The 60,948-nt window shown below is 33.4% G+C and overlaps 2 protein-coding genes, 1 long non-coding RNA gene and 2 pseudogenes across 3 annotated transcripts; 3 read left to right on the top strand and 2 right to left on the bottom strand.

Moving 5' to 3' along the window:
• Positions 1 to 4,487: 4,487 nt before the first annotated feature.
• Positions 4,488 to 15,116, top strand: LOC149054766 (uncharacterized). The gene is made up of 2 exons (XM_089229144.1): positions 4,488 to 5,145; positions 12,984 to 15,116. Exons 1-2 carry the CDS (start codon positions 5,117 to 5,119, stop codon positions 14,935 to 14,937), a joined length of 1,983 nt encoding a protein of 660 aa, XP_089085270.1. The 5' UTR covers positions 4,488 to 5,116; the 3' UTR covers positions 14,938 to 15,116.
• LOC149054767 (uncharacterized) lies at positions 15,116 to 17,103 on the top strand (the record flags this gene model as incomplete). The annotated part of the gene is made up of 1 exon (XM_089229145.1): positions 15,116 to 17,103. A coding segment is annotated over one exon (702 nt), but the record flags the coding sequence as incomplete, so codon positions are not given.
• A 15,780-nt stretch (positions 17,104 to 32,883) lies between these two features.
• LOC107169181 (uncharacterized) lies at positions 32,884 to 48,869 on the bottom strand. The gene is made up of 3 exons (XR_001506239.2): positions 48,243 to 48,869; positions 47,609 to 47,641; positions 32,884 to 32,932 (listed from the first exon to the last, which is right to left on the bottom strand). It is a non-coding gene; the product is annotated as an uncharacterized LOC107169181 (long non-coding RNA).
• An 81-nt stretch (positions 48,870 to 48,950) lies between these two features.
• LOC149054768 (T-complex protein 1 subunit gamma pseudogene) lies at positions 48,951 to 56,079 on the top strand (annotated as a pseudogene).
• Positions 56,080 to 59,014: 2,935 nt separating this feature from the next.
• LOC149054769 (uncharacterized) lies at positions 59,015 to 60,480 on the bottom strand (annotated as a pseudogene).
• Between the last annotated feature and the right edge of the window lie 468 nt (positions 60,481 to 60,948).

Below are 60,948 nucleotides of genomic sequence, written 5' to 3' on the forward strand. Positions count from 1 at the left end.
ATGTTTCTTACGATGTTTCCCTGAAAAATAAGAAAATAATATTAATAATAATCATAAAATTTGTCTAAAAATGATTAATAATAGACCGAGGAAGAAAAGAAGTACTGTAAAATTGTAAAATTGTACAAATAACTGTTGTAATAGATTTATTTTAAAGTTAATTATTTATAGTATATTATAAACGTTGTTTTGTTATATACGTTATTGTTTTATATTATGTATGATAATATCCTTTTCAGTCCCTATGACCCGCAGAGGACATTATTTTGAGTTAATTCTGATAAGGTTACAAATCGGTTATAATCATGGCTTAAGATAAACAGGTTACGAAACGCAGCTGTGATTATTGAGGCTCTAGTTTGTCAATTCTCGGCACGCTAGTTACTATTCTCACACAGGCCATCAGCTGTTTATATACGAGCATCTTTGGGCATCATTTCTGTTGTATAGTTTTAATGGGTAGTTTCGTAACCTGTTTATCTTAAGCCATGGTTATAATAAATAAATAATAATTAATCATGATGCCAATAATTTAAATAATACAAAAAACATAATATTTATAATGTGAGTATTATAATGTATATTTTATAGTAAGAAAATATGTCTCTGAAAAATGTTGTCATGAGTTTTTGAAAAAAATAGATAACAGAAATATTTTTTTCTATAAGATAAATTGGTTTTACAAATCTTAGATTTTTTTCATTGATAAGATAACATTATAGTCAATATGTACGAATGACCATTATTCTCCCAAAACTAGTATCAGTGATGTTATAACAGTTGTTATGTATGCCCCTCATAAGAGACATCGGGCTGTTACCTAGTCAAATTATGATAAAATATTATCATTTTTATATGTTATCAAAATACGAATTTAGAACATATTATTTTGTTATTATTTATTTTACGAATTATGTTATTAATACTTGTTACAGTTATTATATATTTAATTTATAACTTATAAGTTATAATTAATTTTTTGAAATTTAAATACACAATATTATATAATAGCAAATAATATTTGTTTGTATACTAATTATGACTGCGTAAGAACTCAATGTCCCTCACAGAGGACAATATAATATCTCATTACGATAAAACTAAAAAAATATTCTTACGAAAATGTTTTATAGTTTCATCTGAAAGGGTTAAGAAACAATGAAAAAAATAGAATAATGAAGATCAATAAATAAAAAAAAAATGTTTCATACTATCATGCTCTGAAAAATAAGAAAAAAATATTAATAATAATCATAAAATTTGTCTAAAAATGATTAATAATAGACCGAGGAAGAAAAGAAGTACTGTCAAATTTTTAAATTGTACAAATAACTGTTGTAATAGATTTATTTTAAAGTTAATTATTTATGGTATATTATATGCATATATATATATATAAAACGTTGTTTTGTTATATACGTTATTGTTTTATATTATGTATGATAATATTCCTTTCAGTCCCTATGACCACCGCAGAGGACATTATTTTGAGTTAATTCTGATAAGGTTACAAATCGGTTATAGTAAATAAATAATAATTAATCATCATGCCAATAATATAAAGAATACAAAAAACATAATATATATAAAGTGAGTCTTATAACGTATATTTTATAGTAAGAAAATATGTCTCTGAAAAATTTTGTCACGATTTTTTGAAAAAAATAGACTACAGATATATATTTTTTCCTGTAAGATGAATTGGTTTTACAAATTTGAAATTTTTTCTTTGATATGATAACATTATAGTCAATATGTACGAATGACCATTATTCTCCCAAAACTAGTATCAGTGATGTTATAACAGTTGTTATGTATGCCCCTCATAAGAGACATCGGGCTGTTACCGAGTCAAATTATGATAAAATATTATCATTTTTATATGTTATCAAAATACGAATTTAGAACATATTATTTTGTTATTACTTATTTTACGAATTATGTTATTGTTACTTGTTACAGTTATTAGATATTTAATTTATAATTTATAATTAATTTTTTGAAATTTAAATATACAATAATATTATATAATAACATTTTATATTATTTGTTTTTATACTAATTATGTCTGCGTAAGAATTCAATGTCCATCACAGAAGACAATCTAATATCTCATTACGATATAACTAAATAAACATTCTTTCGTAAATGTTTTAAATCTTCGTCTGAAAGGGTTAAGAAACTATGAAAAAATAGAATTATGAAGATCAATAAAAAAAAAAAAAATAATTCATACCATTAGCTGAAAAATAAGAAAAGAATATTAATAATAATCATAAAATTGGTCTAAAAATGTTTAATAATAGGCTGAGGAAGTAAAGAAGTACTGTCAATTGTAAAATTGTACAAATAACTGTTGTAATAGATTTATTTTAAAGTTAATTATTTATAGTATATTATATGCATATATACAGGGTGATTCTTTTAAGTGGGTACACTAATTATCTCGAAAAGTATTTACTTTTTTCAAAATATTTTTTTATATGGTTTCAAGTTGTTAAAAACCAACGTTTTAATTAAAAAATTATATTTTTAAATACTTTTTATCCTTATAATTTTTTATGTTTTTTACATAGAGTTTTAATTTCATATTCCAAAGCAGAATATTTTTCTAAGTATTTTGATTCATAAAAATCGAATTTAGGGCTAGTAGTTTTTGAGTTATAGGTATTTAAAGTTTAGATAGGTGGAGTGGAGGGTACGGGGTTACCCCGCAAAGTGTTTGTCCACTACTCCGCTTGTCTAAACTTTAAATACATTTAACTCATAAACTACTCTAACTAAATTCGATTTTTATGAATCAAAATACTTAGAAAAATATTCTGCTTTGGAACATGAAATTAAAACTCTATGTAAAAAACTTAAAAAATTATAAGGATAAAAAGTATTTAAAAATATAATTTTTTAATAAAAACGTTGGTTTTTAACAACTTGAAACCATGTAAAAAAATATTTTGAAAAAAGTAAATACTTTTCGAGATAATTAGTGTACCCACTTAAAAGAATCACCCTGTATATATATAAAACGTTGTTTTGTTATATACGTTATTGTTTTATATTATATATGATAATATCCCTTTCAGTCCCTATGACCCCCACAGACGATATTATTTTTAGTTAATTCTGATAAGGTTACAAATCGGTTATAATAAAAAAATAATATTTATTCATCATGCCAATAATGTAAAGAATACAAAAAACATAATATATATAAAGTGAGTCTTATAATGTATATTTTATAGTAAGAAAATATGTCTCTGAAAAATTTTGTCACGAGTTTTTGAAAAAAATAGACTACAAATATATATTTTTTCCTGTAAGATGAATTGGTTTTACAAATCTGAAATTTTTTCTTTGATATGATAACATTATAGTCAATATGTACGAATGACCATTATTCTCCCAAAACTAGTATCAGTGATGTTGTAACAGTTGTTATGTATGCCCCTCATAAAAGACATCGGACTGTTACGGAGTCAAATTATGATAAAATATTATCATTTTTATATGTTATCAAAATACGAATTTAGAACATATTATTTTGTTATTAGGTACTTATTTTACGAATTATGTTATTGTTACTTGCTACAATTAAATACAGGTAAAATACACCATGTAGATAGAACCTATTGGATGTAACTTATAAAACTATTGTTGATAACAATTTGTAGAAAGGATAATATTTTTATATACTAAGCAACTTAAATATAATTGTCATACAGATGAATAAAATAAAAATAAAAAACAAAGAACATGATTCATACCGTTTGCTGTAAAATAATAAAACAATATTAACAACAATTTTAACATTTGTCTAAAATTTTTAAATAATAGGCCAAGAGAAAAAAATTGTCATATTGTACAAATTGATGTAATAGATTTATTTTAAGTTATTAGTAATTACTAATTACCTATAATATAATATTAATATGTCTCTATTTCTTAATAACTGTGTGTCCTTGTATCTGTTACCTAATTGTTACATTATATTTTATTCATTATGACATTTTGATTTAATAAAATGATTAGGCAAATGCGGGGTGCAAAAATTTTCAGTGTTCTCGATTTGCGAAGTGGGTACTGGCAAGTACCGCTTCACGAAAAGGCGCGAAAATACACAGCTTTCCGGACACGTAGAGGTCTGTTCCAATTTAGGGTCCTCCCTTTCGGTCTAAAAAATAGTCCTATGACGTTCGTGAGGGTCATGAACGAAGTCATGAGAGGGTACCAGGACGAGTTCGTACCAGTTGCTATGTACTGACGTCCCGCTGAGACATCTAAACACGCATATACACATAGATATGTATAAGTGACCCTGGGGCGTATGATTTCGCCAACCAATTATATTGTGTAGGACCTCAATAGTTATATCGAAGGCCAAACTTCTAGCCTTTCCAAAATATTACCATAATTGGAATTAAATATACGAAATATTAAATATGAAATCGTAGTCTTGGCAGGCGTATCTAGAGATATGATAAATGTCGTCGGGTTATGGAGATTACGTATCGCGAATAACCAGGATGTGGACCGACCGGTCGCATGGGCGTGGGAAGCTGCGATATTAAAATAATACACGCGTACGCTTTTGCACGACTCGGCCATGGACACATACGTATCTTATCGATAGGAGAGGAAATGCAGAGAGTAGGACTATCTGGACTATATAGGAGAGCCCCGATTAGACCCAATTCAGACGTGAGCCACCAGAGTCAGAACAAGCACCTTCACGCCAGACACCAGTCCAATTTAATTATTCGGACTTAGAATATTTTGCAACCAAATCATTTTGTGCAGTAAAAGTGTTTTATTTACATAATAATCAAATAAATATCTAATAAATTAATCACAAATTAAGTTGTTATACTTATTACACCCAATCCATCTACCTCAACACCAGTCGTTTGTCCTCCTGTATGCTGGGACGCTACAAATTTGGCGCAGTCGGTAGGATTTTCCATCAACGGGAAGCTGAAAATTTTTTTGTTTTCAACTTCACGGAGGCAACTCACCCAAGAGTCACGTTTGGAGGACTGATCACCTTCCAGCAACTCCGGGAAAAAGGGAATCTACGTAGCAAGCAGCTAGAGCAGTCAGGACAACAACAAGAGCAACAATGGAAGCAACTCAAGCAGTGACAGTATTGTGAGTTGTAATTTAAGTTTCGGGGTATTTATTTATGTAGGAATTTTAATTATAAGGCTCTGTCACGTCTCCTTTGGATCTGTTAAGACCATCGTATAAAATTTATTGTGAAGGTGTATATATATATATTATCTACTTAAAGAAATAATATGGTAGGTAATGTATAAAAGTGTAGGAAAATTTTGAGAAATATATATATGTTATCTACTTAAAGAAATAATATGGTAGGTAATGTATAAAAGTGTAGGATAATTTTGAGTATATAAAGGGTATATGTACCGATAAAAGTGTTATAAAGAGAATAAATGAGTATAAAGTGAATTTAAATAAATGTTATATGAGAATAATTTTGTGGTATAAATTAATATGAAATGAATATAAGTGAAAATAAATGAGAATAATTTTGAGATATAAAAGTGAATATAATATAATTGAGAAAATAATAAAGAGTATATATATAATTGGAAATACGCGCGTAATGTCCTATAATGTAATGTCATATAATGCAATGTCATATAATAGATTGAATTGAAATAAAGAGATAGTGAGTTAAAAAAATAATTGAGAGTTTATTAAATGGTAGTTAAACCATAATTTTTGTGATTTTGAGATATATTGATATAAATGGATAATTGAGTTTTAAAAAGAAGAAATAAATAAGTGAATAAATATTTGAAATAAATGTGCGCACATACATATATAAGTTGAATTAAAAGAGAAATACTAAAGAGTAAAATTGAATAAAGTGTAATTGAGAAAAGATATATAATAGAGTAGCTTAGGGGCCCTAGAATAAGCATTATATAAAATAAATTAGTGAGAAATAAATCGTAGTGAATATTGGAGTATTGGGTAATAAATATTATAGTTACTTTTAGTAGGTAATTAAATTAAGAATTTCAAAATAAATATTTTGAACAGTTATAGAATTAATAATAAATAGTGGTTATTAAATAAATAGTGATAGAATAGTTAGCGACATTAGAATACAATTTAAGTGTTTAAATTTTAGGTACATACAATAAATAAATAATTTTATTTAAATAATTTTACTAAATGAATAAAATATACATTGATGAATAAAAATTTGGGAGATACGTCAGAGAATCCGACAGGGAATTTAACGGAAATAAATAACGATAGTACTGCGGACATAGGCGTACAGGTAGGAGAGGCAAGCGGTGCTAGCGTAGTAGCTGCCGAAACAAATATAGTAAAAATCGAAGAGTTAATCGATTTGAATAAAACAATTGAATACCCGAGTCCACAATATTCTGACCAAGATAGGTATTTAAGAACAGCTAAGGGAATAGCTTGGGTAGATTTAATTGAAACACCGAGTAGTTTACCTAGAAGAGGAGGAACTCGATCTGATCCGGGGGTAGTACACACGGAATTAGTCGCAGAAAAACGAACTAGAAAAGTTAGTAACGCTACACTAGAAATGGAATTCGATAAAGCTACGTCCCTTATACCGATATGTACGGGCGCGAATAATGTCGCGGAATTTATTAATACGTGTGATATTGTTGTAAAAGCAGTAGATAAGGATAAATTAGACTTGTTAGTTAAAGTAATAAATTCGAAGTTAGCCGGAAATGCTTTAGAAGCATGTAAATACCGCGAGACTAGTACCTGGAATAGTATAAAGTCAATTTTAAAGGGAGCTTTTGAACATAAGTCATCTGAGAGGACACTGACTTTAGGGTTACACTTTGCACGTATGAAAGAAAACGAGTGCGTCGCGGAGTACGCGAGTCGAATCGAAGAAATCTATTATAAATTATGTACAATTGCAACAGAGAAATTAAATGAAGCCGAAGCCAAAATCTATAAAAGTCAACTTAAAAATCAGGCATTAATAATTTTTGTTAACGGGTTACCGAAACATTTAAATCTTGCACTAAAAGCTAGGGATCCAAAAACTTTAGAGGATGCTATGCAGGTAGCAAAAGACGAAGAAACCGAATATAACGCTAATTTAGATGTAGAAAAATTACGGAAAAACTTGGAAAGACAAGATTTAAACGGGGGAAATGTACTTGAAAATAAGTTTAGGAAACAAGGAAATGATAATAATAGTAACAAACAAAATTTTAATCGCGGAAATAATAGATATAATAATTATAACAACGGGTATAACGATTCTAACAGGCGAACTAATAATAACGTATATAATAATACACTCGATAAAAATTTTAATCGGAACGGATATAATAACGGAAGACAAAACCAGAGCAATTTTAATCAGCGTAATAATAATCAAAACAGGATATCGCCGAATAACGCAGGATGTTATATCTGTGGCGGCACAAATCATTTCGCACGAGACTGTAGGCAGGCAGGTCAAAATCTGAGACAAAACATTAATATGAATAGACAACAAATTCCAAATTTCAATCCGCGTAGAAACAACAATAGTAATAATAACGTAGTGGAACCACTGAGTTGCACCTATTGCAATAAAAGAGGACACGAAATTTCGAGTTGTTACACAAAACAGCGAAACGATAGGAATAACGCAAATTCGTCGGGAAACGCTCAGATGCCAACCTCGAGTGGGGTGAGATTGGTACATCAAATAATCGATTCAGAACCCTCACAGAGCGATGCTTACGCATTTCAACAGCTATAATTCAAAATCATATAATGTTACAATCACCTAGTTTTAATACAGAAAACGTTCAATTACTATTAGACACGGGTAGTGATTTAAATTTAATAAAAATAAATAAATTAGTTAATAACACGATAATAAATGAAAATGAGAAAATTTATCTAAAAGGCATAAACGAAAAAATAGTTCCTACAATTGGACGTACAATAATTACATTAATAATAGATAAAAACGAATTTAAAACTGACTTTTTTGTAGTAGATAAACAGTTTCCGGTCGATAAGGACGGAATACTAGGACAGAAATTTCTGATAGAAAATGACGCTATAATCGATATCGCAAATAGTACATTAACAATAAAAGATAAAAATGACTTTAACGAAAATAAAATATGTTTCACATTAAAACCGCGAACGGAAACGGTGGTTTGCATACCGATTGCAGATCCCGATATGGAAAATAAAAATATTTTAATAAATAAACAACAATTATCAGAGGATGTGTATTGCGCAAATATATATAATACGGTTAAAAATGGCAAGATTACAGTTAGTGTATTAAACATATCAGAAGTAGCACAGGAAGTGAAATTAGCGCAGATTAATAAAATATCATATGAATATGACGTGGATACAGATAATCACGAAATAAAAAATATAGTTCATGATAATACACGCGTAGATAAAATAAAAAGTCTTATTAGGAGTGACCATTTAAATACAGAAGAACGCGAAACGATAATAAAAATTTGTGAGCAATATGCCGACATATTTTATTTAGAGAACGATTATTTAACTATGACAACAGCGGCAGAACACGTAATTAAATTACCTGTTGACCAAGCCCCAGTTCATCGAAAACCATATAGGCTACCGCATGCGCAGTTACCTATAATTGAGGCAGAACTTGCGAAAATGGAAGAAAACGATATCATAGAACGGAGTATGAGTCCGTTTAACGCACCACTCTTATTAGTGAAAAAGAAGGCAGACGCGTCAGGGAAGGAGAAGTTTCGAGTAGTTATAGATTTCAGGGCATTAAATAATGTTACCTTAAACGAATTCCACCCTTTACCGAATATCACAGAGATTCTAGACCAATTAGGTCAATGTCAGCTTTTCACTCTACTCGACCTTCGAGCGGGATACCATCAGGTACCTTTAGCAAAAGATTCTAGAGAGCTTACGGCCTTTTCAACAGGTCAAGGTCATTACCATTTTAAGCGATTAGTGATGGGATTGGCGTCAGCACCCAGTACGTTCGCACGTATGATGGCAAACGTTTTATCAGGACTAATTGGAGTAAAGTGTTTAGTTTATTTAGATGACATAATAATATACGCGAAAAACTTAAGTGACCATAACAATAAATTAATTAGCGTATTCGAAAGATTACGTATACATAATCTAAAAATAGAACCAGACAAATGTGAATTTCTAAAACGAGAATGCCTGTTCCTAGGACATATAATTTCGGAACATGGAATTAAACCAGACCCAAAGAAAGTTACTGCAGTTCTAGATTTTCCAATACCAAAGAATGTTAAACAAATAAAAAGTTTTCTAGGACTTAGTGGATATTACCGGAAGTTTATAGAAAATTATAGTTCGATAGCTAGACCGATGACTAGGTTGTTAAAGAAAGATGTAAAGTTCGATTGGGACGATGATTGTCAACAAGCGTTTGATAAATTAAAAACATTACTTTGCTCAGAACCAATTTTGCAATACCCAGATTTTACGAAAGAATTTATACTTACGACCGACGCGAGTGGGAAAGCGCTAGGAGCAATATTATCACAAGGGAAGATAGGGAGCGATCTACCTATATCATACGCGTCTAGGACGTTGAGTCAGTCGGAAGCGAATTATTCAACAACGGAATTAGAATGTTTAGCAATTATATTTGGGGTTAAACATTTCAGACCATATCTCTACGGTAGAAAGTTCACAATTCTTACAGATCATCGACCATTATCTTGGTTGTTTAACTTAAAAGATCCTTTATCTAAATTAGCAAGGTGGAGAATCGAATTGGAACAATATACATATGAAATTAGGTATAAACCAGGTGTACAAAACGCGAATGTAGACGCGTTAAGTCGGATGTATAATATTAAAGAAATAAAAGATGAAAGTTACGCAAACTTTCTTGAAAAATCGGAAACTATGATAATAACCAATAGAAACGTGAAAGAGGTACACGGTGAACTAATAGAGTCACCGAATGAATACAATATAGTGTCAGAAATAGAAAAGTATTATAATTTTAGGTCAGGAATAAATTACGAACTAAAACAAAAATTCGGAAAGGATAAAACACTAAAATCGAATAAGGATATCGGGGGCGTTGTAAAATTTAAAACGGACGATAGATATATAATATTTTTGATAACGAAAAGTAAACAGAAGCAATTAGCGACGTATGAAAATATGCATCTCGCATTATTGAATTTAAAATATTTCTGCGAAAAACATTCATTAACTAAGTTAGCTATGAACCAGTTAGGGCGGAAAGACGGTTTAGATTGGGCAAAAGTTCGATCTATGATACGATATGTATTTCGTAACACAAACATCGAGATAATAATCTGTACTAAATTAGAATACAGTAAGGAAGAAAAATTAGTTATTTTTAAACAATTTCACGATTCTTTACTAGGAGGTCACGCAGGAATACATAGAACATATAAAAAAATTAAACGGCAATTTAACTGGCCAAATTTAAAACAGGAGGTAAAAGATTACATAAAAGGTTGTGCTTCATGTCAGGCGAATAAAACTACTAACAAACATCATAGAAGTCCCATGGTAATCACTACGACAAGTTCTAAACCATTCGAAAAATTATTTATGGACATTGTAGGACCATTAATAGAAACTGAGTCAGGTTTCAAGTACATACTTACTTTTCAAGACGATTTGACAAAATATTCGTTGGGAGTCCCGTTACATGACCACACGGCGAACACGGTAGCGAAAGAATTTGTTACTAAGTTCGTATGCGTGCATGGAATACCTCAAACGATTTTAACAGATCAGGGCACTGATTTTCTTAGCAAAATCTTTTCCGAAGTATGTAAATTACTAAAGATTAACAAAATAAATACAAGTCCTTATCATCCACAAACCAACGGTAGTTTAGAAAGGTCACATAGAACTTTAGCCGAATATCTAAGACATTACGTAGATAAAGATTTAAATAATTGGGATCAGTTACTGCCTTACGCACTATTCGTATATAACTCAACAGAACACACCGCAACTAATTACCAACCGTATGCGTTGTTATATGGAAGAGATTTAGATATACCAGTAAAATTAAAATGTAATCCAGAACCTAGGTATAATTATGACGATTATGTATTCGATCTAAAACAGAAAATGCAAGAGTCGCATAAAATCGCGAGAGAAAGGTTAATACAAAAGAAAATAAAATCTAAAAATCATTATGATAAAAAGGTTCACAGTGAGGACTTAAGGATAAAAGATTTAATATTACTTAAAGATAAAACCCAAAAGAATAAATTGAGCGCGTTATGGAAAGGACCATACGAAATTCTAGAAGTCCTAGATAGTGAAAACGTGGTAATAGCGCGAGGTAGACAGCGGGTCACCGTGCATAAGAACGATGTAAAGAAATATTATGAGACCATGGTATAAAGTAAATAAAAAAAAAAAAAAAAAAAATAATAGATAATTAAATATTGTATAAAGAAAAAGTAATAGACGTACGTAATAATAGAGTAGTACGCAATTAGCGAAATTAGATATAGGTATAAGTAATAAATAAGTGAAGAAATGGAATAATCATAAGAAGAAGATATTTGCATAAATAAATAGGTATAAACCCAAAATAGTAATAAGAAAATGTACTATTATAGATTAATGATCGTAATGGCAGCCCACGGGGACTCAGACATTCCGGACGAGTCAAGTGTGCAAACTAAAATATATTATAAATACACGGCGGGTAACGTAGTTATCAAAAATGTGACGGAAACTCAACATAATGATATATTAATACCTTATATGTATGGACGGAGGTGTAACTTAAACAAGTTGCGAATTAAGTGTACTACGTCAAGTGGCGATGACATGGAAGTAGGAGTAAGAGATCACCCAAGAATGATGGTGCTAGAAAGGAAGTGTGTGTTGGTTATAATGAGTTTAGATGGTAAAGAAGATACGACCGTTATTGCTAATAACCTTTACTTAATGCACCACATATTGGATTTGGAACCGGTAATGGAAATACAGACTACAGAAGCAACAGAAGTGGCACAAGGGGGAACTGAAGTGAAGAAGAGATCACTACCTGATAGTCTGAACTCTACCACCGCTACGAATAGTATGAATGAAACAGCAAGGACAGAATCAATCATCAATTCGACATTATCAATAGCTGAAGCAACGAGACCAGTTAATGGAACGAGTTTGGTTAAGCAAGACAACGCGACGACCACTACTATGACGACACGAACGGATAATGCCACTAAACTTACGACCGATAATCCACCCACAACTAGAGTAAAGAGGGGGACCACGCAATATACGCCAAGTTTTATGATCAAGGTACCACAAAGAACCACGGACGCTGGACAGAACAGTCACAAGCATACTAAATTTTACGACGCATCTGATGATGAAATAATTAATAAATTGAATACGGACGACAACGGTATCAATAACACGAATAGTATATTCGAAACTGTGTATACAGAGAAAGAAAAGAACGATAAAAAGGCAAAAACTAACGGGAATATAAATCTGTTAAACTACATGGTCTATGTTTTAACAGGATCATTATTAATGACGACTATATTATTAGCACTTTTTATTAAATGTAATTATAGATGTGTACATAAAAGTAGATACAGATATATGGTACAAACGCTAAGTGAAGGTCAGGAAATGAGACAAACGGAATGCTGAATAAAATATGAAAGTAACACGAAAGATAGTATAATATAAGAAATAAACTATAAATTAATCACGTAGATAAATAAATTAATAAAGGAAGTAGAATTAGTAAATATTGATAGAGATGTACAATAGGTACGCTGTAGGAAGTAATTGATTAAGTAGAAAAAAAAAAAAAAAAAGAAGTAATAAAGTAAATAAACAAATAAATAATAATGGCGGGAATATAGGAATTAATTAAGTACTAAATATAAGGTATATGTATATTAACATGTACTAATAAGTATATTATTACGTAGGTTAACACTAGTGACAATGAGTCAAGGACAACTTCCGTATACCATCGAAGAATTTAAAAATCAAACAACAATGTTTTGCGAAAATCGAGGGGTAGTTAGAATCGAAGGGGCTATGTGGGAGTTCGTAACATATGTACCATTAGAAAATTACGATGCTAGGCATGATAAACTATATAATGAAATTATGTCAATGACCAGCCATTGCAAGGATAAGCTGATGGAATATGAAATCTGTTCACGGTTTGATAATATATTGAAAACGATGTTCCAAGAAATCTCTATACAACGAGAGCAAATGTATGAATCTATAGGCAGATATGTGTCCGATAGCAAGGGGGAGTCGACTACGAAAGGTCATAGGACTAAGCGAGGTTTAGTAAACTTTATAGGATCGGCTATGAAAACGTTATTCGGAGTATGCGATGACGACTGTACGAAGGAAACAACCGAACACATAGGTCAGATAGAACATAGTAATGAGAATATGATCCATATACTTAAAAATCAAACGACAGTAGTAAAATCAGCCATAATAGGTGTAAGTACGGCTGCCGTCGAAATAAATAAATTATATGGGGAGTTGGAAGAAAAACAAGGGATGTTATATAAAAAGATTAGCGAATTAGCAAACAATACACACACACTAGAAACTCTGATTCTCACGAATAGAATACACAGTATTTTCACGGCATTACTAACACAATACGCATACGAAACCACCACGATCAGTGCGATTATAAACGCAGCTAGAACGGGGGTACTTCATCCGTCGCTTATAACGCCACGGGAACTTGCAAAACATCTAACTGAAATTAAGTTAGTTTTACCACTCAATTTTAATTTACCAATGGGTACAAAACCGAGCGAGATATATGAACTAAGCAAAATTACTAAAATGGCAGTTTTTTATAGCGGTAATCAAATAGTTTTTCTAATTAGAATACCTTTGATCACGGAAATAGAATTAACATTATACAGGATTTTACCTATACCACACCCGATAGAAACACAATTAAACGGAAATATAGATTATAAACACAGTATCATTCTAAAACCAGAATTCCAATACATCGGTATTACTAGAAATCGTAGGCAATACACCACGTTTACGGAAACGCAATTACTTCAATGTAAGGAAACCGAAGTTTTTACAATTTGTCCAGAATTTCAACCTATTCAACATGAGTCGGAAAACCAACCATGTGAAATAACGTTATTTAAAAATCCGGATACTCTACCAAGCTCATGCGAGGCAGGTATTATCATATTATCTAAAAATATATTTCATAAATTAAAATATGCAAATGCATGGATCTATACAACTAGTGGGGAAACCTTAACCATAACATGCCAAGGAAATAGAGAACCATATATAGTAAAGCTAAAACATCAGGGGTTAATCAAACTAAATCAAGACTGTAGGGCATATGCCGAAGATATCATATTGAATCCAACGAGAGATATTAAATCTAAATACTACGTTAACTTTATACCACGAGTAGGGGAAGGGAAGTTAGTAGCCACGCTTCCTAGGCAAATTAAAAACTTGAATCTACCTAATATAAAGACCAGACATGATTCACATAAATTAGATAACGTAAACGATTTAACACATTCTTTAGACGACGTACAAAGTATGATCGATGACGAAATATTTAGGCAATCAGGACATGTGACCGATAATGAAAATAATAATTACTTGATATATATAATAATAGGATTGATGACCTTTGCGACAATACTATTGTTATTTATATATATAACGTATAGGTGTAGATTAAACACTTGGGAACCGATTAAACCACGATATAATATAACTCCACACCCTATACCAACAAGTCGAAGTACATTTTATGTTGATACACCGATAATTGCGGAAGAAAGACCTAAAAGTCCACTACTGGGGGATACACCGGACAGATTGTCCTTATCTCCACCAAGAATAAAAGATTAAATTACTGTAAGGGAAATGTAAAATAATTAATATTAGAAAGTAATAAAATTATAAAAAAAAATAATAATTAAGTATAATTCGTAAATAAGATATAAGTATAATATAATAAAGTATAGTATAAAATAGGGGGTAAAAATAGATTTAAAACTATACATATTAAAAATAATGACCTATTAAATTAATCAACAGAAAGGAAACACACAAGTTTGTCATCATGGATTTTGAATTTTCGATGATAAATAAGACTGATATGGTTCTGATATCCGGGGCCATATCCAATAGTTTGGACAGATACAAAATAAGGAAATTGGAGGGAAGACCGTTAGTACTACCAACCAACACGGAGGTCAGACCTATATTGGACCGAGAGGTTGTGGTAGTAAGAAAAGAAATTAAACGTATTTTTAGATGTAAAGAAGTGTTGAGAGATACTTGTTTAGGACAGTTAGAGTTAAGTTTAAACACAGAATTAAATAATTTAGATAAGGAATATATAGAGGAATATTTAGCACATGGAGATAAAATTAATATAATCGTACTATGGAACGGACATTCGGATGTAAGAGTATTACATAAATTAAAAATAAAACAGGTTCCGATTCTTAACATTACTTGTTACGACACGAGGTTCGACCAAAATTTCAGCATAAGGTTAGAAAAACTAGCAAATAAAGAGATAATATTCGAAACCGATATCGGAAAGTTCGATAAAATAGGGAGATTGCTGAACCTCCAAGAAACGCATGATGCAGTTTGTAAAAAGACACATAATATAACACATGCCCATGATCCTCGGACGGATGTACAATTTACAAAATGTATATTCGACCACGTAGTAAGAAAAATGGGGTATGGTAATTTAATTAAACATTTTAGATAACTATAGGTAGAGAATAGAAAACTATAGATGGACCGCTACGACTTGAGACCTATGCAAAAGAGTCGTAACGGATATGTCCATAGGTTGGAATAGATAAAGAACACCGGAAAAACCGGATAGTACCTATAAACTAGAATATATATATATACACTTAGAACGTATAGAATGTATGGTTAAGGGAATTAAATTAAAGGGATAAGTTAGTTAGAGGAACTTTATTAATATTGTTATAAAAAAAAAAAAATGAAAAAAAAATAATGTAAACTATGGTTATGGGAAAATATTATTATTAGTATTATAGGACAATTATGTTAATCAAATAAATAAACAATTAATGGAATATACATGTACTACTAACACAATCTTTATTATTATATAAGTACGGAAAAAAAAAAAATATATATATTATTAATATAACTATTAACCAAAAATATATCATATTATATAAAACATTATTATTATTGTAATCTAATTATTGTAAATGCGATAAGCATATAGATATATTTATACATTCTAATCATTGCATGTAAAACTATGAAATTGTAAGAACTTGTAAGACATATAACATTTGAATTTGTACACAAGCTAAAGCTTGTAAATGTAAAAATGTAAAGTAACTGTTACAGATACTATTTAAAGATTTCTGTCTTGAGGACAGAAACCTTTTTTTTAGGGGGGAGGTGCTATGTACTGACGTCCCGCTGAGACATCTAAACACGCATATACACATAGATATGTATAAGTGACCCTGGGGCGTATGATTTCGCCAACCAATTATATTGTGTAGGACCTCAATAGTTATATCGAAGGCCAAACTTCTAGCCTTTCCAAAATATTACCATAATTGGAATTAAATATACGAAATATTAAATATGAAATCGTAGTCTTGGCAGGCGTATCTAGAGATATGATAAATGTCGTCGGGTTATGGAGATTACGTATCGCGAATAACCAGGATGTGGACCGACCGGTCGCATGGGCGTGGGAAGCTGCGATATTAAAATAATACACGCGTACGCTTTTGCACGACTCGGCCATGGACACATACGTATCTTATCGATAGGAGAGGAAATGCAGAGAGTAGGACTATCTGGACTATATAGGAGAGCCCCGATTAGACCCAATTCAGACGTGAGCCACCAGAGTCAGAACAAGCACCTTCACGCCAGACACCAGTCCAATTTAATTATTCGGACTTAGAATATTTTGCAACCAAATCATTTTGTGCAGTAAAAGTGTTTTATTTACATAATAATCAAATAAATATCTAATAAATTAATCACAAATTAAGTTGTTATACTTATTACACCCAATCCATCTACCTCAACACCAGTCGTTTGTCCTCCTGTATGCTGGGACGCTACACAGTATACCTAGACGATATAGTAGTATTTTCAAGGAACGAGTACGAATACCAGGCCCACTTAGATAAGATTCTCCAGCGGCTCAAACGGTCCGGACTAACGTGTGCAACACAAAAAAGTATAAAATCGGACTTCGTGAAATTTCATTTTTGGGGCATATTGTAGACTCGGAAGGGATACAGAAACAACCGGAAAAATTGGTCTGCATAGACAATTTTCCGGTTCCTAAAAAGGTTAAGGACGTAAGGAAATTTTTGGAAGTGTGCAACTGGTACAGCCAGTTCATAGACAACTACACGAACACCATATCACTCCTAACAAATTTATTGAAACAGGGAGTAAAGTGGAAGTGGTCAGATGCAGAACAACGTGCGTTTTTATCAATTAAGACCGCGCTAGTCACATCACCGAAATTATCGCCACCCGAGTATAGTAAACCGTTTTGTCTACAAACGGATGCAAGCAAGATTGGAGCCGGTGCAATTATTTTCCAATGGGGTGACAGCCCGGAAGAAAGACGCATAGTGTCCTACGCAAGCAAAAAGTTTAGTGAGACACAAACATGGTACGCCGCGGTCGAGCGCGAGTGCCTAGCTATAATCTTGGTGATCGAAAAATTTCGTCCATACCTTGAGACCCGTCGTTTCGAACTCCTAACCGACAACTCAGCACTAACGTGGTTACACAGGGCTAAAGACAAAAATTCTAAATTAACACGTTGGTCACTACAACTAGCTAATTTAGACTTAAGTACGGTACACGTCCCGGGAAAACAAAACGAACCACCCGATTTGCTATCTCGGGATCCGGTACTCGGCACCCCCATAGACGAAGACCTGCTTGAGGAAAAATTGATAGGCCCACCCACAACGCCGACGACCAATTTTGATTTCGAAAGGGACCACATCTTCTCTATGTTCGAAAACCACGACAGTGACAACACCCCCCTCACCGCAACGACGTTAGAACAGTGGCAGTCCGATGACACCACGATACGCGACGTCATCGCCGGTCTCAAGTTACACGGTCCAGCACGTAACACAAGGAACGCCAAAACGGGAACCGACACTCTTTTCCGACAGGCTCTTACGTGTAAACGTCGGCCCTAATGCTCTCATCGTGATACAAAAGTACAAAGCACAACACGTAATTTGGAGGTGTCACGATCACGTCTTGTCCAGCCACCCCGGCTGGAAAGAGACGTACCGGACGGTTCGACAACGGTACAATTGGAAAGGTCAAAAGAACGACGTAAGGTTATATGTCGGTGCGTGTCACGTATGCGCGTGCACAAAACCACTCAACACACGTCCTAATGACCCAATGCAACCCAAAACTCCCCGACAACCATGGAAGTTAGAATCGGAAAACCGATCGATGTTTCCGTTTCCAAATACGAATACAGCATTGTTTCCTTGCTCGCTACCTTATTATTCATTGTTCGCTTTTGTTAATTGTGTTGTGCGCAATAAATAACCGTACTTAATAAAACCAATCAACTGTGTTCACCTTCATACGCCACACTTTTAATCAATCACACCTTGACCGGCCAACGCTCAGCCACATCCACCTAGCATCGCCGTGTCAATTTTTTTAAAAGTGAAACAATGTTTGCCATCTCAGTCGTAAATATTTAATTTTTTCAATAAGAAAACCATTTTTTTAAATTATTTATATTTTGTAGACATTATTATTTTATATTTTATAGTGTATAATATTATTATTCAAATCCCCCCCCCCCCCGAAAATTGATCCTAAGCACTATTTCTTGGATAGAACCATTGATTTTAGAATAGTCTATTCTATAATCAATGATAGAACTATGGGTGGTAAATTGTTATATTATTGTGACAAAAAGGTTATATTTAATTTACTATAAACATGCACAAAATAATATTACACAAATACTATATATAGACAACGCTAATATTATCATTTATACTGCATAATTGTTATTTGTATTCAGATCACTGAATTAGTGTCACATTATGGAAGGAGGAAATAACAAATAATCGTTAATAGTCACCATGCGTCATTAAATAATAATTAAAATTAAGAGTGATAAATTGTAACGAGACAGAAACCATATCCCACGTCACTTTCGATATCTGTTATCTCGTTACTACATCGCCGCAATACCAGTACAAAGTAAAGACATGCGCATCGCACTCTGGTAGTAGGTACAGAAGACCACGAAGACCAAACCATTGACATATAATATTATCACAATCTATGGACCAAACGTACTGCACCTAGTACCAGCACGCTGCCATAGAGGGCACGCATGGGGCATATGCATTACAATGGTGCGCCGCCTGCTGGTAGCCCCAGTCATGAGAAGTCCAATATCAATATAATTAATCAAAACCAGAGATATTCATAACCAGGGTGATATCATTAATTCATAAAGAAGCAGCAAAGAGTAAAAAGTCAAATAGGAAACATCAAACCACCACAAAGAGCAACCTAGCAAAAAACATGCCATGCCAAGGATAGATATACGGCCATTTCGTATATGAACTTTAGACATTCTCCTTTTGTTGCAAGTTGCAGAGGTCTGAATTGGTAAAGATCGTCGTACACAGGCGGACCGAAATTGCAAATACATACGGCCGCATTGTCTGACTCTGACTAGGCGGTATTCACAACATCGTTATATTTAGCTGTGCATAGACAATTCCCCATCTCAGAGCCATGAAGATAGGCCTAAGTAATCAAACCACATCCGTCTATGAACGGAGGCCAGTAGATGCCCACCATAATATATTCCATTCGATTGTGTTAATCCGCGAGTTAAATGAAAGTTGTCAGTCGTTGCCGGGAGAACTCGAAGAAATCACCGCACCAGTTCACTGTCCTCATCAGTCGTTTGCTGGGAGAACGTAGTGAAGGTCCCGTGCACATAACTAATATTAGCATCGCAAATATGTTGTGATATCAAATGTTTATTTCCGGTATACCTAGTACAATTTGTACCAACACTCTTATTTGATAAATCATTAAGTTTAACAATTACAGTTACTTATAACCTGTAGACAACATGATACATTTTTTGAAAGTAAGTTAATTGATTGCAATAATTGTTAAATCTTTATCATTTGTACCTTTATTATTCTGAAGCCGTAAGTTTTGCTTTTTGAAACTGTGATTTTGAAATTGTTTATTTTTATATTTTTATATTCCTTAAATGCCTTTTAGCACTTCTTTTGTGCAAAAGTGACATACATATAAATCTCCAATTGTATCAGCATTAAAGACGTGACGTATTTTTGTATGTGTATGTCTATAACACATACCTCGTTATATCCAAATGGACAATAAAAATGTTTCTTATAATAACAAATTACTATTGCTATTCAATTAAATACTTATGTAGTTAAACCAATTGATATTTTAATCACTTACAATGGGTTTCGAGAACCTAAACAATAGCCTGACCCAATTACAAACACTGTATGATCTTATTAATTTTGTATTGGTCATCTGATTTTTCCAGTAGTGAATAAATTAAAAATATAACAATAAATGAATAAACGTAAAATATACTCACAAATAATTTCTGGAAATAAAATTATAAAATATACGATAGGTAGTCATTTATAACACAATTATATGTATATATATATATATGTTTATTTTAGCGGTGTTCAATCTGAGGACTCCTTCGGTTTTCTTTACCGCTTATGAGAATGTACGAATTCTGATGTGCTGATATGTATGATTAATAATAATATACATAGATAATAATATATCAAAATGAATATTTGAGATTATTATCAAAAATACCCTTATTATTTAACGTGCCTTACATTTGAAGGGTATTTGCTATTTTTTGGTTTATGGAATCCGTCTTACTCTATATTTTAATATAATAATGAATGTCTATTTAGTTAGATAAAATAAATATTGAAGCTTACGAACGAAATAACTAGGTAGGTTATCTTGAAATCTCACGCAGTATAAACTATTACATTTTAATAATAATAAAATATCAAATAAAATAAAAGTATACGTACCCAAAATATCTAGAAAAAATACAATAATTATGAATTACTATATTAAACTGTATTCAAAAATTTCAATAATAAAATTTTATTTTAAAATTTAAAATGAAGTAATACTATTAAACACAAAAACGTAATATAATAAAAAATAGGAAATTGACGTACTTGTATAATCAGTATTCACTCCTATGACTCCTAGAAATAGTAATTGGTGGATAAAAAAAATTCAATAGAAAACACTAAATTATAATATACTTTAGTCTATATGGAGTTTAAATACATTTTTACATGTTTGTATTTTTATTGCTTAAAATCTAATATTTTAATCACATAAATGGGTTTCGAGTACCTAAATAATAACCTGATCTAATTATAAACACTGTATGTTCTTGTTCATTTTGGATTGGTCACCTGATTTTTCTAATAGTGAATAAATTAAAAATATGGCAATAAATGAATAAATGTAAGATATACTCACTCAGTTTGGCTTGAAAAAAAATATAAAATACACGATAGGTAGTCATTTATAACATAGTTATATATATGTTTATCTTAGTAGTGTTAAATGTGAGGACTCCTTGGGATTTCTCTGACTTTTCGTAGACTTGCAGCCAAAGGAAAATAATAAAGACGTATATAACATAAAATTGTTATGCCATCAGGTTATAAAAATAGAACCACCGAGTAAAAATAAAGAAGTGCCGCAGTGCAAAAACTGCCAAGCATTCGGACACACACAAAAAAACTATCACAGATCCGCAGTATGCGTTAAGTGTAGTGAGGGTCATAAAACCACAGACTGCCCTAAACCTAAAAGATAAAAGCAAAATGTGCTAACTGTAGTGAAAATCAAATGGTTAACTGCAAGGGATGCTCTGCCTATAAAAAAGCAATAGAAAGAGCACACCCGAAACAAGTCACTGCTGTGCAAAGTATGCAACAGAAACCAGCTCAGCCAGTCAAAACAAACATTTTGTACGCGCAGTTGGCTAGTACTTCAAGAGATAACCAATCTGTACCTCAAATGTCAATACAACAACCTAAGGAAAATAACGATCCAAGACTTAATGATATTTTAGTTGCGTTAACTAATGTAACACAAACACTAGTAAATATTACAGCGAGAATGGACAAGTTAGAAACGAAACATACTAAGTCCAAAAACAACAAATAGAAAAAGAAATTAATAATAAACTTAGGATCATTACATGGAACGCTAATGGGCTAGTAAAGCGTAAACAGGAGCTTGAAAACCTCCTACATAGAGAAAACAATGATATAGCTCTTATATCAGAAATACACTTTACAACACTGACTTTTTTGAAGATAAGAAACTGCCGAACGTATACTACATTACATCCCAGTGATAGAGCTCGTGGTGGCTCTGCTGTAATAATAAGAGAGTCCATAAAGCACTATGAACACGAATAATACACTGAAAACTATATACAAGCTACCAGCGTTGTCGTAAATGACGGTATTAACAACCTCATAGTCACTGCAATTTATTGTCCACCGCAAGGTGGTGCAGATGAAATTAAGTTCACTGAATTTTTCCACACCTTGGGCACTAGATTCATAGCTGGAGGAGACTATAATTCTAAACATAATCATTGGGGTTCAAGGCTTATCACCCCTAAAGGACGTGCTCTATTAAAAGCTGCAAGCAATACCAACGCTGAAATAATTTCTACTAGAAAAGCAACATATTGGCCATCTGACCAGAACAAGATTCCAGATTTAATTGACTTATTCGTAATGAATAGTATATCCTCTATTTATGTCGAAATAATAGAACTTGTGAAATTAATGTCGGATAACATACGAGTGCTTCTCACGTTAAGCTCAAACGTTATAGTGAAACAACGTAAGGTATCGCTTACCAATAAAAAAACAAACTGGGACCTATTTAGATCTAATCTAGATGAAATGGTAACCCTCTCTGTAAAGCTTAGAACACCAATTGAAATTAATAGCGCTATTGAACATCTAACTAACAATGTTATTAAGGCAGTGAAATTGGCAAAACCTGAAATATCAGCAAGAAGTAATCATGAAATCACCTACCCTATGGAAATCAGGGAGATACTAAAGAAAAAAACGAAAAGCAATGAAAAATGGTATCGTACGAGAGATCAATTGGACAAAACTATCTGGAACAGCACTTACAGACTTTTACATGATAAAATAAAATTAGTCAAAAACAAAACGTTTAAATATTACTTGAGTAATCTTTCCGCAACGAAAGATCCTGATTAATCGTTGTGGAAGGCTACAAAACAAATGAAAAAGCTCAGACCCTATGTACCAACAATCGACAAGGAAGACGGATCATGGGTACGCTGTGACCAACACAAAGCTGAAATGTATGCACGTCATCTGGAACGTGAATTCCAGCCGAACAATATTGCGTCTTAACTCGATATAGAACAGTGCAAACCATTGGACGAAATACGTGAAAAGATTAAGTTCTTCGCTCCATTTGAAATTGCAAACGAAATCGATACGAATATTAATCTAAAAAAAGCAACTGGGTACGACCAAATAAACCCAAAAATGCTGAAAGAATTACCCAAAAAGGCTATGATTAATTTAACACACATATATAATATCATCCTGCGTACAGAATACGTTCCTAAACAATGGAAACGAGCTCAAGTAATCATGCTACTTAAACCAGGGAAACCCCCAGAACACGTAACTTCATACAGACCGAAATCGCTTCTTCCGAGCTTATCAAAATTATTTGAAAAACTGCTTTTAAAGCGATTAAAACCAATAATAGAATCTATACGGCTCATTCCTGAACACCAGTTCGGATTTCGGAATAAACACTCAACAATTGAACAGGTTCATCGTGTCACAAATGTGATAAACAATGCACTAGAGGAAAAGAAAATATTGCTGTGGAGTATTCCTTGATGCTGCACAAGCTTTCGATACATTTTGGCACAGAGGTTAGATTTGATGATGACCTCCGCCCAGGACGAGATTACCAAATTTGCCAGAAAACACGAGAAAAGACTAGATAAACACACCAATCCAGCAGCAATTCAACTACTTGATAATTCTCAAGACATAAGGCGTCTCAAAATCCGTAGACCATATGACTTAGTATAAATTATTAGAATAAGCCTGGGACCTTTCCACTGGGAGTGATAACCCAAACATGTTTTTTGTATATATTTACTAAATATGTTTTCATTAATTTATTAATATTAATATTTAATATTTATGTACACCTCTTAAATGTATTGTTAAAGATCATAGATCGTTAATAAAAAAAGCCTGAGGGTAGTTTTGAAAAAAAAATGTTTGTATTTTTATTGCTTAAAATTTGATATTTTAATTACTTAAAATGGGTTTCGAGTACCTAAATAATAACCTGATCCAATTACAAACACTGTATGTTCTTATTCATTTTGGATTGGTCACCTGATTTTTCTAGTAGTGAATAAATTAAAAATATAACAATAAATGAATAACGTAAAATATACTCACAAATAATTTCTGGAAATAAAATTATAAAATAGGTATACGATAGGTAGTCATTTATAACACAATTATATATATATATATATATATATGTTTATTTTAGCGGTGTTCAATCTGAGGACTCCTTCGGTTTTCTTTACCGCTTATGAGAATGTACGAATTCTGATGTGCTGATATGTATGATTAATAATAATATACATAGATAATAATATATCAAAATGAATATTTGAGATTATTATCAAAAATACCCATATTATTTAACGTGCCTTATATTTGAAGGGTATTTGCTATTTTTTGGTTTATGGAATCCGTCTTACTCTATATTTTAATATAATAATGAATGTCTATTTAGTTAGATAAAATAAATATTGAAGCTTACGAACGAAATAACTAGGTAGGTTATCTTGAAATCGCACGCAGTATAAACTATTACATTTTAATAATAATAAAATATCAAATAAAATAAAAGTATACGTACCCAAACGTACTAGAAAAAATACAATAATTATGAATTACTATATTAAACTGTATTCATAAATTTCAATAATAAAATTGTGTTTTAAAATTTAAAGTTAAGTAATACTATTGATTATAAGTAGTATAGATAGCTCACTCACTGGCCGGTTTTTCGGTGGCGTGCTATTTGTACGGTATCGTTAGGCTGCGTTGCGGGCGCGTGGCACGGTAACGCTGCAATCGCTAGTAGTCACGTCTGGGTCTAGCCGATGGCGTTGATTACAATAAATTTATACTTTTGTAGTAGGTACCATTGATTTTAAATAGTATTTATAAATATTACTAAATTACTATTAACATTGATTATAAATTACACGATAATGTAAAATGTAGTACGAGCGAAATATAATTTTCAACACATTGTCTTTTTTTGTTATAAATTATATTATATTGTTCAATACACTGCTAAAATGTCGAGAAGAAAATGCTCTTATTTTAATTGTAACAATATTCAAAAAAATACAAACAAAACATGTCATACATTTCCTTCAGATACTAATTTGTTAAAAAAGTGGATAATCAATTCCGGTAAGTACTTTTATAATACACTAGCAACCAACCATTATAATAATTTACCTATAATTATATTAATTTGTTATTTGTTTATTTATTATTTAATATATATATATATATATATATATATATATATATATATATATATAAACCCAGATAGCTTTAAATGTAAATCGTTATTCATATAGTAATTAAACTATGATGTTAAAGATAAAAATACCTAAAGATAAAAAACTAAAATAGGTAATTTTAACTTTTAAGTCACATTTCTATAATAAATACTTTAGGTTCTTAATTAATTATGAATTATTCAACAACATTACTTAACTTAACTATACAATATAGTTAATAAGTTAAGTTAGAGCAACATCGACAAATAAATTGCAATAAGAACTTACTATTTTTTTATATCTTTTGACGGCTCAATCTTAAAGTTAAAATATTTAAAAGTAGGTATAGGTAGGCCATTAGGTAGAAAATACATTGTACCTCTCTATAATAGTGGTTTGATTAAATATTTAATTTAATTTTTGATTTATTGAATTTTATCATACATGATACATATCAAACATAGGTTAGAAATGATAGAAGTTAATAAAAAAATAAAAATGATATATTAATTTTATTAAAAGATTATATTAAAAACATTTTGGATGTGGGACTCTTCCTTCGGCTATAGTTTGCGATCAAGGAGTCCAAAATCGAAGATTATATTCTTTTACTGAAGGAAACCGAGTCTAATCCATGTACTGAAATACACGATCAAAAATTAGTTTTAATTTATGATATTCCTCATTTAGTAAAAAGCTTAAGGAATAATTTACTAACTAGAGATATAGAAATAAATAGTAAAATTATATCATTTGAAGATATCATAAAAACATATAAAATAGATGTACCTAGTGAAACTGCCAGAGCGATGTGTAAAATAATACCGCGATTCATTTACATCCTAACCCTTTCCAAAAAATGTCGTGTAAATTGGCATTACACATTTTTAGTAATAGTACATCAGCAGTTATAAAAACATGTAGATTATAGATTAATATAGGTGAATTAAAATCCTAAACTGCTATGAACACGGCAGATTTTGTATTAGAAATTAATAGAGCCCAGAAGTTCATGCACAAAAAACTATCAAAATATGAATGCAAATATGCGCTTAAGATCAATTAAATATGCATTTTTTTTTTTAAAAAAAACGTCGTTACTTTCTTTTTTGGTAAAAAAAAATTATAAAAATATTAAAATATGAGAAAAAACAACCACAATTTTATTTCACTGTTCACCTTTATTTGCACATTTTACAAAATGTCAAAAAATGTCATCCTCCATCGGATGCAAATATATTTTCACCGTATTCGGCCACATTACTACAAATTCGATTCGTTCCGACTTTTGGCATTTTAAAATTAATGGAAACCGATGTAAAACAAAAACCACACTATAGGACAATCGTACACGACTAAACCTTGTGTTCGGACTCTCACAATACGTTCTTGTTCTCGTATCGTGCTGGTGATATAACGATAATCGCAACAGTCATTACACCATTTTATTAATACTTGATATTCGAGAATATAACAATTGTTGATTATCGTTTTAATTCAATTTAGCTAAAGTATAACTGGGTTATCGCCTATCATCAATTATCGCATGAACTTTCGGGTCCTAGTAATTACATAATATTAAATTATTAAAGTACGACCTGTATAATTTTTAACAGTTTTTTATACTCAAAGTCTGAAATTTCTATGAAATAATAATGAAAAACAAATGTTCAAAGGTAAAATGCAATAAAATGCAGTAAAATGCAATTTTTTTAACACATGCATATTTATGTAAAAAAACCTCAAAATATGCGAAAATATGCAAACTAAAATTTCATTTTTGAACTCATCAGGTAGTGATTCAAATTTGTAGCTCATCCAGCAACTTTTTGATGCACTCATTTAAAACATGCAAATGCATGAACTTCCGGGCCCTAGAAATTAATAATACCTTTGACGTGTATAATAGCAAAAATCTGTATGATTTAAAGTGCAATAAGCGATCAATAATGACCGAAAATAATAAACACATATTTGAACAATTATAAAACAATAATACAATTTCAAAATGCCAAAAAAATTGCACACACAAAAAAAAAAAATCAATACCACCTAGCTTCACAGGTATGATTTGGTCTTTAACGGCATTAATAAAATTATATAAATCTGAATTCAAAGACATAACATTAAATATTGATCAAGATCCAAACACATTTTTTATATTAACTAATAGACTTAATCAGGATCCACTGGAGAATTTGTTCTCAATAATGAGACAAAAAAACGGCTATACTAGAAATCCAACCTTAAGAATGGTTCGTACCTGCTTTGCAAGCATTTGCTCATTTTCGTTAATGAAAACATCTGATAAATGTAATTGTGAAGTAGACAAAGACATTTTTTTAACCATTGACGAATTAAGAAGAACTAAAGTTATGAAGTCGACATGTGACTTCAAAATGGACACTAATTTGATCAATGATAATCATAATGAAGTTCTAAATACATATTTTAAAAATAGCGACGATGATAATTCTAATGATGATTCCGATTTAGAAGCTGCAAGTACCACCATATTGAATTGCACTTTGGAAAACAGTTCGATTGTGTACTTCGCCGGGTATCTAGCAAAACGCTGCATAGACGATTTCCAATGCGAAAATTGTAAAAACATTTTAGTAAACAACAATAACATACATAATATTTCGAATGAAATTCTATTGAAACACAAGACATTCGAACAAATTGATTATTTAAGTTACGATAAAGGTTTAAATAAACCCTCAATTTGGCTAATTAATGTCTGTAAAATCAGTTTCAATATTTTTATGAGCACATTTCAAACTATAACAAGTGAGCCAAAATTAATGAACAAATTGTTAAATTTAATTTTAATACAGTTAAAGATGGAAAATATAAGCGTATATGAATCATCATGTAAAGAACATTATTTATATATTGTAAAATTATTGCTTACAACTCGTATTTATAAAGCATGTAAATGGATGAAAGCGGAAGAAAATACTACTAATTATTCATACTGTAATAAAAAACTACCAAAATTAAGAATTTCAGAACATACATGAAGATATTTTACTCATTTGTTTTTATATGACCACATAATATATTATGTATTATAATACATTTATATAAAATATTATTTGTATTTTTACTTTTTGTATTTTAATAAGTTTTATTGACAACTTATTTGATTATTATTTTTTTTTTATTAATAAATATTGTAAATTATTTTTATTACTATGTCTATAGAAATAATTAAATATACCAAACTCATTACAGGCTGACTCACAGAACAATGTTAAATGATTAGATTAAATGTAATATATTTTGTGATTTAAACGAGTGTCAATAAATAATAAAATACTATCCCACAATATTATTTTACAGAAATGGTAAGGCAAGATTGCTGTTATCGTCAGGTAAGATATAATTATTAACTAAATATTAACAATGAACTGAATGAACGTAGTCTTCAAAAAACAATTATTGTAATTATTTAAATGTAAAAAAAAAATTATTTATTTTATGGTTATCATTAAAATCTAAAGAAAAATATTAAACATAATGTAAATAAATGAAAACAAAATTAAAAATATTAATTTTCAATAGATTTTGAACCTAATCATAACTCATAAGTAAGTATTGAAAATTTAACTAGGAACACGATTACCTATAATAAAATCAATAAAACAATATTACGCTAAAATATCAATTTAGAAAACCGGTTTAGGTTTTGCGCTGCAGGTCGCGGGACAACAACACGCAGCCGCTCACGACGGAACACGACGGTCGGCGACAATTAGAAATAATATTATTTCACTTGTAGATTATTATTTATTATAAATTAAATTCTTTATCGCCCTCTATCGGAAATATTTTCCGCGCACTGTATTTTGTATTGCAGTGAGCTATCTATACTATTTATAACCAATGGTAATACGATAAAACACAAAAACGTAATATAATAAAAAATACGAAATTGACGTACGTTGAAAGTTGTTTAATTTATCGTTAACTAGAAATAGTTAGAAATATTATTTAGTTACAAAAAATATTTAGGTACAATGCTTTTTTCAGGACATTGCAACATAAATGGAAATTAGGAGGACGATCTCGTATAAAATTTTCACTGAATATTTATTTTCTATAACTTACAACATATTAAAAATATTTTAACTTGTTTCAAGATGTGTATGGAAATTTGTAGTTCCCAAATATTTTAGTTTATTTTTCTATAATTGTCAATACAATTTTATTCGTCGGGTGAAAAAGGTTGAAAATTGAATATCGTTACAATGGCAGTTGAACATTTTAAAGATATTTAGTCATAATTTTTTTTATAAACATTTTAAGTTTGAATTTTGATAAAATACGTAAAAATCACATAAATTTGTTAAATATTTTGAGTTAGAAATTCATAAACATTTTCTTTTTATATCTAAGATTTGAAAATTTCGAACAAGATTCCTCATAAGTTTGTCTACCTTTATCTAAAAAAAAAAAAATGGTCTACTGGAAAGTCAAATTAAATTTTTATAAGTGTTTTAAATTCAAGATTTTATACAACATTGAATATTCAATCGATCCGCTCATAATGGTTTTTATCGTTTTTCGTATACAATGATATTTTGTCATAAAATTCAAATTAAATACCATTCATTACAATGATCTACTATTGTTACCTACTGTATAGCAGAGCGACATACACTTATTTGCTTTTTTTAGTGTATTGATGATTACATTAAATTTAGAGTGTATAATGTAATTAAAAACGGAAGTTTATTAAAGTTTATAATTGTTGTGGGGCTTAAAAACATGTGTCCTTGTACACGATATTTCATTTTTGGAGAAAATTGTCCTCTCTCAATAACCCATCAGTTGCTTTAAAATGTTTTTTCTCGGCCTATATGCATATTGTGTTATTTTTTTTATATAAAGGAAATAAACTAATCAAAAATTTTTTTACAAATGTAATATTGAAGTACAACCACAAAGATTTTCTATGATATTACTTCTATTTAAATTTTAAAACTGTCTTCAAAAGAAAAAAATATATGCTAACAGTTAAAAGACTTATTTTTTAAACGAAACACAACATCACGTTATACTGCGAAACAGATTATTTAAATATTATTAACTATACCCAGTAGTGTGGATCTCATAGCTGAGAGTGACAGTAGTCGATTTAATATACCTTATTATGGGTGCAATAACCTGTCTTGTAGAAAAATCATAAGACTATAATATGTAAAGCGTTACAGAACTATTGCATACTGCATTAAATAATTCCATTGATAAAACTTAGTTATACTAAATAAAATAATGAAAATACTTACATGCATCAACTAAAAAATAAATAGAATCAACTAGGTAATTACAATAATAAATTGTTGGTACATCTTTTTTTATTATATATACGATTAATTGCATTGAAACCAGATCATTTGTATGCATTATAATATTTAATAAGTATTCAATTTAAATACTTAAATACACTTTAAAAGGCTTTGGGTATTTTATAATTTTCTTTCATTAAGTATTATGCCTAAAATATACTGATAATGATGTTTAATTTGACAGTTTATATAGAGTTTTGTATTATACAATATACAGCTTGATATATGTTTTTCATCAAAACAACCTTAGAAACTGACAAAAATTAGATATTTCTAGTTGTTTGATTTAAAAAAAAGTTTTTTGATTTGATATTGCAATTTTTATTCAACAATTGTTGTCGTTTATAATAAATATAATCTAATATAAATTTAAAATGTTTATTCCCGATGAGAATTCACTAAAATTTAAAAAGTTTTCCGACCGATATGAAGTAATCTTGTATTTAAATATTGTTACGTACCCTATCAATATTCAAAACATTATGTAAGTTTCTACTATGTGATATAACTAAGTAGGCAATTAATATAAAATAACCTGTTGAGGTCATCGTAAAAAAAGCGTAGATAATTAAACTATAAAAGCATTGTCACACGTCTCTTCTCGGAAAGTCACTGTTACTAATAAAGGATGTGAATCGACTAGAATAACCAATTACACCAGGAGACTCAAATTCTGCCTTATTGTGCCAGATTTCACCACCACGTACGACCACCTACTTCTACGGATACGAGTATATATAAGAGAGACCACGACAAGAGCTCGTCAGACGGTTTTTAAAATGTGAGCCAGACGGGTTTTTCTAAAATGTGAGCCAAACGATTCTTAAATTTGAATCAGACGGTTAGGGACATTTAAGCCACTTAGAGGCAGGTCGTAAAACCCATTGTCATTTAAAACAATATTTCAGAGTAAGGTCGTAACACCGCTCACCAACACCTTTATAGCATATAAACTGTATTTTTGTGTCAAGTATTAATAAATTGTGAAAATAAAGACATTATCTCACTGTACATCAGTATTTTATCTCTATGTTAATGTATGAATCGACGTTCAGTCGGGACGTAACAATATCTTTAGGTACATTTTTTAAAACCTTTGCAAGTACTTAGATTTTCATCTTACGTACACCTATTTCACGTTCATGAATTGATTTCGAATATTTCAATCTTATGGGTGAACTGCATTTGCATTGCATGTAAAATGTATGAAGCACGTGAGTGTTGAAGAGTATACTCAGGTTAATGATCATCACAATAATACGAGTGATTACCACTATGAAAGAATGATTTGCTTAAAACATTTTTAGCGCCTTAAAAATGACGTTTTTGTAGAGGCCTTAATTATCTAGATTCAAATACATACATTTTTTGAATGATTCTCTTCTCTGCGCACTCCACAACGACCTATGGTTTGTGATATTAGCCACCTAATTTTCTCATGCTCCAATCTATCAAATCAACGGGATCAACTTTTTTCCGTTTCAAACATTTACAACATTCCTGTCGATACTAAAAATATCTTTTCAACCCAACAAAAAAATATTGTATTATACATTTTATCCTTTTTCAGCCATACAGTTTTTTTAATCTAATCAGACATCTTTTTTGTTTTCTGTATTCTGTTTTCTTATTATATGTATATATTATTTAATGTCACTTAAATTTTTGAAACTAATTGTTAAACAAAGTTTAAATAAAAAAAAAATGAAATACATACATTTGTTTTGGAGCGTTCCTTCTAAATCTGTGTAATCACCTGAAATTGTATTATTCCAGTATTTTATTATACATTATTATTTAATGTTACTGTCTCCAATACCATTTCAGGGCCTTAACCTCGAAATCTTAAACCTACATACGTTATGCATATGGGATATCAATGCACTAATAACGGAGATACTTATATAACAAAACATTAATTTGTTAATATTATTTTAAGTCATTACAGTTGTAGGTATGGTAGTAATTTCGTATTCGTCAGGGGGGAAAATGTTTGAGTTATTAAGGATTCAAAAAATAAGATTTTGTTTGTATTTAATATTTCATGATTACATTTTAAAAATATAATTATTTTAATACTGGTTTTAGTTTACCCACACACACACAATATTGTCCATTTTAAAAATTTCATATACTATTGGGCCCAAGACATGTCTTTCATAACATTTTGTAAAGTATATTTTTATAAAATATATTTTATTTATGGAGGGGCGATAACAAGCAAGAGAGGTGGGGAGATAAATCTTATACGGAGTACCTAAAAATAAATATAGGATCTAATAACCTCCGGTCGATTATAAAAACAGAAAGACTGTCCATTGTCCGGTCCGCCGACACCAAGGTTTGACGGTCTTGACCAGCCTACATGGTTAGGTTAAGTTAAGTTCATAAGCTCCCTGCACAACGGAACCCATCTTGTCGTGTTTGGGGGGGGGGGGGGGGGTCACGGCCATTTACTTGGTTGGTGCTAAGAGGTTCTACCCGTGAACTGGCTCTCTCCATAACCGGTTGGGGCCAGGAAGGTTTGGTCTACCGGCTACCACTAGCAAACAAACTCTGAAGAAAACAGTAAACCACCTGGTGGCAGGTTTATACCTCAAGGTTAGAATTTACCTTAAAAATAAAAGATGGTTAAAGATTCCAAGGATACATTACCCCTGACCCAGGCCCCCACGTATTCGGGGGAGGAGGCCGGTCATCACGGAAATAAAGACTAGAAAACTGGACTCGGAATGAAATGATTATGAAGACATCGGAACAAGAATATGGGATGAATGGACCGACTTCCAAATTGAATTGGATAAGATGGAGACAATCTTAATTGAAATGGACGAATATATTATATAAATAGGGAAATAAGAACGTCCATAAACCACTGAAGGATTGGATTGTGAAGCTCGTGGTTCTGACGGCAAAGGTGAGCCCGATGAAATAACAACTGAGGATTACTTGTGGAAAAATAAGCGATGAAGTAGACAGGTTGAACCACATTATGGTTGGACATGCGAAAATAGTATTCTTCTTCACCCTGAAGCAAGTAGTTCCCTTGCAGCTCCCAAAATTATTATCGATTTAGGCGAATCCACCATGCTACAGCAGAAGATGACTGTCGAATTTAAAGGGGTTGACATCAGTGTAACTGAAGAGGATATTCGATACGCACTGAAAGTACGCAGTGTTAGGTACGATACGCACAGAATCGGAAGATTAAGAAGAACGCCAGGCGGACAGACTGCGGTGGACGCTCTCCTCTATCGGAGGATTGCGGAACTTCTCCTGTTCGAGGGAAGATTCAGAATAGGCTGGAGTACTTGTAAAGTTCGTCTAAATGTACGATCCAGCCATTGTTTCATATGTCAAGGATACGGACATTATGCAGCGTCGTGTAATGACCCGGACCGGGAGAACACGTGCATGAGATGTGGGGAAGTACGACACATTGTGGTGAAATGCGGCAAGAAACCTTCGTGTCCTCTCTGCATGGAAAAAAGATTGAAGACTGACCACGTTTCGTGTGACGTTTCCTGCGAGAACAGAGTTAAAAATAGGAAATAATAAATACACATCTAGCTAAGTTGCTTAATAATGTTGGCCGAAAGCCCCCTCAGAGAGGTTAGAGGCCCCAATTTCCTGTAACTAATGTTATAATACATTTTTATGTGATGCGATTGTTTTTAATAAACGTTGCTACCGGGAGGAAGTAATTCTCACGTGGTTCACTCTCGGCTTGCAATTCAGAAGGTAAAAAAAAAAGGTTCATAAGTTTAGGTTAGTCGCCTAGTCCTCCTTTGAAGAAGCCAGGAGCGTAAAGAGGAAAGAAGTGCTTTAGGAGCAGCCAAGAGTGGAGGGGCCATGGTGGACGGCGAGCCGGCCCACCTACCTGATGGCATCAACGTCCGGTTCTTCGTCATGACGGAGTTAAGGTATGTGCAAACAAACCTTAGCCTTTGCCGGGTAGCTCAGTATCTGCTGGCGGAGTTTATAAGGACGGAAGACATCAAGGTGACTGTCCAGATGTACGCAACTCTCATGTTCTTGGGGGGTCGTGCATGAAGCGAAGGTGACGTGGTACGGCGCGCACTATCACGCTACGGCCGATAAGGCCAGGCGGGTCATGGTGGCCCTGCGTGGGCTTATGCCCAACACAGGTGGCCTCCACAAGATCAGGAGGCATCTGCTGTTGGGCGTAATACATTCTATATCGTATGTTATACGGCGCTCCGACGTGGGGCGCTGACCTGGATCTCAGCCGGACCGATCCTAGGGTGTTGGCGTCCGTCCTGTGCTTGGCTGCTATCAGCAGCGTCTGCGCGTACCGCACCGTGTTCCATGAAGCCATGACGGTCGTCGCACGTATCACCCCCATCGTCCTGAATGCCAAAGAGCGATTCGCGTCGTTAGAGGTCAGAATGGCGAGGCGGTCGTTGGGAACTCGTGACGGGGGGTCCTTTCAGCCGGACGACTCAGCGGAGGCAGCGTGGGCAAATGATCCTCAGTCGCTGAGGTATCGTGTGCTGGCAATGTGGAACTGGGGTTTACTGGAGGCTGTGCCACCCACGGACAGCGGATGCGAGTGGATCGCGTCCTGGTCCCCCTGGACCTGCTGTAACTGTGGGTTACCAGGAGGCACGGCGAGTTGTTCTTTCACCTCATCCAGCTGATGACGGGTCATTGTTGTTTCAACTGGTTCCTCCGGAAGATCAACCGTGCACCGTTTGAAGGGTGTTCCCACTGTGGCCCACCCAACGGCTACGGTGAGGAAGTAGATGACGCCCATCACACCCTCGTTCGCTATGAGTCGTTCGTTCAGGGGTGAACGTGAGCGTTTGATCAGCGTGATCAGACAATTCGACCCAGGTGGACTGGTGCCCAAGATACTAGAGAGTTCGACTAACTGGGAGGCGGTTGCCAGATTCGCGAGGGACATTATGTCAGCCAAGGAGGGCAGAACGGGACAGGCAGTTCCGACAGGGTGTCACTCCGTCTAGGCGTTGGAGGTGATGTGGGACGCTCCTTCGGGGATGGCGGGCTCGGCTGGTGTCGTACCATCGGCGTCCGGGCTCCTGGTCTTTGGCTGCGAGGCCATCCATTCGCTCTTGGTCTTTCGTTTATGCTAATTTACATTGTTAGGGGCCTTAGTTGTGGGACTGTCCCATCTGTTCGCGCCGCCGTCATTGCCGTGCTAACAATATTATTAAGTACGAATAATATACACCACCGACCGACCCACACACACACACACACTCAGCACATATTCGTTGTTTTTGTATTGTTTTATTTTTGTCATGATTGTACCCTGCGAGTTATATAATATAATATGTAGATTAAAGCTGGTTATCGTGCGCCGCCGGATCGGTTGCAGGAATATAATTAACATGGCCGCCGTGACTTTTGTCTTCCCCCGTCCGTCGTTGAGTAAACCGTCGCGAGCGTCATTTTTTTGTATTTTGTTTTGCCACCTTTATTATTATTTTCTGTGGTCGAAAATTTCCAATTATTGTTATACTGTGCGGCGCAAATCGAGACGCGAATCGCCGTTGGCTAATCGCCACCTTAAGTATTATGTTCTGTGGACGCGAATCACCAATTTATTATATTTTGCAAGGCGCTAACCGCTACTCATTTTTTTTTATATATATTCAATTTTTTCCTAATTTCTGTGTTTGTGTGTGTGATTTTTTCTTATATAGCTAGGACCAGCTGGCCAGACTGCGCTCCACCAAATTGTGAGTTTTTATTCTTATTGTTATTCATTTATACTATTAATATTTAGGTATTAGGCCAATAGGGCTATATACATACATTTATTATTATATTTGTCGTGCCAGAAGGGCCGCTAATTTATATATATCTTTTTCTGTTAGACCAGAAGGGCCACAGTATATTATATACTGTTATAGCCATAAGGGCTTTGATCTATTATATATATATTATATTTTGTATACCTACCATTATTATGATGCTGTTATTTTTTATATACTTGTACAATTATTATTTAATTTGTGTATTATACAGCAACTAATTATCTACCTGGAACGTGTTACCGTTTTACTATTAGTTTTAAACACACACCCACACAAATACACACTTACACATCCACCGCACACTAGCACTCTTTAGTTTTGCTCGGCGAACCCGTCCACTTCTATTGAGTCGCTATACCTATTTACACACAATCTACACAGGTCGTTCGGTGTGTGAGTATAAATATACAGCGTACGAAGTATTTGGTGACCAAACATCACGGCCTATTATTGTCCGTACCCGGCCTGTGCACCATCCATGCCAAATTGTTCAACTTGTAAATTGATTTTTTGAGGGATTGCTGTTGGGGGATTGTCTTCTTTTCCACTCCCCAAACATCGTTTTAATCATTTTTTACTCACCACCTGAAGCATTGCTTAACGGCAGTTCGGGGTGGTGAGTGTATTTTCGATTGAAAATGAAAAAAAAGGTTAGGTTAGGTTCCACCCATTTGTCACAGCAGGATAGAAATATTCGAATACGTACCAGATTATTTTGGAATGGATACTCTTTTCTGCTATACAAAACTCAAATTTGTATACATTTATTAGATTAATTAAATGATGCCACATGGGGGCCAATAAATATGAAAACAGTACGGCTTCCATGTGGTAATTTATAACGGAAAAAAAAGGTTCCCCCCTGGGATCCGCCTTAACGTGGTGGGGGTGGGAGGAGTCTTGCCGGCTCTTAATTGAATCTTACAAAGCGATCCCGGTCTAAGTTAGACCAAACCCCAGAGTCTTACCTTAACTAGTCGGACATGTCTGGTCCACCTGCAAGCCGCTGCAAACGGACACAGATGAAGGTAACACCGATAACAAATCCACTGGCAGTAGGTAAAATGCAAGTGAAGGAAATCACTCTAAAAATCCAATATGAACGTTACAAACAGGAATATTGTTGCCACCTCAGGGTCCTTGGAACCCCAGGGGTCGGCAGTATTGGGCTGATCTTCTCTAAAACCCGGATCCAACGTAACGGGCCCACTACGGTTGTCATCAAACAACCGTGAGGGTACGGGTGTGTCCAGCCTAGCCCCCGCAACTCCATATGCCAAACTCCATATGCTGAATAGGATGCTCTAAGGAACAAGAACAGTGCTACTACACGCAATCCTGTTCTCTGTCTCCAACTCTGTCCAACGTTGACAATGCCACCAAGAGCCACAGCAGAAGAAAGAAGGCAAAGATGAAGAAGGCAGGAAAATCAGAACCAACATAGGCAGAGATCGTAAATACAGGGGCATCTAAACCAGGCAAGTCGAGGCAGCTTGCGGAATTCGCTGCTGAGAAACACAGACCGCAGAAGAAATCCAGACCAAGCGCGGTCATAATCGAGAAAGGTAGCTTCACTTTCTATAGCGAGCTACTAAAAGGTGTTAAAGAGGGATTGGAACATCAAACTCGTCAAGATTCTAAAGATCCGAGAAACGAGGCAAGGGAACTTGATCATGGAAGTGGATGGTGGCGCTGAAACTGCTGAGAGGCTGAAGGAAGTAGTGGTTGGTGTTTTGGGCTCAGACATTACTGCCAGAAGGACTGAGCACATGAAGACGATAGAAGTAAAGGAACTTGATAGCCTCTCCAGCATCGATGACGTCATGGAAGTGGTCAAACGTGAGACAAATTTGTAGGGCCATGCAGCCAAGGACCTACACCTGAGGAGACCTTACGGAGGGTGCAAGTCTGCCACGATTTTTCTCCCGACGAAGACCGCAGCGGAGTTGCTGAAGGTGGGCAGACTACGGATCGGCATCGTGTACGGCTGAGTCGTAGAACACATCAGAAAGCTCAGATGCTATAGATGTTTTGCCTTCAATCCTAACACTGCGAAGGTGAAGATAGGAAGGATCTCTGCCGAAGGTGCGGCTCCAGAGACCACTATGTCGCCAACTGTGGCGCCAAACAAGAAGCTGCAATAGCGTTTGAGCGTCAACTTAACATATTTGGACTCAATATATTAGATGAACAGAGCCATGCGGTCACGTCAAAAATTTAACTTAGTTAAGTGTACTTATGTATGCCGAAGGCAACCGAAGAGAGGAGTATGGGCCTCTATTTTTGCACCCGACCCATTGCAGACATTCCCATAGTTTAAGTTGACTTTTGTTAAGTTTTTGTCAATAAACGATAGTGGCTGGGGGGTGAAATGACTAACGTCGGTGCCACCCCCCGTCACTGATTTACGTTGTAAAAATAAAGGTTAGGTTAGGTTTGGTTCAGTTCAGCGGTGGCTGTCGTGGTGTACAGACGTGTTCTCGCACCGCTCCGCAGTTAATTCGTTATTTATCCTAAAGTCTTAGGCCATTTTTTACGTGTTTGGTACCTGCACATTCGTCTTACGATTAGGCTTCGATCAGCAAAAAACACAACCAAATCGGTTGAAAAACGGGCTAGAAATCGCGAGATTCGTTAAAAGTCATTTTGGTGCGCTCTGAATGACCGACGTTGACATTGCGTTTTTCCAAATGTTTAGAAGCTGACCACCAAAGAAAATCGGTCCGCTTCCTTTCAATTAGTGTCCCACGTTTTCGTGTGAACGACGCATATCACCGGTGTGTTCAAAAATTGCCTGAGGACCGCATGGATCCCGAGTGGCTGGAAGGATACGCGGGTGTTAGTTGTCAGAAAATCACCAGGAAAAGACCCCACGGAAGCTAAGTCGTATCGCCCTATAAGCCTCCTTCCGGTGATTTTTAAGGCCTTGAACACGTAATAGTGGAAAGAATCCGTAGAGAGGTGGAACCGAACATGTCGAAAAGGCAGTTCTAATTCAAGAAAAACCTCCCAACGATCGACGCGATCCAGCATTTCTGACAATGGACGAGTGATGGGCCAGAAAAATACGTTCATGCGATTTTCCATGATATATCGGGTGCCTTCGACTGCTTGTGGTGGGCCCAATTGATATTAGATATGAGGGCAGTTAACTGTCGGGATAGGCTCATTGACCTCACAAAAAGCTACCTTGACGGTCGAAAAGCGGAATTAACGATTGGAGACCAAAGAGTAACGAGGACCCTCACTAAAGGATGTCCCCAAGGTAGCAAGTATGGACCTGATCTTTGGAAGCTAGCGATGAACCCGTTGTTCACGGAGGAACTGCCTGCCGGTACTGAGATAGTCGCGTACGCAAAAGATCTTGCCCTGTTGATCTCTGGTAAAAACCATGCCGAACTGACCTTACGATAAAACGCCCTTCTTGTGTGTGGTGCACTTCAGACTATTACACATCGTAGTTGATGACAGGCCTTGGGGACTTCAATCACTCGCTCCACCGGTTTAACCTTAGAGACGATGCAAGGTGCCGGGGAGGGTCCCCTAACGGGACCGCGAAGCATTTGTTGTACGAATGCCCACTGGCTAACCAAGAAAGAACTAAACCATGTGACGCGGTGCGCGTGGCTGGAGCGGACTTACCGTGGGTCCATGAAAAATTGACCGAATCTCAGGTCGTTTTCTGGGCGCTGCGTACGTTTGCTCATGACGCAGTAGGGCGCACCGAGACAGGATAGGCTCGTTAGACATGTTCCGGTGTTAATTTAGATTCCTGTATGGGGTCTCTAGGCTGCCCCAGTTTTAGCGCGGAAAACAGTACTACGACGTTTTTGTCCCTCTATACTCCCACGAGAAACGCCTATCCGAGTGGAGCACAAATTATAACGGCTCTGTGACACCGACGGGAAGACGATTGACCTCCAGACGGAAGGATCGGGCGAAAGCAACTGGTGGGAGACAACAAATCCTTGCCGGACCTCCGATCACACGCCGGTTGGAACCTCCCATGCATCCTGGTTGAGAGTCTACATTCAGATCCAGCACATCTGTGGACGAGCACATGCGCGTGGAAGGCAAGCTCGGGGCCATTCACGGACTAGGCCCTTCAAAACTCCCGGAAACCCATCCTAAAAACAGTACCGCTTCCAAAAAGGATGGGGCCGCGGCGTGAGTAAAATCCGTCCTGACGACTAGGCCAGCGGGAAAGAGGTCGTTGTTTGTACCTGAGGGAACGGATCTCAAAATCCCATCACGCGGGAGTTTGGAGAGCCACTCCGCTCATTCCATCCGACCTTTGGCCGCAACAATTGGTCGCGTGGATGAGCGGAGCCATATTAGCTTTGCGGCGCGTGCCTGTCGGCCACGCGCAGCATTTAGACTAGTCGGCGATTGCTGCGTCTGACCATAACACGTCCGGGACTTTTTGGATGGCCTTGTAGGGGCTACGGAAGTAACGCCTAAGTAGAAGGAAAGAGGTCGCGAGTGGGTCACTCCCCACCACACCCGACGAGTCACTTGAAACCCAACTATCGGCCTTAAATGAGTTACCGCGGAGCAATTACCTGATTGGCCCCAGAGTGCCCGAGTACGACTTTCCGGAGGGATGAGGATTCGTCGTGAAGGCTGGCATGTGGCTTCCTGTGAGATGATGGTAAAAACGCGCAAGCCAGCAGGATACGACTGCAGGTCCTCTCTCCGTCACATAGCTGGTTATCGTTGACCCCGTAAACCTTCGGGATAGCGGCTAATTTTATGGTGCAGTGAGTTATGAGGTGGTATCTATGGCCTCAGGCATAATACAAAAGGTTCTCCAAATACCAAAGGCGAGAGTAGGCTTTGTCTACTGTAGGATTAAGAGATGAGACAGTCATCGAAAGGGACGTTTCTCTAGATGTTTGATCAGAGGCCACGTGCTCAAGGACTACGTAGGTCTGGTCAGGAGGAACACATGCCTCGAGTGTGGGTTAACAAGTCATATGGTGGCAGCTTGAACTTCGTCGCAGGAAGACAAGAACGCGTTTAAGGAAAAACTTAAGTTGGAGACAACATGTGAGGCTGGCAAACTGAATTGGCTACGGCCCGGGGATGGAAATTCATTGCCTCGCAATGATTTAAGTTCTGCAAATCAATGTAGATAGCAAAAGAGAGGCACATGATCTCATGCAAGCTACCGCCAATCAACTTAAGATAAACGTTTTGGTTGTAAGTGAACCGAGACACTCCAGAAGTGAAGAAGAAGGATGGTTTAATGGAGCTGGAGTAAACGCTAAAATCGCTGTACTAAACAGCAGTATTTCAATAGACAAAATCGGCTCAAACTACGAAATAGGTTTTCGCTGGGTACAGATTAGTGGAGTTACAATATACGCCTGCTATTGGTTACCCTATACCGAATTCACTCAATTAATCGACTTCTTCGACAGACTTGATGCCAGCATCAGTACAGTAAATGGCTTGGTCATAGTTGCTGGTGACTTTAATGCCAAGTCACTGAAATGGGGTGATCATCGCGAATACGCGAAGGGACGAGCTCTGGTGAATTAGACGCCAGTCTTGGCCTTATTCCATGCAATCGCAGGGACAAGCCGAATTTGTCGAGAGTTTACAATGGTGGCATATCAAGGTCACACTTAGACATCACATTTGCATCTATGAGTAGCGTACAACAAGTACGTGAATGGAAGGTCTTGGACCAATTCACTGGCTCTCCTCACAGATACATATCTTTCGAAATATCGGCATTGACCAACGAGCCAATTCAACAGGACAACGTCGCTAGATGAGCATAGAGAAAATACAATCAAACTAAATTACGGAACTTCTTATCCGTATTCAATTTCAAAATAGCCGGGCTTATATCAAGAAGATACTTAGAAGAGGCATGCAGCAGCTGTATGCCACGAGGCGAGTACAAAGGAGGAAAATACCTACTTTTTGGTGGTCTCAAGAAATCTCTGACCTTAGGAAGGACTGTTTAAAGGCACGTAGAAAATATAATAGAAGCCAATATCGTCAATCTAGCACCCAAGAATTAAACCACACCAATTATAAGGAGGTCAAAAATAAATTAAGAAGAACTATCAGGGAAAGCAAGGAAACTGGATGGAAGAATCTATGTGCACAAGTGTAAACGGATCCCCGGGGTATTCCTTACAAGTTAGCAACCAAAAATCTGATGGGTAGAAGACCGATCCCAGGGCTTCTTCTTCCTGGTAAGCTGATATCGATTGTCGACTCATTGTTTCCTCAGGTGCCAAACATTATATGGTCAAAAATGTCAACAGAAATCGGGTTCCCAGAGATATCAAGCCAAGAAGTAATAGATGGTGGTCGTAAAATACCAACGGAGAAGACCCCTGAACCAGACAGCATACCCGACTTGGTGATTAAACAAATATCAACCGTTGGACTAGAAATGCTCAGGGACCTGTTCAACGCATGCCTGAGAGATGGCACGTTTCCAAAAGAATGGAAAACAGCAAAATTGGTACTGCTTCGCAAAGGAGACATGCCGTTGGACAATCCTAAGTCGTACAGACCTATTTGTCTGTTGAAAACGTTTGGCAAATTAATCGAACGCATCATCAAAGCACGTTTGGGAAAGCACATAGAATTATCTCACGACATAAACAACAGACAGTTTGGCTTCAGAAAATGGTGGTCTACTATTGACGTAGTGCAAGAAATGATGAGGATTGTAGAAAAAGTCTCAACAAGATAATTGTATAGTAGGAAACTCTGTGCAGTGGTAGCCCTGGATGTTGCTAATGCATTTAACACGGCTAAGTGGCATAGGATAGAAGAGTTCTTACATGTTAAAGAAATACCAGCATACCTCGTAGGGGTTATAAGGAGCTACCAAAGCAAGAGAGATCTCCAGTACGAGAATGGTGGTAATAAGGACATCACATGTGGCGTACGGCAGGGATCGGTGTTTGGGCCGTTTCTGTGGAATATGATGTACGACGATCTGCTCTGGGTACAAACAGGGGGCAATCAACAAGGCACATCATCATCCACGCTACAATATTGCCGTGATTACTACACTTGTAAACTTATTTATTTAATGACGAAATCGGATGTCTCGTTCTTGGTCTTGTTGTAGATAATAAATTGAAGTCACAAAGTTAGTTTTAATAATAAAATATAATTTAAATAGGTTAGAAAAGAATATGTATTTAAGAGATTTGAAGACCCAGGTTACACTCGTGCCTGAGAATATGTGCATTTATGCTAGTATAGACTAATTCTAACTTAGGTGCTAACTAATTACTATATTTATACCTATATCCATTCGTGGCGTGATGTAAATGGAGCCACGGGATTGGTTCACTCAAAATTACATGCATAGAGTGGTATACGTTATAAATGTTAATCCAGTTGTTTTCCATAAATATAAAATAACTAATCAACAAAAAAAGGTACAAGGAGAAACAAAGTACAAAATGTATGCTGATCATCATGGAAATAGAGTAAACCGAGAATACGGTTTACTACACAGGGCACACGACTGGAATCCTACAAGAGGTTACAAACAATGCACTCACAGCCGTCGCAGATTGAATGGAACATGGCAGAGCTATCACTGTCAATAGAATAGACGGAGGCCATTATTCTTACGAATGAGAGAGGTTATGAGAGGCCTGAGTTCAGAATACGTGGCATGAGTATCCAGATAAAATATCAAATAAGATATTTAGGAGTGGAACTTCACAGAATTCTCGGGTTCCGTGCAAACCTCGTAACGGCAGCCTCAAGGGCGTAGAGCACATCACAGTCATTATCTAGAATAACGCCAAATGTAGGCTCAGGCCAACAAAAGAGACGCCTACTGTCTACAGTGGAGCTGTGCAAGCTACTATGTATATGTCAATACATAGCACCAGTCTGGTCGACGGCTCTTGTGTTCGAGAAAAACATTCAAACTATTCTAAGGCCTCAAAGCACTATCGCGCTAAGGACAGCTATGGTATATAGAACAGTGTCAACAGCGGCAATTATGGTAGTAGCTGGAGTTATACCTGCTCACTTCCTTGCGTAGGAAAGGACGAAGAGATACGAGATCAGGAAAGAACCTAACAAAGCGGGGATTGAGAAGAAAATACGTTAAGAAGTCCTTAATTAATGGCAGAAAGAATTGAACAAGGAAGTCACGGGAAGATGCACCTGGAGACTGATCAGGGACGTTAAGAGCTGGTTGATCCAAAAACACGGAGCAGTTGACTTCCATTTCACTTAGATGCTATCGGGCCATGGATGTCTCAGACAATATTTGAATTGTTTGGGAAAACTAGAGGACCCTAGTTCCATTGACTGCCAAGCAGCAACGGATTACGTTAAGCATGCAATATTTGACCACGGCCGATAGTGGATGGATCGCAGAACGCTGGAGGGAACACTGGGCCAAGAGCTGTGACCGGAAACGGTCGTAGAACTGATGATGAGCGACCTCGACAAGTTAATAAGTAAGTTTATCAACAAACTCCTTTTGACCAGAAAAGAAGAGGAGCAGATAAGGCAATGAAAATAAAAACCACATAGTTAAGTTGTATATCATGTACGCCAAAGGCAGAATATTAGAGAGGTAGAGCGCTCTCTTTTTTGTACACGCAAAACGCACCAAACCGATTAATTACTTATTAATTACATGTTTGTTAAAATTATTTTGTTTAATAAACGATACGGAGGTCGAGGGGACAGACGACCCAACTATGGTTGTAGTACCCTCTCTTCCGCGTCATGATTGAACACAAAAAAATGGTTACGTTAGGTTAGTCATGACATTGATTGGTTGGGGCTGGCAGGCCCGGTCCATCTGCAAGCATTTGCAAACGGATCGCTGCCAGTAGGTGAAATAGACGGAAGGAAAATCACAAACCATTATTTGAAAGCCAAAAACGGACTACCCTAACTGTTACTACCCCATAGGTTTCACAGCCTCAGGGATCATTGGTAGTAGATTAACTCTGGTTAAAGACCGGGTGTCCAGCACGGTCCCTGAATCTGGCAAAAATGCTACTGCTGATACAGCAGTGTCGTTTGGCACGCAACAAGAGAAGAATGACCTGCAGAAGCGACTGTTCAACAGCCGCTAACAGTCCCTCTACAACAATAACGAAATTGAAAAACATCATCTCACAGGAAGGCACATACCACCTTTCGCAACGAGCTCTCATCCATCCGGAAAGTCGTACTCGGGCGCCTGGGTGCTAAACGGGTAGCGGCTCCCCGGCAACTCATTTAAGGCCGATAGTTGGGATTCAAGCGACTCGCTGAGTGTGGTAGACTATCCTACCTCAATTCTAATGAAAAAAAAGGCACAGCGTGACTTATAGGTGTCGCACGGCGCCCGAAAACCTTACAACATGACTACTATAATTATTAATATAAATAAAATAATAAATATTTAAATGATTGGCACTAACAAAGTTACCTATGCATATTATATACAGTTGACTCACGATAACTCAAACCTTCAATAATACAAAACCTTTGGTATTTCGATGTAAATTCGAACAAAAACAATGCTTAAAGGCTTTAAGTACACTCGGTAATTCGAAATTAAATTTTGGGGAAAAAGGCCCCTATAAAATCGTGTAGAAATTTAGCTTATTGTTTTCGATAACTATAGAATAACTATATAGGTTCGTAAGAATATATCTTAATCGTCTCTAATCGCAATTTAACTCGTCAAGTCTTTTAATTTAGATAAACAATTATGCGCTACGAAATGTCAAACATAATCATACCTTTAAAAAGTAAAAAATCATAAAAATAAAATGTTTGTTGGTAGCTACAATTTTAATATACTTTTAGATACTAAATATTATTACACTGTTTTGTAAGTAATAACATATACAAAAAACAAAATACAGAGCACATTCGTTTCAGAAAAAAAATACTTTGCTGCGAAACTAAACTTACACTAAAATAACAGATAAGAGTCAAATGAGGGTTCATAAGCTTATAAAGCTTACCCTGTGTAGCTAAAGTCCATATAAAAATTTAAAAATATATGATAATTTATACTGTGAATAATAAAATATGTAATAATATGTACTTCGTAAAAAAAAATGTAATTCAAAACACTGAATAAATGAATAAATAATAAACAAGGTAACATGTAACATGAGAATTTTAAGCTTATTAGAGAAAACAAAACTTTTCCAGTTTATTAGTAGATTTCGTCACCTTTGAATAACATTTGGCACAGCACCGTTTTGGTTGATGATTCAACTTTCAAAAAAATACAGGTAAATAAAACTGACATAGGAAAAGTGTAGACATTTTTTACAATTCGAGCAGTTCACTTCGTATCCATAAAATATTTCTTTTATACATAATGGTCTGACACAGATATTCTATCGTGTAATAAACCTCTGAGTTCATTATTAGCACTTATGCCATGCAACTTTCATTTTATAACAATAAATAAATAAATAAATATTTTTTTATATTATCTCCAAATTTCCAATTTTTTCTTTAAATTACAATAGCGATAAATAAATCCAATCTGGCTATTATGATTAGGTATATCTACCTTAAATAGATACTTAAATATAAAAGGTGGTAATTAAAGCACTTATTTACTTATTTACTAATTTATCTATTAATTACAATTAACTTACTTTTAAAATTACAAATAGAATGCTGAAGAATAGCTGTAAGTTCAAAATAATTTATATAATGTTGTATAAAGCTATGCTCGAGTAGAAAACAATTTATGAATTGAATGGTTCAATCTTTAATCAATCAATCATTTGCCTATAACTCTTACCATTATTAAAATATGAAGGGATTATTTATATTTAAACACAATCTGGCATTCAACAAACTCTTCGATATACTTATTTTGATAATTTATGCCGAATAAAAATAAATTAAAAATGTACTATATTTGTATACATTATGATTTTATACTATTTCTACATTCTACATTATTTAATTTGTCTAAAACTTCAAATTAATAAGAAGTAACTTATTAAATGTAAAAATTACATTAACACTTTTGAAGTTACTTTCCTAATAGTTACAATAATTTAAGAGTACGGTTAATTTGTTTTGAAATGGAAATCAACTTCAATCAAAATAGATTCAAAATGCATTCATTTCCTTAAAGACAGAACTGGGATAATGCCATAATAGTTAGGTAACTATAAAATTAAGAACACACAATCTAATATATCAAACATTATTTTTTTTTAATTATGTGTAATATAATGAAGTTACTATATTATATTGATTATTAAATAAAAATATTACCTCTGCATTGTACTAAAAATAAAAGTTAAAAGGATACATTTTATTATTACATTTTTAATTGTATAGTCCATCATGTCCATGGACCATAAATTAAGATATAATAATTTTCACATAATAATAGAATATAAAACAATGCAATCATCTGTTCAATCAAATTGTACATGTTATTCAATTTTTAAGCTGGTAAAGAAATTATGACTTAATCGTAGGTAGAACAAAAATAATAAAGTTAGGTATTGTTTATATTATTAATATACATTGACTATTGTTGCATGACTAAAGCAAAATCAAATTACTGCGTTAGGTAAAATAAATTGCATGAGTTATAACTTATAACATCAGTAAAAACTTATTAAAATACATTTTAGCTGGGTATACTGGAATTAGTTCATGCAAATTTGATTTATAGCTTTGAATCGGTATTTCTTCTAAAATCAATTCAATATCAAATTTTTTGAACAACTTTTATCTGCTTTCTCATAATAATATATAAAATTTAAATTTAACAAATTGCAATAGCTTTGTTTTTTTATGAATTTATATAATATCTTAGCTAAGCAATAATTAGTTTCAGCCTTCAAATCGATATAAAACAATTTACAAACTCAATGATAATAAAAATCACAAAATAAAAATATCTCATCCTTTCACTATCAATATTATATCAATCAATTAATATACATACAAATCAAAAATTCATTGTCAGCTATGGCTTTAGAGGCTGGTATGGCCCACATCGCAATGACTAAAATTGAAACCGTTATTAAATTAACTTTAAAAAAAATCATTTTGATTTAGTATGAGAAACAATAAAAACAATGAAAACGTTGAACAATAAAGAATAAACTAAAATCTCATTTATTGATGTTTTATATAAGTGATCTAGATCTATGCATACCCCACCTAATCCCTCATTGAAAGTAAAGACAATAAGACTTTTATTTATGACACAAAAAAAAACATTTTATTCTTTGTTTGACTTTGAACACTATATTCATTGTACTTTTAACAACTAAGTAAATAACATAAATTTAACATTTATAACAATACATGATACGATACCTAGTGACTATAATGAAAAAAAATTGAAGCTTTCATAATATTAAAGAATACACGTCTCATGTACCTATCGAGGTACTTACGTATTAATCTCAGTAAGACTAGTAGCGGCAATCACATTAAGGATACAATCAATTATGATTCATACAATTGTCTAAAATATAGTATCGTGTTAAACAAAAAGCATAGTACCTATATACTCCTTCATATGACATTATATAATTATGGATTAGGTACTATAATGCAATATGATATATGTCCACTGTATTGGAATATCTCGTCATCACTATCGTTGTTATTGTTCCATTTGTTAGAGAAAAATTAAATATAATTAAATTAAATTAAATAAGATAAATATTAAATCTTAAAACTTTAAAATATATTATACAAGATAAAACACTGATATACAAATTCCTCATCAGTATTTATATTTTTAAAAAAAAAGAAAATGACCGTGAACTAAGGATATTAATTGCCACAATGTGTGCAAAATACGATTGTCTAGTGCATGTAAAATGCAATTATAAAGAGCATACAATTAATCGACTCAAATCGATTTCTTTTAAATTCGTTTCACAAAATATTTAAAACTTTTAATAGGTATGTTCAATACTGTTTAAAATTAAAAAAAATATTATATCACCATAATACTACTTTATTCCATATTATCAACAAGTGTTTACATTTTAATAACTAATAAGTGAATTTCCGGAATCGTGTAGATTTTAATCGCCATTGATATACATACTCGATTCAGAAAAAAAATCATATTTAAACATGTAACGGGCAAAGGAAGAAATCTGGGTATTGTATAACAATGCCCAAATATTTTAGGCCTTGTAATAATCATAATTCTATTCAACAATAAGTCAATATATTGTCCGGGCGATGTACTACATTGGCCTTACAAACCGTATACTCTACGCTGATTCGAGTGGGCAAATAAATTAAATATAGGGAGCATCATATACATATTTGTATCTAAACGCATCATTACATATCACTACATAACTATATTTAGATATTTTATTCGTACTCGACAACGCGACTGCTGCTGATAATACGAACCGATCCGTAATCTTAACAATAAATTGATCACAAAATATATTGCACGAACATAATGGATATCTAATTTAATTTTCCGTCGATTGATAAAAAAATCAAGTAGTGGAGTAAAATATTAAATTTAAAAATTTAAAAATACATACCTAGGTATAATGCTATATTTTTTCATATAATATTATCGACAGATGATTTACTCGTTTATAACTTCTAGGTAAAATACAAATAGCAAAATTTCTCATAAGTTTTCTATTTTTATCAAACAAGACAATTACCGTAAATTAAGGATATTAACTGTCATGAAATATTTTCTGTTTAATTCCTTTTTTTTTTCAATTATTAATATTGATATTTCTTATAAGAATTTGATATGCCGGACGAACTGTCCGTACTAAAAATCGTTTTCTTACGGTACCACATATAATTTAATTCAAATTTAACTCATCCATTACAATACTTAAATAACTAAAAAATAACTTTACAATTTAAAGTAAATTTGCGCCAATATGTCAACGTATGTTTACGTGAAACAACTTTTAGAGCGTTAACAAGTTAAATTCTCAGAAAATTACAATCAGTTGTTAGGAGAATAGTTTTTTTCGATTTTAAATTTCGGTAAATTAATTAATTCCATCGTATCGAAACGGCTCTTTACCATAATAGGTAATTCTATTAGGGCAAGTATAAATGTATAGTATGGGTTATACATTTGTTTAATGCGCCTACAGTTTTATGTCGTTTATAATTTTCATAAGTACTTATTATTTACTCAAGTGATATGTTCGATTTGTGTAGTTGTAATTTTACTTTGCGAGTTAAAAATTGAACATTGAATAAAATGTTCCTTAGAAGTTTCATAACGTTAATATTTAAACATGATAAATTATTATTCAAATTAAATGTACTTTAAGCTGACTATTAAAATTACTTTACCTAAAAGTAGGTAGGTAGGCACCAACTTACTTGTATACTTATTATAATATAATTTAATAGGCATATGTGTGATTCAATATGTAAGAAATTATAAGCTCTAATAAGTTTTCGTTCAAAGCTCAATAGCGTGTTTTACCACTGCCACCACTAATATTTTTACGTTTCTAGAAGCCTCAAATGACGTCCAAACTATTTGAAAATGAACTGTACGAATAGTGTAGGTCAATTGGATTTCTAGAGCTATAGAAGACTTTCTAGTGCAACAAAAATGCGATTATAAAGAGCGTACAATTAATCGACTCAAATCGATTTCTTTTAAATTCGTTTCACAAAATATTTAAAACTTTTAACAGGTATGTTCAATACTGTTTAAAATTAAAAAAAAATTTATATCACCATAATACTAATTTATTCCATATTATCAACAAGAGTTTACATTTTTATAACTAATAAGTGAATTTCCGGAATCGTGTAGATTTTAATCGCCATTGATATACATACTCGATTCAGAAAAAAAATCATATTTAAACATGTAACGGGCAAAGGAAGAAATCTGGGTATTGTATAACAATGCCCAAATATTTTAGGCCTTGTAATAATCATAATTCTATTCAACAATAAGTCAATATATTGTCCGGGCGATGTACTACATTGGCCTTACAAACCGTATACTCTACGCTGATTCGAGTGGGCAAATAAATTAAATATAGGGAGCATCATATACATATTTGTATCTAAACGCATCATTACATATCACTACATAACTATATTTAGATATTTTATTCGTACTCGACAACGCGACTGCTGCTGATAATACGAACCGATCCGTAATCTTAACAATAAATTGATCACAAAATATATTGCACGAACATAATGGATATCTAATTTAATTTTCCGTCGATTGATAAAAAAATCAAGTAGTGGAGTAAAATATTAAATTTAAAAATTTAAAAATACATACCTAGGTATAATGCTATATTTTTTCATATAATATTATCGACAGATGATTTACTCGTTTATAACTTCTAGGTAAAATACAAATAGCAAAATTTCTCATAAGTTTTCTATTTTTATCAAACAAGACAATTACCGTAAATTAAGGATATTAACTGTCATGAAATATTTTCTGTTTAATTCCTTTTTTTTTTCAATTATTAATATTGATATTTCTTATAAGAATTTGATATGCCGGACGAACTGTCCGTACTAAAAATCGTTTTCTTACGGTACCACATATAATTTAATTCAAATTTAACTCATCCATTACAATACTTAAATAACTAAAAAATAACTTTACAATTTAAAGTAAATTTGCGCCAATATGTCAACGTATGTTTACGTGAAACAACTTTTAGAGCGTTAACAAGTTAAATTCTCAGAAAATTACAATCAGTTGTTAGGAGAATAGTTTTTTTCGATTTTAAATTTCGGTAAATTAATTAATTCCATCGTATCGAAACGGCTCTTTACCATAATAGGTAATTCTATTAGGGCAAGTATAAATGTATAGTATGGGTTATGCATTTGTTTAATGCGCCTACAGTTTTATGTCGTGTATAATTTTCATAAGTACTTATTATTTACTCAAGTGATATGTTCGATTTGTGTAGTTGTAATTTTACTTTGCGAGTTAAAAATTGAACATTGAATAAAATGTTCCTTAGAAGTTTCATAACGTTAATATTTAAACATGATAAATTATTATTCAAATTAAATGTACTTTAAGCTGACTATTAAAATTACTTTACCTAAAAGTAGGTAGGTAGGCACCAACTTACTTGTATACTTATTATAATATAATTTAATAGGCATATGTGTGATTCAATATGTAAGAAATTATAAGCTCTAATAAGTTTTCGTTCAAAGCTCAATAGCGTGTTTTACCACTGCCACCACTAATATTTTTACGATTCTAGAAGCCTCAAATGACGTCCAAACTATTTGAAAATGAACTGTACGAATAGTGTAGGTCAATTGGATTTCTAGAGCTATAGAAGACTTTCTAGTGCAACAAAAATGCGATTATAAAGAGCGTACAATTAATCGACTCAAATCGATTTCTTTTAAATTCGTTTCACAAAATATTTAAAAATTTAACAGGTATGTTCAATACTGTTTAAAATTAAAAAAAAATTTATATCACCATAATACTAATTTATTCCATATTATCAACAAGAGTTTACATTTTTATAACTAATAAGTGAATTTCCGGAATCGTGTAGATTTTAATCGCCATTGATATACATACTCGATTCAGAAAAAAAATCATATTTAAACATGTAACGGGCAAAGGAAGAAATCTGGGTATTGTATAACAATGCCCAAATATTTTAGGCCTTGTAATAATCATAATTCTATTCAACAATAAGTCAATATATTGTCCGGGCGATGTACTACATTGGCCTTACAAACCGTATACTCTACGCTGATTCGAGTGGGCAAATAAATTAAATATAGGGAGCATCATATACATATTTGTATCTAAACGCATCATTACATATCACTACATAACTATATTTAGATATTTTATTCGTACTCGACAACGCGACTGCTGCTGATAATACGAACCGATCCGTAATCTTAACAATAAATTGATCACAAAATATATTGCACGAACATAATGGATATCTAATTTAATTTTCCGTCGATTGATAAAAAAATCAAGTAGTGGAGTAAAATATTAAATTTAAAAATTTAAAAATACATACCTAGGTATAATGCTATATTTTTTCATATAATATTATCGACAGATGATTTACTCGTTTATAACTTCTAGGTAAAATACAAATAGCAAAATTTCTCATAAGTTTTCTATTTTTATCAAACAAGACAATTACCGTAAATTAAGGATATTAACTGTCATGAAATATTTTCTGTTTAATTCCTTTTTTTTTTCAATTATTAATATTGATATTTCTTATAAGAATTTGATATGCCGGACGAACTGTCCGTACTAAAAATCGTTTTCTTACGGTACCACATATAATTTAATTCAAATTTAACTCATCCATTACAATACTTAAATAACTAAAAAATAACTTTACAATTTAAAGTAAATTTGCGCCAATATGTCAACGTATGTTTACGTGAAACAACTTTTAGAGCGTTAACAAGTTAAATTCTCAGAAAATTACAATCAGTTGTTAGGAGAATAGTTTTTTTCGATTTTAAATTTCGGTAAATTAATTAATTCCATCGTATCGAAACGGCTCTTTACCATAATAGGTAATTCTATTAGGGCAAGTATAAATGTATAGTATGGGTTATGCATTTGTTTAATGCGCCTACAGTTTTATGTCGTGTATAATTTTCATAAGTACTTATTATTTACTCAAGTGATATGTTCGATTTGTGTAGTTGTAATTTTACTTTGCGAGTTAAAAATTGAACATTGAATAAAATGTTCCTTAAAATTTTCATAACTTTAATATTCAAACATGATAAATTATTATTCAAATTCAATGTACTTTAAGCTGATTATTAAAATTACTTTACCTAAAAGTAGGTACCTAGGTAGGCACCGACTTACTTGTATACTTATTATAATATAATTTAATAGGCATATGTGTCACAATCACCCTGTATATGTATATATATATATAAATAAGTAATGTTTTTGCTTCCTATCTGTACTACACATTTCTCTATAATTTATCAAGACTTTTACTTTATATAATTTATGAATCATTCAATATGATTTTTACATTTTTCTACTGTTGAAAATTTGAATTAATAGTTTGAAAATTCGTAAATATATTTGATTATATAAGAAATTGGTACTGTTAAATTTTGATTTCATTTATAATATAAGTTTTAAAATCTCATACAAAACATTTGATTGACTTTTCATAAGGATTTTTAAAAATAAATATTTAAAAGAACTTTTGAACTACTAATTAATATTACATTTTGCTTTTGATGTTTAAAACTGATTCAAATGTGCATGCTACCAATTATTTTATATTTTGTTAATTCTGTATAAGTAAGCCTAAATTCTCAGTTATTTTACTTAAGAAATACATTTTTATTTCAGGCAAAGCAATAGCTGATGTTGTACGTACATGTATTGGACCCAGAGCTATGCTTAAAATGCTGTTGGGCCCAATGGGTGGAATTGTGATGACGAATGATGGAAATGCTATTTTACGAGAAATTACAGTTCAACATCCTGCTGCTAAATCATTTATTGAAATTGCTCGGACCCAGGATGAAGAAGTTGGGGATGGTACAACATCAGTTGTAGTACTCGCTGGTGAAATTCTTGGTGTTGCAGAACAATTTTTAGAACAAAAATTTCATCCAACTGTTATAATTAGAGCTTATCGTCAAGCTTTAGAAGACATGCTGGATTTTTTGGATAAGGAATATAGTATACCATTATCTTTGGACGACGAGCCTAAGTTAATTGAAGTGATTAAATATTGTCTTGGAACCAAGTTCATTGGTCGCTGGTCAGATTTGGCATGTATTATTGCTTTAAATGCTGTTAAGACAGTTAGGTAGTATAAGAGATGAAGGTCGTACTGAAATTGATATAAAGAGGTATGTAAAGGTTGAAAAAGTACCGGATGTAGCTATTGAAGATTCCCAGATATTAAATGACATTATTGTAAACGCCCAATAAAGGGGGTTTCCCGAAGGACTACTCGACCGATTGTCGAGACCAATGAAGATCAACCCTAGTCACTCGCGCCTCGATTTGGTGTAGACAGGCAACCTAACGTGTTACCCCGTCACCAGTTTAGGTAGGCAACCTGACGCACACAACGACGACGACGCTGAGGATGAGGAATACAGAAAACAGGAATCAGGAACATGCAAGTTAGTTAACGGGGAAGGTCTCTGCGATCGAATCGGTCTGTTGCAATGATCACAGAGCTCACATATAACGGGACTAATACTTAAAACTAAACTTATTATCTACTGATGTTTTGAGATGTCGAACACAGCCGGTTGAGGTGATGAGGGACACGCTGACCTGGACGACCTGGGCGGCCTCTCACACAACACAAGGTTGCTGGCGGACTTACGCTTCGACACTCTCTTGGCGGTGACGGGGAAAGCGATAATATCGACATACGACAACCGTTGGTTTGACAGTGTGGATTGTGAATATATATTAAATAATTACTCACGATTTGTTAATTGGCACGTTTATTGTTGACTGATCACAATGCGACTTGATAAATATAATAATTGACAATTGTAATAATCACCGTAACAGACTGATGCGCTCAATGCGACTTAAAAAATGTGTACGCTACAATAGCGGGGAAAAAAAGACATGTATACAATAATAATATCAAAAAAACAATAATAATAATAATAAGGGCGTTGGCTGCAAATCAATAACAAATAGAATAATAATTAATAAGAGATAATATGAAAAATGATAATGAACATATGCGGCAAAGGCCGACCAATAATTGTTCGATAGAAAATACAAAGAGACTATAGATATACTCAATATTATAATAATTATTAAATAATTTAAACAAAAAGGACTGAGAGGTGTGAAGGGGAAACGGGAGACGAGATTAGGAAAGGTGCCGTCGCACGACAATTAGACAACAGCGATACTATATTTATTGACGCGGCGCCAACAATTATGTTGAACAAAGATGTGACACATCCAAAAATGAGAAGGTTTACAAAATATCCCAGAATTATTCTTTTGGATTCTTCTCTGGAATTCAAAAAATGAGAAAGCCAAACAGAAGTCGAAATTGTCAACGAAATCGACTTTACACGGTTATTGCAGATCGAAGAAGAATATATACAACAAATATGTTCCGATATTATAGCTCTAAAACCAGACTTGTTTTGTACAGAAAAGGGAGTTTAGTAGTATGTATTTGTATGTTCACAGCAAGCTTTTACGCGGTAAAAAAAATTGTTCAAGTGGAAATGTTCCTCTCCGAGAACACAGTTTTACCGCGTAACACAATACGGTGATTACACAAAATTGTCCGTCTATTTGCCGTATCAACTATTTTTTTATTAGATTTTCGGTTTTTTTTAAATTTTTCAATCAAATATCGTTAATTTTTATAAAAATAATATTTCGAGTAAAGAAGACAAATTCTTTAATAAACTTTTTCATTTTGTTAAATAAAATTACACAAGTTTTTTTACTTCTCTAGTAAAAGGTACATATTCTACAATACGATCATGAATTGATAAACAATAAGCAGTTACACCTGTAAGGGATTCCGATGCTTCAATTTCCAATTGAACATCCACTGCTGAGGCTGTTGCCGAATCATTCTGTTTTGAAGTATCAATAACTATAATGGGTGCGTTCGATAGAAAAGTAGATGGACTCAATATAGGGTTGTGTATACTTTTTTCATAATACGATTCTTGAAACGATGTATACATATCATATAATAAAGTAAAATTATTTTTTGAAAAATCTAAATTCAAATTATGATACGGATATGCAATCGAGATTAGAAATACTTTAACGTTCGTTAGATTACAATGGTCAAATATACTAAAATCTTTTGTTATTGTATTTTTACGACCTTTTTGTAATCCAATTATAATAAATCGTGGTTTTTCTAATTTTGAAGCTGTTCTCAAGTTCCATACTACTTTTTTAGTAGTTCCGAGTTCAGAATATTCAAAAGTTTCGAAAGATCTAAAAGGAATAAACAAACTTTTTTCTTTTTCTACAAGTTTCAATAACTTTAACCTTTCTTCATCATCAACAGTATATGCGGAACCTTCTAGACTATTTTATTTAATACAACTTTATCTAAAGCAGCAACTACATCACTTTTAAGACTTAACGCATTTAAATCAGTATGACTTCGAGTTAATATTAATTCCAATCTTGAATTTACCAATATTTTTTTTATAATCTTCAAACAGACCTAACCATTATTTCAATGGAATTAAAGCACTGAATTCGCCTTTATCGTTTGTTAATTGTGTTACATTTTTTAAATTCCAGCCAGAATTTTCGTAACAATTATAGTTATCTGGTGTACCAGATAAGTATCCTTTCAGCGAGCTTGTGATTCCAAGAACACGTGTGCTATCTACTTCTATTCCATTTATTTCTAATCGTATTTGTTCGAAGAGGTATGTATAATCATTATTACACAGTTTCGCTTTATCAGGTTCAGATATTATTCCTTCTAAATAAATTAAGCTCTCGTGTAGATACGGATTAACATCTGTTTGCTGTACTGATATTCGTATTTCATCATTAATATTAAACGATGTTGTGTACGGTGTATATGAATGATATTCAATTTTCGTTATTTTAGAAACCATCTCGTATCGTAAACTTATATCTCAAATATCACTCTTAAGGTAGGTTTACACGAGACGTGAGCCACGATCGTAGTCTTTAGAAGAGTGAGCCACGGTTTGTGTAAACAGACAATTCGTACTTCACGATCGTGGTATTATCGTCCACGAACCTGTCACGACTGGATCGTGCAACATCAAACCATGTTAGATATTTCAGTTGTGAAACCACGCTCGTGAGTCACAACTACGCGATCGTGAAATACGCACGTGGCTCACGTCTCGTGTAAATCTACCTTCAGTCTTTCTGTTTTAATTGATAACCTAGAGCTTGCAAATTTTTTTTATTTTTCAACGTCAATTTTTTTAATTTATTTGACGTTACCGGTACCACTTTAGTCTTATGACTAGTTGATCTGAACCGAAGTAGCGGATTTATATTGAATTTTAATCCCATATCAAGATGCGTAACGTTTAATATGTAACACGATTGTCAATGCCTCACCAAAATTATCAATCGAATTATGATCTTGATCAACTATTTGAACGGTTATCGAATCAATATTTGTTATATTCAATTTGTAATATATTAAATTTAGCGGTGACTGAATTACTTTAGATCCTGTCCTTCCACTCGGTAAAAACTCATATATCGAATGACTTTGAAGTTGGTTATTGAATGACCCATGTGCTATATTACACAATACTTTTATAGAGTTAATCGTGTTTAAATTAGCCGCTTTATCCAATCGACAATCTTCATGAAACGGTCCACATTGTATCTTTTTAAACCCAAAAACAGGTGCTATACTATATGCAGTTTCGAACCTAAGTATTCCATTACATATTATATACGTTCTAAAATCAACAGGATCAATACGTCACTGAATGTTAGCTGTGTTCCGTAGTCTTTATTAACTCGGAGTAACTCTTTTGCAATTTTATTGTTGATATCTTCTATTTCATAGCATCCATCTTCCAAACTAAATTCAAAACTGGAATATTTTATTTTATTTTTCTTTGAAGGTGTTGCATAAATGCACCATAGTATAGTGACATTATACATTATAATATAACTATGTGTATACGTATGTATAAATATACACTGTAGATAGCTAAGACACCCGCACTAACTCTCCGATCGATTAACGACGGTCAATTTAAATATAATATATTATAATATGATAACACTAACGCAATAGTATTTTGTGTGCGTGTGTGCAAAAACAGCGCGCGTCGAGTTGCTATGACACACGCAACGTCGAAGCCATCGACGTAACAGGCACGGTCTCGTCCTACGTGTGCGCACTGGCATTTTTATATATTATATATATATTCGCAACTGGAGTTCATTCATCAAGTCAGAGTCGCATCCACTACACATGTATTGAACTCCATACTGGTCACCCTCTGCCATCTGCAACTATACGCCATCTGCAACCATCTACCACCATCAACCCATCATCATTCCTGTTATTACCACTGTGTCATGAGTTACTTTTTTTTTCTATTGTATTTTATTCTTTGTGTGTATTTTACTAACACGTAATTTAAGAAAAACTGCATTGTTATTTATACATATATTTATTCTATGTTTACTTTGAATAGTAAACTCATTGATAGCCCATTTATACTTATTTATTGTTCAGTCTGTTTTCTGATTGTTCCCTTTACTAATACGGCATTTTCGCAGCGTGTCCCAGTTCTCTGTTATATGATAGAAGGGATTGGTACGCGAAACAGAAGGAATTTCTTCTATTTTCAGTCGGCTATTAATTGGATTTATAATATTTGGAAATGAATTGAACGTTTGCAAACATAACAAAGCTATTTCTGAATCCTAGTAAACGTTTAGAGATGGAAAATAATTTGCAGTAAATTCAGTCGATTTTCCAGTTAAACTTAGTGTAATAGATTCATGCATTGTAATAATTCAAGACATAAATGTCCACAGTTGAATGTATTGAAGTCTTGATAGTGTAATGATCCTCATTATTATTATAATGTAAAATAATTGATATAGTTATGTATTTATATTCACTGACATTCATCGACTTTGAAATAACCAGATTATAGGAAAGCGTTAGCATAGATCAAAGGTGAAAAATGGAAATAGCATACACCTTTGATTAGACGGACGTCGTGATTACAATAGGACCCACGTAGCATAAATAGGGAAGTCATAGAGTGAGTCGGGGAATCGATTACTAGTGACGAGACGACAACGTACTTGTAATATAGAGATTAGCTGTTGGATATTAATAAAATACTTTATGTTAATGTAAATCTATGTATCTTTATTATACCTCCAATACAAATTTGAGTGCTGAAGCGGACACGTTACAACAATAGTTAGAATAGTTATATACTATTTTAAGCTTTTTAAAATAAC

This window comes from Diuraphis noxia, unplaced genomic scaffold, assembly GCF_037042655.1.
Source record: "Diuraphis noxia isolate RWA-SAM2 unplaced genomic scaffold, SU_Dnox_SAM2 contig0005, whole genome shotgun sequence".
Lineage (NCBI taxonomy): Eukaryota > Metazoa > Arthropoda > Insecta > Hemiptera > Aphididae > Diuraphis > Diuraphis noxia.

Bases quoted from the DNA above. Each gene is read 5' to 3' on its own strand.
- LOC149054766 (XM_089229144.1), top strand. From the start codon at position 5,117: ATGGAAGCAACTCAAGCAGTGACAGTATT. The intron at 5,146-12,983 runs GTGAGTTGTAAT...ATTATTACGTAG, and splicing joins ACTCAAGCAGTGACAGTATT to GTTAACACTAGTGACAATGA.